The 72089-nt window shown below is 41.5% G+C and overlaps 2 protein-coding genes across 3 annotated transcripts; both read left to right on the forward strand.

The window, feature by feature from the left end:
* The first annotated feature begins 499 nt into the window (after positions 1–499).
* tfpia (tissue factor pathway inhibitor a) lies at positions 500–23103 on the forward strand. 2 transcript variants are annotated; one of them, XM_028990910.1, is made up of 8 exons: positions 500–699; positions 13614–13814; positions 16271–16441; positions 17434–17493; positions 18087–18158; positions 18529–18579; positions 20353–20532; positions 22157–23103. In XM_028990910.1, exons 1-8 carry the CDS (start codon positions 627–629, stop codon positions 22225–22227), a joined length of 879 nt encoding a protein of 292 aa, XP_028846743.1. In that variant the 5' UTR covers positions 500–626; the 3' UTR covers positions 22228–23103. The 2 variants fall into 2 exon arrangements, with proteins under 2 accessions (XP_028846743.1, XP_028846742.1); XM_028990909.1 differs by having other exon boundaries at positions 507–699; positions 17431–17493; positions 22157–22482.
* Positions 23104–23306: 203 nt separating this feature from the next.
* On the forward strand, positions 23307–40811 carry calcrla (calcitonin receptor-like a). The gene is made up of 13 exons (XM_028990888.1): positions 23307–23487; positions 33479–33543; positions 33813–33963; positions 34353–34466; positions 34562–34674; positions 34754–34845; positions 34945–35071; positions 35163–35316; positions 35411–35471; positions 36157–36223; positions 36447–36665; positions 37096–37137; positions 37885–40811. Exons 2-13 carry the CDS (start codon positions 33493–33495, stop codon positions 38101–38103), a joined length of 1410 nt encoding a protein of 469 aa, XP_028846721.1. The 5' UTR covers positions 23307–23487; positions 33479–33492; the 3' UTR covers positions 38104–40811.
* Positions 40812–72089: the final 31278 nt, after the last annotated feature.

A 72089-nucleotide genomic window follows, 5' to 3' on the forward strand; every position in this document is an offset into this window, starting at 1 on the left:
CCTGTACTGTTTATCTGTGTAAGTCATGTTCTGACTTGCTTAGCATGCCTGTAGTTTGCCGAGCAGTCGATTGATTGAATTTTAAGGATATTAACCAACTCTTGGTGAAGTTTGAACAAAATCACCATGCACAGGAGGTAAATGATTCTTTCAGTATTCGCGTACATCTCCAAAAATATCATTATTCCTTTAGCGTAATTTGCCGCAGGTACAGAGTGGCTCAAATTCTTATCAATTCATTAACAAGGATCAACAACAACAAAAAAAATTAGATACTTTATTAACTTTTTTTTCCTTTTTTTTGCCAAAACATATGGCCTTTTTCACAGACATTCTACTTTTAATGCAAAACTGAATGTGGACGAACATGCTCCCAAGCGTATAATAAACGCATCACACGGGCAATAAAGTGTAATTACGCCGTGACGGACGTCATTAAATCAACACGGTTCCGGCGAAAGTGAGCCGGAAACGCGTGGGGCCGGGCCGCGCATGAATTATTAAAGCCACCCTGAACACACACAAAAAGTTCATAAGCAGCCCACCTCGGTCGGGCGGCGGCGTCTCAACTCGGCTCACTTTAAAAAAAAAAAATACTAATAAAAAAAAAAAGAACAGTAATAATAATGGCTTCTTTCTACCACGGCTTTTCACTGCTTGCACTTTTTCTCGGACATTGCAACTCCCACTTCATCCGAGGTGAGTTTTTCTTCTCTTCGTCTTTGTCGGTGTGTTGAGTAATGGAGCCGCGGTGGCCGCGTCGCTCCTCTCCCCGGGAACCGGGGAGGTTTTTGCGGCGGGGCTCGAACGCGTCGCGTCGCGGCGCCTTTTGTTTTTTTTGGGGTTTTTTTTTTGTTGCTCGGGGCTGCAGCCGCCGCGTGGTCCCCACGAATTTCGGGGCTCCGCGTCGTGGTTACGTCTCCTGAACTAATCAATAACACACATTATGCTAATTAGTAGTTATATATCTATTTTTTTTTTTTTTGGAGATCTCGGGCCTGGAAGATCTTTTCCCCATCGGGAAGGTGTGATGGATTGAAAAAGTTCATATGCAACCACTGACCAAGTCCCCAGGACCAGAAGTTTTTGTTTAATACCCATTAATAAATGAAGCTGTTGCAGCTCTCCTTCTAGGGACTTTTCCACTGTTAGTGGGGATAAAGAGTGGAAAGTTCATGGAAGTTTCAGGAAGTTCATGTCCTTGAGAAACACACCAGAAGAGCGCAACAGTGTCTGTAAACATTAAGTGACTATAACATTTACGGCATTTATCAGACGCCCTTATCCAGAGCGACTTACAATCAGTAGTTACAGGGACAGTCCCCCCCTGGAGACACTCAGGGTTAAGTGTCTTGCTCAGGGACACAATGGTAGTAAGTGGGGTTTGAACCTGTGGTAAGTGTGTTACCCACTAGGCTACTACCACCCCGTTATAACATTGTCTCCTTCTCTCTCTCTCTCTCTCTCTCTCTCTCTCTCTCTCTATCTCAGCTGCCATGTCTGAGATCAGGTGATCCGCACGCTTTCACGGCATTCCTCGCTTTTCCTTTTGTGGGGTACAGGGGGCCGTGGTTTGGGCCAGTAGCCTCTGTGGACAGCTAATCTCCACGAAACACATGTTTACGTACATCCGGAAATGCACATTTTAATATATTGTTGCTATTGCGGGAAAGTTCGTTTTTGTGCTAGATTTTGCGTCAGGGCAGCGTTGGCCTAGGGCATAAGGAAGCGGAACGACATGCGCGAAGGGTTGCGGCTTCAAGTCCCAAACTGCCAATAATTATTTACTTTCTATTTCATATGATTCATTTTTTTGATGATTGTTAGTGTCTGTACCGCATCCGTGATTAGGCCCATCCCCGGAGACCTCCGTCCGGCTTTTGCTTGATTAGGGTCAGGCGATTGTTAACAACTCGTTTATTATTAACAGTATTAACAGTTATCGAAAGGATAGAAGGTTTGAATGTGAAGTGAAGAGGCGTTCTGCGTATTGTGTGTTTGCGTCTCTGCTAGTGTTGGTTAGTGGTCTCAAGGAGAGATTATTTATTTATTTTTTGCGCCAAAGTAGTTCTGCAGATATTCTGAACTTGGATCACCGAGTTCTGGATCTGGTGTAAAGTGCAAAATTAGCACAGGAGAGGTTGTGTCAGGTGAAGTCCAATGGTCTCAGACGTGGTGAGGCCGTGCGTTGTGTGTTAACCTTTCAGAGGAGCTTCACAGTGCAGCACGGTTACCATGACACTGTGAGACGGTGATGTCAGATGCGCCTGGAAAATATCTTCTTCACAGCGGAGGCATTGATCAGTAGCGAACGGGCCAGGCGGCTTTCGTTTTTCCTCCATCTACCTCTCAGTAACACATTTACCACAAGGGTGAAGAATGAATCATTTGAATAAGCATTTTTGATATTTTCTTTGATATACCAGCCTGACCAACTGACACCTGTTGGACATTAATATTGCTTTGTGCAGGTTCCTGCTGTCCAAAGACCGTATTTACAGACTAATGACTACAATGATTAATGGGTTAATGAACAAAATGAAGCAATACCGCTCATTTAAAATAAACATGCATTCAGAAGGAACGCATTGTGGGAAGAATTGCACGTACTTTGTGAGGAGCATGAAGCATGTAGCGTTCAGGTAACGGTATTGGATCAGGGGATTCTGGGGCGGAATGCATCTGCGGGAGGTCGGGGTAAGTAGGTCAGGTAAGGCAACATGACAAAGGACCATAAACCCGGATGGAGATCAAACGCAGTGGGGGGGGGGCTCACGCAGGAAGCATTGTGTATTTCCGAACAGCCGAACCAAAGTCATGACCTCATTCCCATTGAAGCGCCGAGATGCAATTTAGAGCCAGCCATTCAGACGTGATATGCCCAAAATACACACCGAAGACATCATAACCGTAGAACACACCCATCAGCAACTGAGTAAAGGGTTTTGCTCATGTTATTGTCAACAAAGGCGAGATTCCATGGGGTACTCCAGATATTGCGCTATAAAGTGTTGTTGTATTATATTTAATCCGTTCATACAGAAAATGTCAATGACTCGCAAACCTTTTTCCACTACTGTATAAGGGGAGAAATTGAGTCACCGCAACAGGAACCACGTATGAAAAGAATCAGTTCCTTCAAACAAGATAATCACAGAGGAGCTGTCTTAGTCATTAAAAAAAAAGGGGGGGGGTTAATTAGTCATTCATCTTCCATGTGGCCCCTTTACTCTAATGCCTGAGGTTGCATGAAAAAGTGATTACGTGGCATATGGCACATTTCAGAATTTGCCCTGACTGCCATCAGAACATGAGGTTAGGTAGGCCAAAGTGTGTTGGAGGGTGAGCTAGTAGATAATAGAGCTAGTGGCACAGAAACTAAGTTATTTCTTACTGTTTTCTCATCTTTGACCAGTGACTAGTTACATTTGTATATATACAGTACTGGCCAAAAGTTTGGACACACCTTCTCATTCAATGTGTTTTCTTTATTTTCATGACCATTTACATTGGTAGATTCTCACTGTGAAGTTATGTACTTAACAAAAAGTGGAGACCTGGCCTCCACAGTCACCGGACCTGAACCCAATCGAGATGCTTTGGGGTGAGCTGGACCAACAAGTGCTAAACACCTCTGGGAACTCATGTTGGAAAACTCATGACTGTTGGAAGCTCATCGAGAGAATGCCAAGTGTGTGCAAAGCAGTAATCAGAGCAAAGAAACTAGAATATAAAACATGTTTTCACTTATTTCACCTTTTTTTGTTAAGTACATAACTCCACATGTGTTCATTCATAGTTCTGATGCCTTCAGTGAGAATCTACCAACGTAAATGGTCATGAAAATAAAGAAAACACATTGAATGAGAAGGTGTGTCCAAACTTTTGGCCTGTACTGTATTTTTTTTTATATTGTGGCAGTGTGGAAGGTACCAGCTACCAAAACACACAATATTCAATTAGTTCTTATGCTAAATTTTGCATTTAGGGCAGTGGTGGCCTAGCGGTTAAGGAAGCGGAATTGTAGCCGAAGGGTTGCGGGTTCAAATCCCAAACAACCAAGGTGCCACTGACGTCCCCGCGAACAAGGTACCATCCCTTGCTCACTAAGTCTGATGAGTTAAGTGCAAAGTGTTGTGTATCACGATGACAAAAACAATGACAAAACAGATCTGTGAATAAATAGGGGAGTGCATAAAAGAGCACGAAATCGGTTAACTGAGTAATGTTGTAGAAAGACGGCGTGCCCAGGAATAGGCTGGTGGAACAATACATTGATTCAGTGGTGCCAGGTGCAGTATTGGTTCAATATCGCCTCACTGGATGAGTCATCCAAGGAGGGCATGCCTGGACCGCTAAAAGATATCAGAGCTATTGAAATAACACAAGTGGAGGAGCGCTTTCAGGTTTCATTCTGAGAACAGAAGTTCTTAGAATTTCCACTCAGTGGCATGTTGGTGGTTGTGAAGTGATGGTGGGTGTGACCAAAGGTGTATAAATATGAAGAATTCATTAAAGATAACAGCCATGTTGTTTAAAAATAGTTTTTTTTTTTTGTGTGTGTGTGTGTGTGTGTGTATATATATATATATAAAAGCCTTTAATAAAGCATGGCAAACTTGGCAGACGGGCCAAGAAAAGGTATAAAAACACACCCTTGGGTGTTACAATTTTTGTGTTACAGGTCACATGACTAACAGTACCAGTTCCACAAAGGTGCCAATCCACATAATACAATACAAGGGACTTGACCAACAGAAAGTGCTTCAAAACAAAGTATCATGTAGAATGAAAAAGTTATTTCTATAAATAGTAAGTAGTCACAACTTTGCACTTAATACTAAAGCTTGATATAATGTGCCATCGCTTCGCCTTGCTTGTAGTAAAAAAATCAGTTGAATTAATTCCGCATTTGACTGGCTCTGTTGTTACTGAGAAACAGTTGGTTTCTGAAGAGTGGTCTTGTGTGACGAAACACTCCAAAGCAACACTTCGTGACCCTCTGCAGACACTAGTGGCCTAGTGGGTAACACACTCGCCTCTGAACCAGGAGACCCAGGTTCAAATCCCACTTACTACCATTGTGTCCCTGAGCAAGACACTTAACCCTAAGTTGCTCCAGGGAGACTGTCCCTGTAACTACTGACTGTAAGTCGCTCTGGATAAGGGCGTCTGATAAATGCCATAAATGTAATGTAAATGTGAACTTTGACCTCACTATACTGTGGGCGGAGTTAGTCACCTGCCCCTAATCCTGATGCAGAGAGTGTGATGGAACCCCCCCCAGTGGGGTTCTTCCCAGAGTTTCCTCCACTACACACCAACCCAAACCCATTACAAAAATATGCATTGTTTGCCAAGCTCCCGTTAAGACAAAATGGTTGTGTTGTATATTCCTGGACACTCAGAGATTGTTAAGATCTGCTTTTCCTCCATTCCCGCTTCATGTGTGTGTTTTGAAGGGGCAGAAAGAACACTTGCCCGCTGTGATTCTATTGGTCTAGCGAAAATACGTCACTGCAATCTTACCGCAACACCATGAGGTGTTGTTTGTTGTTGGCAGTATAGAAATGGCATGTGATACGTATGGACCTATATTTCAGTTTGTTTACTGAAATATTGAGGTATATTATATTATAATATGTGGTGGGATCCTGAGTGGTGCTCAGTAATGGCATTTGACAGGGAGCATTTATTTAAAAAAATTCAATCAGATTTTTTGCTTTAATCTATGAGTAAACATGGTAGACGCATCCCAAACTAAAGCCAGAGTCAGTCAGTCAGTCCCTGCTGTAAGAAATGAAGACACACCCAAAGTGCAACACCTCCGAAGGATTACTCAGACATCAAGTGACCAAAGTCTACTAACATCACCAGGATGCTGAAGTACTTTGACAGCATGTGTTTTAGTAGCTCGAGCAGCTCTGGAAATTTACTCACTAACAGGAAGTGATGCTTTCTATTTTAGGACTGCACAGGTGCATTTCTAATCTTTCAGTCGCACTAAAATGAATTTCCTGACTTCCTGGGAAACTCCAACTCTATGTAGAAATGGACAAGCTGCGATATCTATGTCAAGTTAAAACATTCTAAAAAATTCTTAAGAAGAGGTGTGATCGTTATTAAATTAATTAAACATGAATTAAAGCTACTTGTACTACACATCCATATCATTATAGTTGGACCTAAACTATATAATGGCTTAGTCATTATTATTAGTATTAGTCATTAGAATGTGATGGTTACTTGATTTTGTACATTGAATAAAATCATTGATTTGATCTGATATATTTGTTCAGAAAATAGCTGAGATTGTGTGAGTGAGGTTTAACAGGTTAATAGAGTTTTACTTTCTAATCTTGGTATAAGCGCACAAAGGGTTAAGGTCATGCCACCGGTTCCGATTTGTAGCACACATGAATACATTCTACACCTAATGGCTGCCATATGTAAACTCGCAGTGTTTCATCACTGTAAAACGTGCACATGCATTACACAAATATGCACAGAATGGATACCGAACATAAAGGTTACAAATTCTTCTTAAGCTGCATACCGAGCTGCATACCAACAGGAAGTGCAGGCTGAAGACTGTGGCGATGACAGTGGACTTCAGGAGACGTCCCTCAACACTGCTCCCCCTCACCATACCAGACAGCCCAGTGTCACACATCTTCAGGTTCCTGGGCACCCAGAACATCTCCTTCATCCTCAAGAAGGCCCAACAGGGGATGTACGTCTTTAGGCAACTGAATAAGTACAGTCCTCCACAGGAGCTGCTGGTCCAGTTCTACGCTGCAGTCATTGAGTCTGTCCTGTGCTCCTCCATCACAGTCTGGTGTAGCCACCAAACAGGACAGGAGTGGACTGCAAAGGACTGTTTCCCTGCCCTCTATCCAGGACCTGTTCTTGTCAAGAAGCAGGAAAAGGGCAGTGAAGGTCATCACAGATCCCTCACACCCTGGACACAGAGTGCTCAATCTGCTTCCAACTGGCAGGCGATATAAAAGCTTGCAGACTAGGACCAGCCGACACAGGAACAGTTTTTTTCCCCTTGACATCACTCTCCTATACAACTGAGCTATTACCAGATCACAATTGCACTTTATGCATGATCTGTATGATCTCAGTAATCTGAAATTTTTGTGTATATAAGATTTGATTATATTGTATATTGTCATTGTTTTATACTGTTGTGCTTTAGAGACTTCATCGGATTCGTTGTATATAGGAATATACTTGGCCAATAAACACAATTCTGATTCTGATTAACGCAACTTGAAATAAGATCAATGTCCTGTTTTATGATTAAAAAAAATCTTTAGCCTTTAAAAGTGTAAAATAGAATTTACTCTAGATCCTTCAGATGATTGACTTGCCCTCAAGTTATGTCAAGTCTTGCACTATTGAGTGACTGAAGGGGCTTTTCTGAACACTCCTGCCTGGTCCCAGAGGAGCTCATCAGTAGACAGTCTGTTCAAGCAGGCTGCCTTCAACACACACACCCCACAGTTTCAGATGGACGTGCAAAATATTTCCAAACCCCTTGAGAATACCCCCTTGACAAGACGTTCATGCCCCAGTCTGCCTTGTCTCAGGGGGGCCAGACTAAATAATTAGACCCCTTTAGGTTTCCATGTCCACCTGTTAATAATGTTATATAATGAAGCTTTCTAATGAAAAACGCACAATAGCTTGAGAAGGCTGTTCTTTTAACAAAGGGCTTCTTAAATCACTTCTGGTCAGAGTCTGGTAACGGTAATTAAACTAGGAAGGAGCTTTTGATATTAATGAAGGAATGAGCGGCCCATTTAAAGGCTGTGGAGATTTCACTGCCATTATGGAAGGTAGATTAAGTTACAGACACGGTCATTAACTGGCTGAGTAAATGATCCCTTCACCAGTAAGGTAACTGTGACCTTTATTGCATTGATGTAAGCTGAAAGAGAGCAAAAAATAACCCCTGCATTGATTGTCCTGGCTATTGAAGGGCTGTTTGTTACGTGAACTTGTCAGAGAAACTCTCCTTCCGGCTGGGATGGCGTGACTTTACATTGATTCAGCAATCACATTGCCTCCATTGGTATTTCATACGGTGAACCAAGTGGCATTCAAGCATGAAAGTGCTTTGGAGGAGCCGAAGTAACACTGTGATAATGAAATGACTGTATCTGAAGCTGACGTTATGAGCATTTGAATGATAAAGTAAGTATTTGCAATCACCGCCTGTTCGAGACAGGTTTGCAGAGGAAACCTTTTAAAATCAGAATGCAAATGGGTTTTAAACACATTCCTGATGTATATGTATTGATGAGCATTTCTGTTTCATTGCCGTGTACCTTATATATTAGTGAAACAATATCTTATTGTTTTCTTTTATCTGGTGATATTAGCCTGTATTATAATCAATCATTTGAAGTTTGCCCTTCATGGGTATGAGGAAGGTTACTGAAGGACACAGTTCTAATGTCAAGTGTGTGTGGGGGGGATGATGATCTGGCACTATGGAGAAAACAAGAAAATAAAAATTAAGACAATGTTATGATTGAAGATATAAAAGAGAAGCTTTTTTCACTTTGAAAAGCAAACAGGTCCACACAGTAGTACAGAGATGTGAATACCAATGTTTTCTTAAGGCCTAATTATATGAATATAAATCAGTCACACATATAAGGCATTGTTTTACATTAAAATTGTGTTCATGTGTGATTGGAATATAGATGTTAATGTATGTCATGATAAAAATTATAAAAAATTATAAATAAAATTCTGAAAGTAAGAACTTCAGTATGAGTATGGACTATGAGCATAGTTTTTGTGCAACAAAATTTAGCTTTTTTCTCGTAGTTGTGCTGCTGGGCTCCGAGCCTGCACCAATCAGTCTGGCAAAAGGGCTCTAATCTTGGACAACTGCTGCTGATTAGGCGTCCATGATTAGGGCCCTGTTATAAAAAGGAGAATGCAGCAGGAATGGACGGTTTAAGTTTCTCTTATGTTTCCTTTCGGCCACCACACCTGGTTTTTGTTGTTGTCTTTAATAAATCCCTTTACCTAAGATGTCCCGATCATGCGCGTCATTCCCCTTTATGCCCTCAGTCGTGACTGTAGTAAAACATACTAAAATACTGTAGTAAAGGAAGTAATCTGCCATACCTAATATTTTAGACTTGAATAAACCAAACAAACCTGTAGCGTTATAGTTATACTAAGTAAAAAAAAAATTAAGCATAATTAAGCTTAAATTAGAGCAAACTAATATTTAACTACTGAAATGAGAAAAAAAATATTAAGCGAACAACAGCTATGGCTTACTTTTCTCGGTGTACATACAGTACAGCCAAAAGTTTGGACACAACTTCTCATTCAATGTGTTTTCTTTATTTTGATAACCATTTACATTGGTAGATTCTCACTGAATGCATCAAAACTATGAATGAACACATGTGGAGTTATGTTCTTAACAAAAAAAGGTGAAATAACTGAAAACATGTTTTATATTCTAGTTTCTTCAAAATAGCCACCCTTTGCAGTTGCACACTCTTGGCATTCTCTCGATGAGATTCAGGTGTTTAGCACTTGTTGGCCCCTTTGCCTTCACTCTGCGGTCCAGCTCACCCCAAACCATCTCGACTGGGTTCAGGTCCGGTGACTGTGGAGGCCAGGTCTTCACTTTTTGTTAAGTACATAACTCCACATGTGTTCATTCATAGTTTTGATGCCTTCAGTGAGAATCTACCAATGTAAATGGTCATGAAAATACAGAAAACACATTGAATGAGAAGGTGTGGCCTGTACTGTACATAAAAAGATTAGAAATGAAATCGCTCGTGGAGAACACCCGCAAGTGCTATGATTCAACGTTATTGGGAAAAGTGAACCCAGTTTATGCACGCTTGAAAGAGTGTGGTTTTATGACATATGCATACTTTTTTTCTCCACCACTGCTAGATTATATTTATGTTAATTTTATGTCCACTTAAGACTTAAGCCATGTTGTACAACCAAATGTTGACCATGCATTGAATCGAAGAGTAGCTTTCGACGCATTTGTGGAGGTGAATGTGAAAAATTTGGTGAACTGGATTATTTTGTTTGCTGAAGCCTGGACTGCAACATACAGATAATAGCGTGAGAAGGACTTTCCTGTTCGTGGGTTTGCAAGGGTTTTTGCACTAGAAGGATTTTCTTGTCTCTCCCTTGTTGCTATCATCGAAGACCGGCGGAGAACAAAGTTCAGACTCCTTGGAGACAGCAGATAATCAGACTGTGGGGAGACGGGGGATTTTGCAGGCGAAGTCAACGCGAAACTCTGAAGCAGCACTGATAAACACCCTCCTTTCAGCATCACATGAACCCAATAAACTGCAGGAGACAGAACAACAAACAGAGTAAATGGGAGTTCAGCGTTGTATATTTAGAGGGCTTCATAGAAAACGATGGGAGTCAAGAGCCATGGCCCTGTTTTAAGGGAAAACTGTGTATGTGTGTGTGTTTTATGGTTGGCCCAGTCGGAGCTCCAATAACAAGTTAACCCCTGCTGATCCACTTTCAACCCCCACAGCGTGTCTCAATGAAGATAAATCCAAACTCGCCTTACCCAGTAAACGTTACATTCAGTTAAGAAAGTCCTTTTATTTTTCTGCCCAACATTCTTTCATTCCATTGAATGGTAAAAAAACATGGATTTCACTTAGCCATGTGGTCAGCATTTGGCAGACACTCTTATCCAGAGTGTCTTACGTAAATGCTTTAAAATGACCATCATTTGGTTCACTAGGATCCAATCTATAAATACCATTATCTTTATAACTCAGAACCCAATCCTTTATTTCTTTTTTAAATACTAAAGAGAAGAATCCTCTTGGCCGAGTACACTGCATTTGATCTCTTTTCTTGTCTTTCCAATTCCATTTCCTTTCAACCATTTAAACTGTATATATGTGTGCCATTGTATCTCGCTACGGTATCGCAAGTGGGCATGATGATATGAAGCACCTTTATTTTAGGCCAGGGCTTCTAAACTGGGCAAAGACCCTTGATCCATCCATGCTAGAAATGTGAAAAAAAACCTGGGTTCCCAGTGTATGATGTAAACTGTTGTTCCAACATGCGTCATTTGTCAGAAGACTAATCGAGTTAAACATTGGCAGGTTTTGTCGTAAGGCTTCAGTTGATGTTTTACTATCAACAATCCTTTAAAAAGGTCACATTTAAGGTCACACTTGGTGTTTGTGACCTTATCTAGCTGTTCTCTGATCAAGGCACTGGGCTTACGTGACTCAAGTGGACAGGACCAGAGCTCTTGCCCACAGATCAGTCCTCTTTTTGTTCTTTTTTCACTCACCAAATGAATAAATGCCTGTTTGTTTTGTCAGACTGTAGATCTGCTTGTGCAATTAATAGTTTCATTGACATGTTGGTACTACATGGACATAACTCAAATGCGTTTATTACTTAATTAGTGTAATGTTTAATTATGGTTTTATGACTGTAGATGCGTTTGTTCACAGACTCTTTTTTTACATTTTTTTTATATGTGTAAAATGAGCTACGTGTAATGCTTAGACTGTCATCGTGTCTGGACGTGGGCTGTACCTGGGAGGACTTGCCCATGTTCTTCATCAACAATAACCTTGGCATTGAATCAGGGTTGGGTAATTCAGGACATTATCAAAAAAGAGAGAGAGAGAGAGAGAGAGAGAGAGAAAGCTGCCTGCAGAAATCCGTGCAGCACCCTGCCCATTCCTCTCTGATAGAATGAGGAGCTTTAACTAGGCTTGTTCTTGGGTATTGTACGGACATGCTTTTCTTGCATCCGTTGTTGGATAATAAATAGGCAAAAACAAGACAGCAGTTTGGAGTTTTATGCACAGCGCAGTGTATCTGCTACCTGAGTCAGTAAGACTTTTTAAATCACATTTTGTATTCTTATTAGATACAAAGTCAGGGAAGCATCCTGGGAAGACAAACGTCCAAAATATCTGCCTGATTTTGTAAACCATCTGAGTTTATACATCCAGAGCAACAAAATATAACCCTAGTACACATATACAGACAGTAAATATTCATGATATTATGTTATGGGGAACTATTTTTGAACTGGCAATAAGCGCAGTGCTAAATATGGGTCTTGTTCACTAGTGTAAGAATAAAAATTTGTTCTGGTGATTTAAATGGATAAAACCAGAAAGAAACGTGATATTTTTTATGATCTTTGTGCATGTGATGAATTGACAGTTGCGATTTAAATCATCCAGGTAAAAGCAGTTAAAATCAGGCTGCTCCCATTTTATAAAAGCCTCTTTAAAGCCTCTTTGGGTGACAAAGACAGAACAGAAAATGTCGATATTGTCTCTTCAAGATACAGATACCATTTACTAGTTGATGATTACGCTAGTGAACAAGCTCCATGCTTTGTGCATGGTGCTGCGCTTCGTGCCAGTTTGAAAATAGTGAAAAATAGTGAAAGTTTGCATTTCACTGGGAGCCAACGGACAAATGCAGCTTGTAAATTTTGTTCCCGCTGTGAAATTTCCGTCTGGATGACTGCTTATCTGCCTGGGCCGAGGAATGTCAATAAAAATATATCAGATGCTGTAGTCTGAAAAAAAAAAAAGCTCTAGGAGTAGTCAGTGTGCCGCTGGTATTGCGTTAAGGCTCACACCGCCTGCGTCCATGGAGGAGGCACCGGCCCAGAATTCCATGGCTCTGCTCTGTACTGCCCGGAAGGTGGAGAGATAGGGACGTGCCTGTGACTCATGACCTATCGCGCCTCACCACATGGTGGGCTGTGGGGCCGGTAGCAGATGCAGGAGGTGAATATCAGCGTGCTGAAGGCTAAGCGATCTACCATCTGGCTGGGGGCTGTCACTCAAGATCTTCTAGACCATGTACCAGGCTGCCCTGTCCCCCACTGACAAAGATCAGGCTCCTCGCAGTGTGTACAAAAGCTGCCCTACTGTTGCAGCAGGATGGTCCCAATTTGGCTTATGCTGTCATCTTTTTATACCTTACTTCCCCACATTATGCTTTTGCGGTCCTGTGAAGGGGGAGTTGATGTATTTAAGGAACATGTTTTCCTTATACTATGTTAGGCAAAGTGCATGGGGGATGGTCACTAGTGTCATCAGGGCATTAAAAAAGTATTGACATGCTATTCAGCGTGCTGTTTGCAAGTGATTAGTTCCAAACCCCAGAACATGTACCTTTTTTATGATATTGTGATATTTTATGATAAGGAGGAGTTCATAGAGATGATTGACCGGTTTCACCATGCATCCATGTTCTACTTTTTCCCTTTGTGTATGGCTATGTTGGGGTTTATATATAAATATAAATATAGACTTACGATCATAAAGAAGAATTTTGTTGATTGTGTGATATTTATGATAAAAATGTAGAATTTTGTTTTGCTGATTAGTTGCATGTCTGTGCATGTGATCATCTATAAGCTGGTGGAGGTCATTAATTTATTTGCTCTTCAATACCACAGACAATTATGACAAAATGCCCAGGATGAAGCCAGCAGGGAACCCAGATGAGCTTGGAATGTTTGTAGATATTCTCTGTGCGGCACAATAATGACTTTGACTCACCCCCACTCCCTCCCCCAGACGGAGGGCCGCCTCCACTCCGGCTTTTCCATCACTCATGCGCCCTGAAGAAGGACGAAGGGCCCTGCAAGGCAATAAAGGAGAGCTTCTACTTCAACATTGACACAGGCCACTGCGAGAGCTTTGAATACGGCGGTTGTCAAGGCAATGCAAACAATTTTGAGACCTTGGAGAAATGTGAAGAAATGTGTGTTGTTAAAGGTGAGTTAGTTTCATGCAAAATTTATGCAGTATTACTAGATGACAGATTTTAAAGCAAAAGAAAAATAACAACAACAAAGAATGCAGTCCATTTTACATTCTGACTGTGGGATCCTGTCAGAATAAAATTTCACAAGCCAACCTTTACACTGCGTGTTGTCAGAAGCTTCTCCACACCCTGCAATCAGATAGTAAATGTACCGTAAAAGCTGAACTTGAGCAAGTGCTGGACTGAATGCTATTTGCCGTTGATCTTGCCGCAATTACACACTGCCCATTCCAGAACACTTCTCGTGCTACCCTGTATACAAACACGCAAGCGTAGGTTATTTGTGCAAATGGAATAGATTGTACGTGGATGATGTCAACATTCCAGATTATTTGACCATTTTATTACGCTATTACAATTCACATAGCTGGAGGAAATGCCTTTAGACAGGAAAACCTGAATTATGTAAAGCAGTGAGGTGAGGTGACACATACCTCATTACCCCATCCGGTCAGTGAGTCACACAGGCCCCGCCTTTCCCGCCATCCCAAGCTCCTCCCACAGGTTCCCACAATAACTGAAAAAGATGTCCCGTAACTAGACTCCTAGACTCTCTTTTTTTTTTTCTTCAAACAAAACGTGTTGTCAGACTTTAATGAAGGAGGTCCAAGCACTTTGTTCAGCTTTGGAAAGTAAAGTGCTGCTCTGTAGGGTATCCGGCCCAAGTTGAATTCTTTGGAAAGGTCACTCAGGAGCCCCCATTGAAGGGTAGAAACCATGAGAGCAATGAAGTGAAGGAGAGAAAGCACCCAGTGCTTAATATTTTACCCTCTTTGCCTTTCAAATTTTGCAGTTAAATTTTCACATTCCTTATAATAAAAAATAAATCAATATATTAATCACATTAAATTAATCATGATCTGGACCCTTCTTCTTTAAAATGTACTGTTTTTTTTTTATGTCTGCTTTAATTTTTAGACATTTTCCCCAACTTGTGCAGCAGCATTTATTTATTTATATATGCTTTTTTTTTTTTACCTTGACCCTGTAATGAAAAAGGATATGCTTTTGGATCCAAAAGGCCATCCTAAGACAGAGAGTGCTTACTGCAGCCTTTTCACAAGCCAAATGATGCAAAACACATTACCTGGCGAGTCAGCAGCTCATCACCAGCCAATGTATCCGGAGAGCCATTTCTTCCCTTTAGCTGTTACTAATCAAAGTAGGTCGGAAAATTAAAAGCCGTAGACAAGGGCAGAGAGGTTTCGGCGGCCTGCAGTCTCGAAATGGCCCGAAAGGGAACGTTCATCTGATCTAAGGTGGGACGTCTCCCTCTAGTGTTTGAGTCTCAATACAGCAGGTGATTTTGGAACAATGTGTTTTGTCTGATGGCATGTGTGTGTCATGCACATACTTCCTCAAAGCACTCCTGGGAAAATTGCCTTCCATGTTTACGGACGTTTTTTGATGAAATCCTGAACATTGGGGGTTGGACAAGAAAACAGACATAACCTTGAGCAAGAAGTACGCCCCAAACCTAGACAGTGATTTATCGCAAAGAGGCGTGGATGGGAGGAAATGCACCATCAAAATTCAATTCTTCCTTTCATGTGACACTTGAAGGAGTTGCTCTGCCCGCAGCATTCATTTGGCCCAAGTAGCGCTGAAGAAGTGCAGTATTGACTGGTCTGACCTTCCACTTCAGAAGCATCTCCAGGTTTACCCATAAACCAGTAATCTTATCAGTAATAAGCCGATACTCTTCACCAACGCACAGAACATTTCAGGCTATATATATAGAATGACACACAAAGGGAAGAAATGCTGCCATTGCCTTTATTATTTCCTCTTTACCGATGGGATTAGACATGCCAGGGAAAATAATATATAGCCACTTAAGGAAATTTTAATTAACGTCTATAAATAAATTCAGTATCTCGGCGTATAAGTGGTGCTGGGATATTAACTGATTTTATCCTGGTCCCTGTCCAGTCGCTTATCAGCTATGTGCAGCCCATGTCTGGAGCTTCCTTTAAATAAAATTAACCACTGTTGTTGTGTGTGTAGCCCTCGGCCAAGGTGAGTATTCACAGGAACTCAGTATTGACTTTCCCAACCAGAACTCCAGAGGATTCATTCAATTTATATTGTACGTTGTCTGAGTAAAGCGAATGACGTGTGCTCTCTGTGCCCTGAAAGATTCAAGCCACGACCCTGTTCCAAAAAGCTATATTTCTGCTGCACATACATACCAGAACCTTACATTCACACTGAACTCAAGATCAGGTAAAGCATAAGTGAGGTTTATAGCATTATATCACTAATTTCACATAATTTTTTTACTGTTATTATCATAAATGTCTCAAAATTGCAAAAAGTGAAAAACTAATAATAATAGTGTGTGTCTTTGATAAATTGTTTTGGTGTGTGTCTCTCTCTTTCTCTCTTTCTTTTTGCCGTTGGGAAGAAAACAAGAGTCCATGCCATCTAGAAGATGAACCGGGGCCCTGCAGAGGGTTGGTTCCCCGCTATTACTTTGACAGTAAGAGCCAAGAGTGCAAGAAATTCTTCTATGGAGGCTGCTTCGGGAATGCCAACAACTTCAAGACGATAAAACAGTGCCAAGATAAATGCCAGCGTATGTACGTCACGGCTTTGTGCCTGCTCAGTCACTAGAAAATCGCCTCTGCACTCACACATTCCCGTCCTCGTACAGTCCCATATCTCACAACCAGCGCCTTTCCCAGCTCCCGGAGTCCCGGGATGTGAGTCCGATGTTTGACGTGCTGATTTATGTTAAGATGCGTTTGTACTAGCTTGGAATTTGCAGTCCGTTCCACTCAGTAACAAGGACGGGAAATAGAATCTTGTAAGGTAGAACTTTTTTTCTGCACTGTTGTCTACTTACTGTGAAGCCAAAAGGAAAGAAATGAGTTTGTCTTGAATGCAGACTGTCCCTAATTATCATACCAGAAATAATCATGTTAATTCCAATGAACAATATCAGTAATGCCTTGAGGGGCTTGGTGTAAGATACTTAATTACCTCCAGTCCAGAAATTTTTTATTCACTACTGACTTGTTTAAACATGCAAACATGCAAATGTACTGTTCCAAATTTCAATATGAAAATGTAATGCACTAAAGTTATCAAAAGCCAATTATCATGTGCATTTCATCCTAATTATAGTCATAATTATACTAAAGTACTTTTAGTCTTCTGGTACATGATTGCCTCTGGCAATAATGATGGTGAAAATACCCTGAACATAACCTTCCCAAATGCCTGTAGCTGTCACAGATGCTTACAATGTTGAAAGCATAAAGCCTGCTAGAGTTATCTCAAAAATAGACATCAAATTATTAAAAATATATAATAGGAAAATTTTAGTCACATTTGAAATTGAGATACAGATGGAGTGGCATACTTTTATTCTGCTGTTTAACTGGATGACAACAAGGCCTAGCTATTAAAGACAATAATAAACACACTGAATATGTAAAAAAAAATAACGACGGCAGCTATCATACATGCAATTCTGATGCAGTCTGGGGCAAAAGGCTTGATAATAGTTTAATAACAATAGGAAAATAACTTAAAAGCCATCTTTTCTCTCAATACTCTCAGCAGGAACAAATGGGCATATCGAGAAAGCAAGTCAACTGGATGAAGATGCGCATATTTTAACAGGTACATTGACATTTATTCACTTCTTCTAACACCTTACCACTACAGGAATAAATACTTAATATACCGCGTTTAATGTGTTTTTTTCTCATTGCAGTAGGTAAAACATATTATTTTGCTCATTTAAACTAAGCTCTCTCATTTATGCTTATGAGTAAAATGTTTTTTTACTATAAGGCTACCGAGAGCAGGTTTGTTTGCTTTAGTCACAATAAGGCAATGCTAAACTATTAGGTTTGATTAAATTATTCAATTTGAGCCAGTGTTTTACTTTTTCAGTGCAGGAACTAGATGGAATAAATATTTATACTAATATTAGAATATATTGATTAGTGTTTTTTTCTATTACATACATTTGTTTCAGTTGTAAGATGACGTTTTTTTGCGGGGACAGTAATAGTGGAGTGCAAGGTACTGACAAATATATTAAACATATACATATGTATTGATGTTGGCATCATGTTAATCGGCAGAAGCAGCGCAGGACTATAGATTTATTACTGGCCATGCTAATGAGTGTATCCAGTGTGCCGCTGTTGCGTAGGCCTCAGCAGAAGCACTGCTCATAGCTGACTCCTTTCTCCATACCTCACAAGCACACAGAGTCATGGTGGAGCCAAATGTGGAGAAACCCACGCAACCCAGTGAAGAAGCACACGTTCTACCAGGTACGGCCATTTGAAAAAGGGTTATTGTTTTTTATTTGAATGAAATGCCTTTTTATTTGATTTTAAATATATTGTGAAGATGCATCGGTCAGTCTGACCTTCATCAGAAATTCTGGTAGTTTTCCAGATTTCTTTAACATCTGTATTCCACCTGGATCAGTAGCTGGCACATCAGCGACATATGACAGAAAAAAAAAAAGAAAGGCCAGAATGATTGTTCACTTAACTTTAGATTTCAGTGTCCCCAGTTATATACTATATATCCTAGTGAGAACCTCCTGTTGGATTATAGACTGTTCATTTGTAAGAGTATTATAGTCAGAAAACATCTGTTACTGCAGTTAAAATGAACTAATATAATTATTTCCAGATGATTCTGCAAAAGGCTCCCATGCGGTGGCAGAGAGACAGGAGTCTTCAGGTAGGTTTTTTTTTTCTTTGGTTTTTACACCAGACCTCATTTGATTTATTTGAGTGCTTCTCCTAATTTAATGAGGTGAGGCATATTGCACGCTCAGCTTGCCTGTGGATTGGAGGTCGGGGGCCGCGCTGCAGCCATCATTCCTCCTTCCCTTCCCTCATTCATCTGACAGTGATGCACAGCATTCACTGAGTGTGACTGTCAGCCACGGGGAAACCAGGGAGAGTGTAGAGTGTAGAGGAGATGTAGAGATTGCCTCAGCACCAGGGGGGTGAAGAGGAGGAGTAAAGTGAGGGTTTTCTGCAAATACTTATGTGACTGTTTCTCAGTTTAGCATTATAAAATTAATCAAGTTAATTAAATTAATAATCAATTAATCATTAATCAAGAAAATATACAGTGCATTAACAGTGGAGCTGTTGTGTCATGTCACATTTATATGTAGAGCTGTCACACCTGCAAGTGCAAAGGGGAAGGTAGTACAGAAGTGGGACATGGAAACACAAAAGAACACGGCACGAGGGCCAAAAACAGGGGAAACGAGGGAAAACATAAACTTAAAGGCAGGAACTCAAAACAAACACAATAGATAAGTTAAGGGTGTCCACATCAATGTAGCTGCAATGTCTGGGTTTTATGGAGTCCTGATCCATTAAGCCAAATTGGTGTAGGCTGGGATGGATCAGGACTCCATGATCAGGTGTATGGGCCCGAAGTTCTTAATGACACTTGAAGTGCTTTCAAGTCAAATATATTAATTCCTTACATGAATAACATTATAAGAATGTGAACATATTAAAATCTACAGTCAATAGGAATAATGATCGGCTGTGTGGTGGCGCAGCGGTTAGCTGCTTAGCTGGTTGTGAGTTTGAATCCAGGCTCGGACCTTGTGTGGGTGGACCTTGCTTACTCTCCCCATGTTGGTGCAGGTTCCTACGGGTTCTCCGGTTTCCTCCAGCCATCCAAAGGTTGTTTTTTTTTTAACTAGATCAGGGGATGGCAACATTTAACACTTGGTCCTGGTTTCCACAAAAGAGAAAGCACCGGTAGCCGCAAATTCCGTTTGACATAAAATGAAGATCACACTGCATACATTCTTTTATGCTATGTATAAAAATAGGATAGTGTGTTGCTTGTGAAATTTAATTTATGCCAAAAATAGTTTTTCAACCCATCCAGACATGTTCGGGGAAAAGAGGCGGTCTGGTCACCGCTATGCTAACGCTAGCCAACTTATGAACTTAATGTCAACACATGAAAATCAATCACTGAAATATTGCAAACAACAGGTTTCAGATGTTGAAACGCTGCTCTTTTTGAACTAAGTGATGACCAGCTCTAGTGGGGGTGGACAATCAGATTTCAAGGCATCAACAAGCTTGATAAATGCACGGTGCTTTGGCAGGCATATGTGCATGTACGGCATTTGTGACGTAATTTGAGCGACAAAAATTGCCATTTAATGTTGAACTAAAAAAATAACTATTAATTAATAATTAAAAAAATATTAGTTATTTTCCAACACCACAGGGAACCGCGGTGTAAGGATGAAAGATGAATCCTGCACCCTGCAGAATGTGAACCGTTGACTCGAAATTGTTTGTTGGTACGAGTGAAGGGGGTGTGTGCCCTGCGGCGGGCTGCCGCCCTGCCCCGGGGGAGTCCCCATCCTGCACCCAGTGTCATGGGATTTCCTCTGGCAGCTGCCAACGTGAGTAGGACTTGATTGTTAAATGATTATTGCTAAATGGCCTACTTTTTCTTCTCCAGACACCTTCCTCCCGGAGATTTGCTTGCACCCGATTAACCGGGGCACCTGTGATGGTACGGAGAGGAGATACGTTTTCAATGCCAAGACAAAGAGATGCCAGTTGATCCGCTACACCGGCTGTGGAGGCAACAGCAACAACTTTGTCCTCAAACGACACTGCATGAAAATGTGCATGAAAGGTATGAAGCGGCAAAGCAAGAAAGGTCAGTTTTATAAGTGTTCCGTCAAAACAGCATGTAAGACAATAGTCAAGAAACAATACACAGGAAGCACGACTAGGTGTAGCTCTGATTCTGAAAGGTCAAAATAGTGAGCTGAGCAGGTTCTAGGCTAATGTATATTTATAATAACCTTCCTTGACGGCAAAAGCTGATATTACAGAGCACTTTCAATGGGAATCAAGCTTAATTTATAACAACATACATGTTTGAACACTGACAATTTATAACAATATAATATGAATATTCAAACCAAATCAAGGACCAACTTTTGGCTTGCTATGGGGTACCTATATCATGTAAATTGCTGAATTTTACTTGGAGGCTCTACAGCTTCATGTAGGGCCCTATGAAAGCTTTTATTTTTTCCTAAATTAATTTTTTTCTATTTTAATTGTTCTGAATTACACATTTTCTTATTTATTTTACATCTTAAAACTATGTAATGGGGGCGAAAAAAAGAGCAAATTCAATATGACAAATCACATTTAATCACTGTTTAACAACAGCTTTTGTAAACCATTTACATGTAAATAGTATGTGCAATATATGTAAATAATTTCATGCAAAGATTTTTTACACAATATTACACATAGGAAGAATGTTGTAAAATACAAGTTCTTCACATTTGAAATCAACAAAAATACGTAACAAATAAATAAACATCAGGGAGACCTGGAATACAAAAAAAGTTGTGCCCACTTGCATTATGAACTGGAACCATGATAATAAAACCAGCGTATTCATAATTTGAATCAGCTGATTTGTTTGCATGATGAAGAGTTTGCCTGTCCGCGTGTTTACATCGTGTTGGTGTGTGTGAAAGCCCCGCCTCAACCGGAAACACGTGTAGTTACAACCGATTCTGTCCTTGTTATGTTCTTGGTAGGCCACCAGCCCCCTAGAGTTGAGGCATAAAGAACAACCCTTGTATCAAATGACAACATTTATGGTTAAAAAGTTTGGTTGTTAAGTGTGTTGAGTTTGAGCTATTAAGATAAAAAGAACTGTTCTGTTTCAGACTGATAATAATACAGAATCTTGGTGCATGAGGGTCATTACATTTGCATCAGTCTAAACTGTATTCAGAAATGCAGCCAGTCGCCAGAAGTGCATGTTTCTGTATGCCGACATACACAGCGTTACACTGAGGATGGGGGTGTCAATGGGACAGGGTCAGTCATGTAATATGATGAATATGTTATCCCGCTGCTATCACTCTTCCCTCAACTGGCACAGTTTTTGTCTAGGTTTGGCAATTTATGGCTTCATGGTTCTTTAAATTGTTTTGTCGTGTTTGAGGCTGATCATTCTGGGTGCCGCTTGAAGTCCTACGTGCTTTCTAAATTGGATGTGAAACCCCCAAATAGCAAAGTGCTTCCAATGACAAATTCCTGATTTCGGCTCCTTTTTCATGATGGGTTTGCGTTATTTTACGTGTGCGTAATCAAGCAGTTTGGCTGACTAAAGCCTTTCAGTGCAGGTATTTCAGGTACAGACTTCAAAACAGCTCCATTGTAGCAGTGAAGATGGGGGTAACCACGAAATGCTATTTATCAGTCTTGGAAACCTTTTGTTTCCCCAGATCACCATGGAAAGAAGTACATGCGAATCAAGAAGAAGAACACTGGAAGCATCCTGTTCAGATCATTCTAAATCCCGATTTAACGCAGTATCAGCACTGAGCAAAGTGTATTTATATCATTCTACCTGTCTTCTGTAACCTTCTACAGTACATCATCATATTACTTTCTTGTACATGTTTGTATTCATGTTTGTATTTTTGGAACATGATGTATTTTTATGATATAGTTGGTGTTCGGGAAGGTTTTATAATCAGGTAAACCTATATGATTTGCACCTTTTTGTTATGTATTTTAAGAAGCTGCTTATAAAGTGCAGTGAAAGTTATCGACACTTTGAATAATTCTTACTTTTTGTAGACTGTACGTGACTCTTCTTCTTTTCTTTTTTTTTTAAAACCGGGGACCTGGTTTTCATCGTGTTCACTAATGTCACATCACTGTATTCCCTAAGGTCACATTACAGAAAATGTAGAAACCACTGATCGCTAGTGAATGGCACACCTAAAACACAAAATTCTATAAGAATTTTAAACAAAGTTTAAAGTGATCGACAGCTCTAACACACCCTTCTTCAGTCAGGACGATTTAATCCTGCTCACGTGTGCACACTGCTTCAGTTCTTCACGATGGATTTCCACTATTTTATAAAATGCAATGTAACGAATCTTAAGCTCCATTTCTTTCTTTCTTTCTTTCTTTCTTTCTTTCTTTCTTTCTTTCTTTCATTCATTCATTCATTCATTCATTCATTCATTCATTCTTTCTTTCTTTCTTTCTTTCTTTCTTTCTTTCTTTCTTTCTTTCTTTCTTTCTTTCTATCTTTCTATCTTTCTTTCTTTCACAGTGCATCTGCCGTGCTCTGTCCTGTTTGACCCAAATGCAAGTTATACTTGTGTATGTTTCTGAATATCTTGTACTTTGAAATAAACGTGTTTTTTCCACTTAATTAATAACATTTAGTATTTTTTGCGAAATACATGAAGGTCCGGGCGTGTACGGCAGGTGGCGGTGTTGCTCACCTTTTTTTTCACTTTCATTGGACCCGCACGATTTTAAATTTTCACAGCGTTTGATTGCCTGGCTTTTTTTTTTTAAATATCACAGTAGTCTCTCTTCGTAATTAAAAAGCATTCAGAATGCACCCCATTACACCGTGAACTGTTTGTGCGTGGAGGGGGCGAGGAGTCGCGTCGGTGCGGGGACCGAGGCGGGGACGGCGGCGTGATGTAACAGGAAGCCGGAGTTCATCTCTCGCCTCCCGGCGCCTCCTCTCCTCCGTCCGCCGCGCAGAGTAGACGGGAGTGCGGATTGTCCCCCCGGCCGAGAGCAGGTGAGAGGGAGAGAAACATTATTCTTCTTTCGTGTCTGTCTGTCTGTCTGTGTTTTATATGATCATGTCATCACGTCGGGGCTGGAAACATGTGGCGCCGTTTCGCGGCGAAATGATCGAAGACGATCCGATCGATCCAGAATGTTGGTATCGGAATCGGGAATGTTGAGGATGAATTGGTGGCTTCTGTAATCGATCAGGATGGTGAGAGTGTGGAACGGCAGGGAACGGAGAAGTCCGCCGGAGATTCGAGGGGAGATGGTGAGACCCCCAGAAGTCCTCTTTAAAAAAAAAAAAAAAAAGTAAAAACGTGGACCCTTCTGTGACTCGTGTTGCTCGAACCTCTGGATGGAGGTGCGTGTGAAGGCGGGACAGCTCCAGTTTTTGTGATGAACATGCATGTACCTGCATACAAGTGCAGGTGTGGTTTAAAACACGTAGACCAGAGCCAGCAGAGTTCCTGCACTTGGCTGGAATCGGGAAAGAATTATATTGTGGAAGGTGAACATGTTTGTGCCCCACGTTCCGGTAACATAGCTGAAGATTCTCCTCTAGATTAAAAAGGAGCGATGCATGCCAGCAGGAGAGAGCGGACATCACCATGGCGCACGGCTCCTTCCCAACTCGCCGCAGGGCGCAGGCTGGGCCGAGAGCCATCGCCCTGCTGGACCCGTGGGAGCGTGGACGAACCCGAGGCAGGAATAAACCACGGGAAGCGCAACAAGGCCCTTTCCACTGTGATGGAGGTGGGGGGGGGGGGGGGGGGGGTTCTAACCCCTTGACACCCCTCCACGTTTCGGCCACCGGTGCGGACCCCGATTGACGTCTCTTTTCCCTCCGGCGATTATTCCGGGGCATTGTGCCGTTATTTGTGCTCGGGCTGGATCCGTTTCACCAGCCGGCAGCGCAGCTATCAGGTTACATAAAGTAGAAAAGCCCAGATGCTGCGCCGATGACTGCAGGCTGCGTATCTGCTGGCCTGTGGACGAAAGGAGAATCTCGCTCGGGCTGTGATGTAAGACAGGGGACGTGTTGTTAAAACGGGACTTTCAGTATTCGTAATTATTTCGTTGGGCAGCTGTGTTCTTGGCTGTTGTCTGATACGGTCCGGAAATTCGGAGGATTGCTCCTGGACGCTCTCACTCACTCACTGTCCACCGGCCGTCTCGGGACACTGGGACGCACACGCATCCTTTACTCAGTCCTGCAGACAGTCCCTCCAATCCAGTGCCTTCGGTTGGTGGGAAGAAATCTGAGAACCTGGAGGAAACCCGCACAGGGAGAGCATGCAAACGCCACCCACACAATGGCCAAGCCGGGATTGGCCCGTTTACGGCCTTGGTGTACATACTACATAGTTATTGCACGCGTCCCTCCCTCTAACTCTTCAGCGCTATAGAACCCGGTTTGGACATTTTGCAAGTTTCACGTCCTCCCTGGCCTCCGTCCTTCCTTCCCGCCAGCGGCACCGCTGATCACAAGCGGGTGCCGCTAGTCAGACAATGCTGTGCATGATTCGAGAAGGCTGCTAGACCTAGACGATGAGTGAGAAAGGGGCGTGGTTTCGGCACCTTCAGTGGACACGCCCCCAGCATGTTTTCATGATTTTTAAATACTTAGCGAAGTCTAACAGGATGAATGGTTAGTAACATTGATTTTTTATGATTGAGAAAACTGTCACAGCCGGTTGTGTCATGACAATATCTAGAATACACACACACACACACACACACACTAGTCCATGCACATCTGGAACATAGTACACAGAAGCAATCATCATAAATCAGCAGCCCCAGTGATAAAACGCAGACGGATTTACTGTGATGGCTCGTGCTTATTAATTTCATGCCTGACAAAGGCGTCACATCGCGGTTACGTCGCTTCCGCCCGGCTATCACCCTGTACATGTGTGTACAGATTCAGGATGAAAAAGATCGCTGTAGATGAGGCTGGTTAGGCCGGAGATAATCCATCCTCGCTTTGTTGAAATAAAGAGTCTCGTAAACGTCACGTAACGCCAGAGCAGCCGTCACCGTGGCTTTCTGTGTTATGACGTGCGTTAGTTTAAATCAGCCATTTTTGGGAAGGCGGGGGGCCTAACGGCACACTTGTTGTTTCAGTTCTTACATGAATATTAGAACGCATGAAAAAAAAAAATGATGCATTATGGGTGATGAAGCAGTACTTTGGTTGGCTTCTCTATGGCAACGCGGCATGAACAGAAGCGAGGTGAGACAGAGGGCAGGGACACAGACGGGGGAGTGTAGGATGGGAGGACGAGGAAATTGCGTGCACGCATTACTTTATCATTATTTTAAACTCTAACCAGATTACACGCGGCTCCTTTAATGGCTCTAGCGTGGAAATTTCGAAGCCGGCCTCATCCCAAACAAGCTGTCACGGGCCAATGCGACCTCGCTGATTTATTAGACGGGGATGTGACTTCGGCCGGGAACGAACTGCCGATGTGCCAGTGCTGCGTTTTTAAGCCCTCCTCACATACGGGCGGGGCGCAGGCCCGGCTGAACGGAAAGACCGGCAGTTCAAGTTCAGGGCTCTCCGCCCGCCTCGGCGCGGTTTCTTGTCTGTCTAAAAACGGGCGCGAATTTGATCCCGCGCCCCCCCCCCCGAGCTATTTCCGTGGCCGCATGGGGTTGCCGAGAGGCCTCCCGAGCGGCATGCACACGCAGCGTGGCATGTCCCGTAGGCCTGCTGCGACTTTCAGGCAGGGTCGGAGCGCCGATTTTCCCATCTGGGTGTTTTGAATGTCTCGTCCCTTTATTGAGGCTGGAAACGGTTGTCATTTGGCCTCCCGCTCTCCATGGGACCCCCTTTCCCCAGAGTTAATTTTAGCTTTACATGCTGAACTTTCGCATGCGCTGCTTATCTAGGCTCTGCGGGGGCCATGAGAAAGCAGCAGAGAGCTCACATTCATTTGGAATTGTCTCCCTCTGCTCGGGCACTAATGCACGACCTTGGTGACAGTAAACCGCTCTCAGCCGAACAGGATGTTTGTCTTTGGCCCGGAAGACGTAAAAACACGGACCACTGGAAGGCAGTTCAGTAAGTTATTGTCCATTGTGCAGCAATAATGATAACGAAAAAAAAAAAAAAAAAAAAAACACTTCAATGGCATGTTCATTGAAGAAAAGTAATCTGTTGAGGAAAAACGAAACTGCTTGTACAGATTTGCATATTTTATGGTGTATTTACTCTGTGCAGAGTAATTTTTTAGAAAGTGCATAAGCCCTTCACAACGAATTGACACCCCGGAAATATACAATTACATAATTACTCTTTATTGTAGGCACCTCTGAAAATAGCACTTTAGGTGATATCATATTTGGTATGCATGCTGTCAGTAGACCTTAAGACCCACACACATATATTCAACAAAACAATTTTGAGAGAAGGAATGAAACAGATCAAATCAACTATCACAAACTGTAAAAAGCCTCACTGACCAGGCCAGGTGTTGACCAGGACTGGACAGCCCGCACCACAGACAAGCTCTTTATTTTTAGATAAATCCTACTGTTAGAACCATTTGGGCTTCTTTGAAATAAAACACACACACACACACACACACACACGGCTCTGAGAAAAAAGCAACATAAAAAATATTAGACACTGAACACAGTTACCCCCTTTTTAACCTCTTAACATACAAAACACCACCTACTGGTAGCACCTTTTTTTTGTTAGACATTTTGTCAGATGTTTTTTCAGGAAAAATAACATCTTATATTTTACACTATATTAAAAATATTGTTATTTATCCATTGTTTCTCTTGTCCAGAAACTCCTCTATTCCTCTCTGTGTTTAAGGACACAGAGGCCATTTTTTTAATCATCAAAATCTATTCAAGAAGCCTGATAGGAGCAAAGTAAGCGCCATTGTGTTTGTTTTGTTCTCGGAACAATGAGAGGTGCTCCTTCATTTGCGAGCTATGCTTTCGGCGTGGGTGGCCATGAGACAAAGTTTTCAGAGACAAAGGCCTGGGATATTACTTTGGTGCCCGTAAAGTGCGCTTATCTTCTCTAATGCAGTGGTTCCCAACCCTGGGGTGGGGAATTGTATGTGCGCTGAGGTTACCAAAATGATATTTAAATATATAAAGCATATAAAATCTCTCTGTAGTCATGTATTCTATATAGGTTAGAGCTGTTAATGTTGGCCTGGGTCGGGTCTGGTTTGTACTCAATGTCTAGAATCTAATCGGGTCTGGTCGGCTCAGCTCGGTCAGCAAGCATGAACTTCCGGGTCTATAGTACCTATCCTTCCTGTATGATTCGCTACTCCTAAATTTGTTTGGTGACTGTTAAAAGTGTTTCACATTTTCACATTTAATAATGTGAATGAAATGTTAATTTGATTCGCAGTTCTCGGCCACCGTCATGACGTGATGCGTTTTAATTCTCACAAGAGAGATGCTGAAGAGGTGAATCAGAGGCAAGCAGCTGGTGATCATATTTTAAACACGACACGGCGAAGCAGTCGGCTTGGGTCGGGTCGGGCTGAATTCTGTCGGGCTCCAGCCGGGTCGGGTCTTTTTAGGGACTAATATACAGTTCTAATGTAGACTCTATACAATGTAAAACAGGGAGAATAGGAACAGCCGCCAAGCGTCCACTTGTGTGCACTGGCCTACTGAGAGTAAGACGGGGACGGCGAACATCTGCAGCCACATCTGGTAACGCCCGAGGCAGGGTGTGAGCTGGCATGTGCCTGCTTCTAATGTCCGGCTAATGCAGAAATCTGCCGGGGCTAAAACGGGCCGGAAGACGTAAAAAGGCTTCGCCACGGCGGAGGCTTTAATGCTGTGTACACAGTGATAATGAAAGATAACATTCCCGTCTTTTTTTTTCCCCTCGTGGAAAGTGCTGTTTTTTTGCCGGTGCATTAATGCGTCTTCCACAGAATACTGCAGTTGGACAAATATTTGCACTTTGCAGCCCCGATCTGATTTGATGTGGGTGGCATGTGACACGCTGCAGGCTGCGCAGTGCGCAGAAATACGAGCGCGGATATTTTGTGAATGGGCAGGACGGGGACTGTTCAATGCTCAGGTGACAGCAGCTTGCTGTTTTAGTGTACAACAGATATCGTTCGCATGGCTTATGTGACCTTAACAAATGAGAGCACAGCTCCGGTCTCCTCGAGGATTGTCTCTCATTAAGAGTCGCAGAGCCACGCGCAGCTCACAAAGCCTTTGGTAATGAAAGTTAGAGTTCAGATCAAAAAAAAAGCTTAAAGGTCCCCTGACGTGATTTTTTTTTTTTTTTTGCTTTTATATCAGTCTTATTGGTCCCCTAATACTTTATCTGAAGTCTCTTTTCAGAAATTCAACCATGGTGCAGAATTACAGCCACTTTGATCCAGTCCCACAATGAGATTTCCCCAGGACGGTTTCAGTGTCTATATCTTTAAATGCTAATGAGGAGGGGAGAGGCGGGACTAGGAAGAGAATGGCCCATTCACCAACCACAATTTTGTTGTGTCACCGTAAATAATAAAATGAAACCACTGGTTCTTCAGAGTCTCGTGTGACGGAAGTGATATATTTGTGCTCATTTTTACATTCAATCACCGAGCAACTGCAATGCCTCGCACATGTGGAAGACATGACGGTCGGTGGATATGATGTTTTAGGGGAGGGGCGGGAAAAAGCATGAGAAAGGGGAGGTAACCTTTCCCTTCATGACGACATAAGGGGACAAATTCCGGAATGGATTTTCTATATCTTTATATATATCGTCATTTCTAGCCGCTGCAGGACCATAGACAGGCTACGGGAACTCGTATTAATGTCAAATAATCCCACAATCCCACAGTGAGATTTTCATGACCTTTAAACGTCACCATAACCGGTATTCTGCTCTTATCTTGTCTGTACAGTAGCTGCGTCTTAATTAGATTCTGTTAAAGTCGCGCTTGTTGCGTAAACATTACGCGCAGAGCATGTTTGCATGTGTCAGTGCCGCCAGACTGTGTGCATTTAACTGATAAGCGTAATTACAGGATGCGGGGAGAAAGCCCTCTCAAAACAGACAAGTACATTTCCAAAAATGGGGCAAAGGACGGGTGCGCAAACATCCTGTGGCCGCCATGGGATGTTTACCGTGCACAACTTCACGTCGGGACAATGGATCTGCGGAGCCCAGATGTAAGGGTGCCCAGCACTCCTTTCTGTCTGTAGACGGCAGCAGCAGATGTCGCTGACTGGGATGTAGATGTGGCTTATGGCCTGTCAGAATGAGCCAATATGGGTTCTGAAATGACCACTGTTGAGCACAAATGTTTGCCTGAGTGTTATTTGTTTTTGAGCAGTTGCCATTGCGTTCCGGTTGTTATCCCTGCCATCTCTATAATCATTATCTTTATAATTCCCATTTGGTATTTTTCTTTTGAATGTCTCTTGGAATACAATTAGTCAGAAATTTTTTATGATCATTAATGCTGTTTAGGCAGATTAACGCTCTTTTATGTACGAAATTAAGTACACATACTTCTGTACGTTAAATACATTGGTATGAATGTGGAACAAACTTGGCAAACTTGAGGTCGGCTCAAGTGATGCCTGTAGTCTGTTGAGGCCATTAATCTTATTTCAACATGTAAGTGTTTTAGAACTTTTAACCATCTTGCATAACCTCTCTTTGTTGAGAATCTCTTGAACTATTGGCTACACTACCCACGCAATTTACTGCTCTGTTCTGTCCCCACACGCAAGCTTTCCAGAAACATGGACAAACGTGGACAAAATAACCCCGGAGTACAATTTATCCCCTTATCCAGAGCGACTTACAGCCAGTAGTTACATGGACAGTCCCTCTGGAGACTTTCAAGTGTCCTGAAGAAACACAATGGTAGTAGGTGGGGTTTGAATCCGTGACTCTGGGGTCTCTGGTCCTTAGGCAAGTGTCTAAAATCCCATATCGGCTACTATCCCATATCCGTAGCTATCTTTAACACTAAATGTGCTTTTAGACCTGTATAGGCCTGTTAAAAGCCATTCAACAGAAGAGCATCGTTGCATATATAGAAATGTGACATGAGCATTCATACAGTTAGCATATTAGATATTCTTAGCTTTCGTGTGGGTATTAATGAGTCATGCAGGACATATGCAGCATGAATTTCACTTTGGGGACCATTATTGCTAGCAATGAAGGGTTTGCATAATCACAGTGGACTGCAGCCAGAGCAACAAATTATAAATAGGTGCTCTCTGGCTTGAGTTGGTTTTCCAGAGCAGATTCACGTTATGATGCTAAAAGCAGGAGAGAGCCAGAGAGAAGCGAGAGAAGTCAATTTCCCCTCCCTGGTGGACTGAGGGCTGGGGACTGTGCAGGTCATTGGAGTGTGCTGTCATGTTCAGGGAATCATCGTGAGTTGATGCTTTGTGACGTGGTGCGTCATCCTGTTAGAAGTGGCCTTCTGCAAAACAGGTAAAATGTGGCATCCTGTTGGAACGGCCGTGGTGTCAAACAAATTCCGAGCCCAGTATCGTCATGTCATAAAAACAGATGTATGTGGCCTTCATACAAGCAATATATACATTTTAGATTTAAACTCTGTATTTCAACCCAGTTTCCCATCCTTATTCAGTTATTTTTCAACCTCCAGCCCAAATGGCTCAGACAGCATTTCAAAGCTGTTAGATCATCAGTTATGATGTCAAGGAATCTTCAAATCCTTTCATTCAGGGAGAATGACCCTTGCTACAGATGCCACGTTTGGTGACAAACAACTGTCTGCTTTTTTTTCTGCTTACAAATATTTATATTTATTAATTATTGAGGAAATATGTTCTGATTTAGGTAAGGTACAATAACTACTCAAGTGTATTCTGTATGATAGAATTCCAGAATACAGATTAGAATCACCATTGTTTTTCTTGTGAAATTACCAATAAATTTGATGTGTCACATGACCCTCTTCCTATTGAAAAAACAAAAGTTGGATCCAAGATGGCCACTTCAAAATGACCACTATGGTCACCACCCATCTTGAAAAGTCACATATACTAATGTGCCACAAACAGGACGTTAATATCACCAACCATTCCCATTTTTTTAAGGTGTATCCATTATATGGCCCACCCTGTGTGTGTGTGTGTGTGTGTGTGTGTGTGTGTGTGTGTGTGTGTGTGTGTGTGTGTGTGTGTGTGTATATATATATATATATATATATATATATATATATAAATAAGATAAAAAGTCATACAGTTGTAGAGGTGGACAGTTGTAGAGTCCAACGTGTAATATATAGCATCTGTCCATGTTTGGAGGTACTGGACAGGGCAGAGTAGGTTTTAGTCCAACAGAGTAGGTTTTAGTCCAGTGTCATGGTGTACATTTTATGTCCATTATGATGTTACTGGTCCATTTGAAGATCCCTGAAGCTTTAGTTGTTACGGTGGTGGTGGCTGTGATGACCCTCTGGTCATCGTTTAGCAGTTGCCAGGAACCAGGATTTATCTGCTGGTCTCTTCACTGGGGTCGGCCGGTGATCTGGGCGCTTGATTCCGTGTCTTGGAGAGAACAAACAGAAGCAGCGGCAGACGGTGGCATTGCACGACTGATACTGAAATATGTGGTTATAGTGGTGTGTGTGTGTGTGTGTGTGTGTGTGTGTGTATATATATATATATATATATATATATATGTATGTATACATATATATATATATATAGAGAGAGAGAGAGAGAGAGAGAGAGTGATATCCTTTGTGGACTCGTATGAAGTCCTTACTGTTTGTCTTTGAAGGATGGAAACTCTCAAATTGCCAGATGCTGAACTCTATCTGCTTCCTTTCAAATCCTAAATTGAATTTAGCATTTTAATTGACAGGGACAACATTCAGATGTCAGACAGCTAGTTCAAATTTCTTTACATCCTTCACCTTTTAATGTAAATGAAGTGCTAGGTCTCCCATGAATCCATGCTTCCATGTTTAGTAGATTGAACCTCTGTCAGGGTTGAACTTCTCTACTCCCCCGGGGATCGGGACGGCCCACAGTTGGCATCATTGTCATGCGCATCAGCCTCTCCAGCGGCCACTCTTCGGCGGCCTATGAGTCATGGTCGTCCTTGAAATCTCCACATCGGTATGGAGAGAAACGGTTCACCGGCAGTACGTCCGGATGACCAGCAGATCCTGGGTCACTATTGCATCTAGCACACATCGTCCGCTTTCCCGTGCACAAATGATTCCGTTCTTCGCTACTCCTCTCAACAAGTTTGACAAGCTCTGTGTCCCTGGAAGCTGTATCAAGATATAACAGATATCACTGTGGTGTCTTATTCTGGCCGTCACAGGGAAAAAAAGTCCGATGCATGTATTACACGTGGCTCTGAGCACGATTTAGACAAGCACAGGCAGTGCAGAGTCATTCGTATGCATAATCACTCTGTTTGACTTCAAATGAGCTCATTAAAATGGCACGATGAAAACGACTGATTGAATCCACAGTTTTCTCTTTTCAGCTTTCAGTATCAGTGTAAATGTCTTTGAATATAATGCATTTAATGGTCGTACATTGTGGAGACATGCTGATTGTGTTACAACTTAAACATTTGAAACGCTTTTATTGACTGCTGCTGTACATGTTCTGTACAGGTAGTCAATGCCTTGCATTATTAACAATGTGTCCTCCACCTACACAGTACATATAACCAAACACACACACACACTTTTTAAAATGTTCTTTTTGTGTTTTTTTTTTTTTATTTTATTTTTATTCTGCTTTTTATTAAGTTGATATTTATAATCTGAGATCATGACATTGCCTCTCAGTACTAGTTGCCAATACAACAGCATACTTTGCACATGCATTGAGCAGCTGAAGGTATATGAATGACATGTGAAATTGGAATGGAATGTGTTTCTGTTGTGAAGGATAGAATACATTCTTGTTGCATAATAACCAGCTCAACCAACATACCTCACTGAGTACTGAAACCAAATGGTTTTCTGCCTTTTCAGATAACTGCTAGAAGATGAATTGGCCTTGGCTGCTTCCTGTTCTCCTTTTGAGCTCGGTGTTAAAGGTAAAACATCCTCTGTTATCGTAGAACTACAGAGAAAAATGCCTTTATCTTACATAAGGAACAGTAGATTACAGTACACTGTGGAGTTGTCTCTATTAGGAATGAATAATGTGTTCATTCATAGTTTTGATGCCTTCGGTGAGAATCTACCAATGTAAATGGTCATGTAAATAAAGAAAACACATTGAATGAGAAGGTGTGTCCAAACTTTTGGAATACTGTATACATATTTTGTAATATTCTGTGAATGCGTGTACTGTGTTTTGCAGGTCCACGTGCTGGCTAGTCCAGAGGTAAACGAAAGCCAGCATCAGCAGCCTCAGAATGTCTATCACGACATCACCATCACCAGGAACAAAATCCTGACAGCTCAGTTTGAGTGCTACCAAAAAATCATGAAGGACACTGGCCACAGAAAATGTACGGGAACTTCATCCATGAAATCTCTTTAAAGTTTTTCTGTTAGAATTTCAAATTCATACATTTCCATTGATGGCATTTAGCAGACACCCTTGTCCAGAGTGACATCCTGGGACACTCAGGGTTTTAACCTTTTTTTGGGTCGGTTGTCTGGTTACCCACTAGGCTACCACCACCCAATTTCATCATCATTGTGGTGATGGTGTTTAATGCACCATGACTGGAAATGAGCTTTCAGAATAAATAAACGTTTAGATGCCCGAATCTCCTTTTTTCCCCACATGGTTGCTTAAGTTCTCACTGGACGTGAACACATGTTTTTATATTTAAAATGCTTGAATTGTGAAGGTGCCTTGAGCATTAACAGAGACATGCTCCTCGCTCTGCAGTCGGGCCTGTATGTAACAGGACGTGGGACGGCTGGCTGTGTTGGGAGGACACAGATGCAGGGATTACATCAGAGCAGCACTGTCCAGACTACTTTGAGGACTTTGACCCGTCGGGTGAGCCAGAAAAATTGGTACATTTTTCCATGTTTTTTTTTTTTTTGGTGCCATTTAGTGACATCACTCCTCTGGTGTCTTTGATCTATGAGCAGAAATCGTGACCAAGATTTGCACTGAGAATGGACACTGGTTTCTGCACCCTGTTAGTAACCGCACATGGTCCAACTTCACCAGATGTAACGAGCACACCAACGAGCGCCGAATGGTGGGTCTTATTGATGATATGATATTATATGAAGTGATCTGATATGATATGGTGATGTTTGTCTTTTTTTGTGTTACAGACGGCCATGAACTTATTCTACTTAACATTAATTGGCCATGGGTTGTCTTTAACTTCCCTGTTTATCTCATTAGGAATATTTTTCCACTTCAAGTAAGATAAACTTACATTTTGTACAAAAATATTTTATTACAATTTTATTTTTAATACAATTCCTGTGTTGTACAGAAATATATATTTTTTATCTTTTAGAAGTTTAAGTTGCCAGAGGATAACCCTGCACAAGAACCTGTTCTTCTCGTTTGTCCTAAACTCCATCATCACTATTATTTGGTTGACTGCTGTGGCCAACAACCAGGAATTAGTCCAGCGAAATCCTGTAGGTAGATTCAGCCACGAAGAGAAAAAAGTGTTTCTTAATACTCAGATGCCTGTGAAATGTGTAAAATGGTTCATATGTTATCTTCTAGACTGGATGTAAAGTTTCTCAGTTCATCCATCTTTACTTGTTTGGGTGCAACTACTTCTGGATGCTGTGTGAGGGAATCTACTTGCACACACTTATCGTCGTGGCCGTGTTTGCGGAAAAGCAGCACTTGATGTGGTACTATCTTCTTGGATGGGGTACGTTACAGTCACTTACGTCACTAACGGCACTCCAAAACCACTCACGAGACTTAAGTTACCTTATTCTGCTTTTTTCAATCTTTCCATTAAGGCTTTCCATTGATACCAGCTGCCATACACGCCATCGCTCGCAGTCACTACTACAACGACAAGTGAGTGGCTGCATACTCTGTATTGCACAGTTTGCAATTTAGCTTTATTATCTCTGGTGGGATTATTTCAAACTATTGGCACTATTTTCAAACTGGCACTACGAGCTAAGCGTGGGGCTTGTTCACTAGTGTAAGGTCAATGGCATCCGAAGGATACATAAAACAGGAAAGAAACATGATTGTCTATGATTTCTGCACACGTGATATATGGCTTTAAATCAGCCAGTATGATGAAGCAATAATTACTAGTCAACAAGCCTCAGGTTTAGTGCATAATGCTGATTCAACAAGAGAGTGGCCTTATTTGGTAATCAAGTCAGTTCTGTTTCTTTATGCACTTCTGTCCATTTCTAAGACATTGCTGTCAAAATTGAATATGAAAATTTATGTATTATTTGTATATAATTTTTTTCAGTTTCTCAATAAAAATAGTGAACAATTCAATAGAATTAAAAATATCAATTTTACATAATGTACGTTGATAGTGCAGACTCATTTTGCTTAAGACTACAGCTAAAACCCTCACACATTATTTCAACACTTGAACCAGACTCGGCATTCCGAAAATAATGTTTAAAGCTCTAAAACCTTTAGGAAAGTTTCATTGTTTCCTTATACATGTTCACATTATTCATCTAAAGCCCTGGGTGCAAAAGTAATCAATTCTTCCCCCCCATGTTCGCAGTTGCTGGATCAGCTCTAATACATCACTGCTCTACATTATCCATGGTCCCATTTGTGCGGCCCTATTGGTAAGCCAGCATCTTTCTCAACCTGCCACACCCAAAACATAAATCATGTCATTGTGCACTTATTTTATTATCGAGTGTTGTGTAGGCTGCATTGTGCCAACTTTTTAATCGTCTGTTATGTTCATTATTATTAATAATAATATAGGATATAACAGTGCTGCTTTCGCTGAATCTGTCTAGCTGTGTTTATGGTGCACATTTATTTTAATTTGTCTTGCCGTAGGTGAACCTGTTTTTCCTGCTGAACATTGTGCGCGTCCTCATTACCAAGCTGAAGGTGACGCATCAGGCTGAGTCCAGCCTGTACATGAAGGCGGTGCGGGCGACACTGATCCTCGTCCCGCTGCTTGGGATTCAGTTCGTCTTGCTGCCCTACAAGCCGGAGGGACGAGTGTCTTCGGAAATTTACGACTACATCATGCACATCTTGATGCATTATCAGGTAAAGCCATGTGTCGCATGGCCAGTACAGCCCACACCAGGATCTTTCAGGCAGCGCGCTAGTTATCACTTCAGGCTTCAAGGCACTGAGCGGACTGGGAAATCCTGCTTTCTGGAACGTCCCCCATGTTGCATAATGTGGTGCAGTCTGCATGTAATGCGTGTCACTCAGGCCGCTGCCCCCTTAAAATCAGCCTGGGATCTTTCCCGAGTGTCAGATGTGCAAGAAGAAAAAAAAAAAAAAAAAACAGGCCGCAGCAAAATGTAATGCTGAGCGGTGTACGTGAATACAGAAAAGCCGCAGGTTTTTTAATGCAAACATGTAACATCATTTGGTTAAAGGACTGATCTTGAAATGGAAATGATAAAAAATTAATGGCCTGTGAAGCAAAATTTCAAACGATGCCTCATAAGACATTTCTCCTTTTTAGGGGCTTCTGGTGGCTACCATTTTCTGCTTCTTCAATGGAGAGGTACTTCTTTCTTTCTTTCGCCATGAGGGTTGTACGGGTTCATATTTTAAAATTGTGCAACAGACCATGTGAGTTTTGACCTGAATGTGACCTACATTTTAAGAAGGCATGTCTGAGGCTTGAGGCAAAATCTGACACACACTTAATATAAAAAACTAAGAACAGAGAACATTAAACTGGATGTTCAAAATGTACATCAGACCCATCTAATTGTTTTATTGAAAATCAAAATAAAAAAGGACAATTTACTTTTGTTCCAGATTATTGACAACCTCCATGCTTGAAATCGAAAGTTTTGGGTCATGAGAGTCATGGGGATTAATGCAGAATAAAAATATATTTTTACATATATTATTGTGAAGCATGTTACTGCATATATTGCGGGACATTATATTCCTGTACAATTGGCCAAATTCTAATTTATTTAGTTTGTTTAATGTGATCAGAAATAATAGTTTTCTGAGACCACAAGAGGGTTGTTATAAAGTCTTTGCATCCATGAGTTCTCTTAATCATCTGATATTAAATTGAATACTTTGCAGGTGAGAGTATTTATGTACCACATTTGCTCTTGTTTTAGCAGTAATCAGAATTTCTTTATTAGACTTAATAGATTAATATGCATTAATCGCAAGTTTACTTAATAAAATATTGGCTGATAAGGGTTACTGATGAGTTTCTTTAAAAAAAAGATGTTTATTGTGTTTAGTTTTTTTTTTGTTATGTTGACTGATCTGTGCATTTCAGGTCCAGGGAGTTCTGAGGAGACACTGGAACCAGTATCGCATTCAGTTCGGGAGCACCGTTGCACAGACCGACGCGCTAAGGTCCGCGTCCTACACGGCGTCCTCCATCACAGAGGTCCAGGGCTGCTACAGCATCGACAACAACACAGAACTTTTGAACGGAAAGGGCTGCCATGACACCGAAACAGCCACTTTAAAACTGGAAAATCCATTCGCCTGATTCTCAGACATTTGGGGTTCACTGCGTTCTAAGCTTGCTCCGCGGAAAAGAACGGACCTTCGTGGTGCACAAGTTCCTTCAGATACGTACACTGAATGGCTTCTCTCTGCTAATTGGGCTTTTGCTGTCATTGTGAAATATTTAATTGAAGTATATAGCTGTTTGGGCTAAAAAGTCTGGTGCTTTTGTTGAAATTACTATTAATCCGGACAAAATTTGCATCGTAAATGCAAAAAAGAAAACAAATTACTGTTCTCTCCCCCAGACACAACGTCATCTTGTGTGTCAAGGTAGGAACATTTGATGGATGTAGTCAATCAGCTGATAACATTTCATTACGCTGTGCTCTCCGGCGGCTTTTTGGTGCAATTTTGGAACTCAGTGGTATTGTTGCACAGTGTAATAATGGTGTTGCATAGCAACAAGGCTCATTATTGATTGGCTGGTGATTTCCTTTTAGCTCCGCTTGTATGAAATTGATCACTTGTATTGTATGTACAGGTTGTATTTAGTTTGCTGTTTGCCACAGAAATTTTCTGTGTGTCCTTGTCCATCTGCAGTGTATTTCTTTGGAGCAGGCCATCATCCGTCCATTCATCCATCATCACTCTTATTCAGTAAGGTTTTCAAAGGGTTTACTTGCACTGCCAAAGATCTTCTATGTTCTTCAACCATTCTTCTTTCTACAAGATGTCTTTTTAAATGTGAAATATGTAAATGTATGAAATCAGACCCCAGTCTGTGATGTTGCTATAACTATTGACTGATGGCATGACCAGCTGAATATTTATATTCATATATAAATGACTATGAAAATACCAGCATATTGGAACAAGTATGAGCTCGTATGGAGAACTATGTTCACGTCTCCAGTGTCTAAAAGGAACTTGCCGTGGGAAGGGTGGAAGTGTAAATAATTTATCATTCAGCTGCATTTTGACTTTATGTGACACAATATTATAATTTTTTTATAGTCAGTGTTAGTGTCACGTTCCAAAGTCTAGTGGTTTAAGAACCTGACAAGGGTGTGGAGAGGAAGAGGTCCGCTGTTACATACACAACCAATCTAAATACAAAAAGCTGCCCACAGCTCACTCAGGGTGATGGGTTAAATGCAGAGGACACATTTCGTGGTGTTCACGAATGCACACAACATGTGACAATTCCTTGTCATTTCACAATGACAATCACTTCACTTTCACTTCGCACAAAGAAACAACAACACACAAAGGAGATCCCCACCAGGTCCCCAAAACAGGGTTCTTGCAGAACACTGTCTGAAGTCCCTTTATATAGGTAGTGGTGACCAATAGTCAGCTGGTAGGTGGATGCTTCAACTCCTAAAACAGACAGGAACACAAAAAACACATCCAGCCACACAGAACATGTGGTGGGAGTCACACTTAAATCAGCACATATTTTATCCTGCACTGTACCTTATATAATCCTAATTCCTGTATATTCCTATAGATAATTTTTTTGTTTTGATTCAGACTAAGATAAATAGTTTATAAAACAAATTGAGCAACATTTGTATTTTAATGGTTTCCGTTATGGGGTCATTTTTCTAATGGGGTTTTGGAGGCTTAGTAGATTCCCAGGATTCCCTCAAAGAACCACATTCATTTATGAATCAAGTATTTTGATGCTATTTGTATTTTTTTGTATGCAACTTTCCTACTTTCTTCTATTCGTATTAGACCACAGCTTGAGCTGAATGGAGAGACAGGTCTCCAGTGTGGCTTTACCTTGTACAGCATTTGTAGAAAGATAAAGCATGTCGCAAATTTGCCGTATTTGAAAAGCAGCTCTAATCAAGTTCATTTCCATTTTGAAGTGATGAGGTAAACCAGTTGAATGTTATTGGATCTGGGAAAACAATTATTAAATGAAATGAACAAATCTGTTTTTGACTGAATTTGGTGAAAACCTTGGCAAATTGGCACTAGTTCCATAAAAATTCAGAAATCCCGATTTTTTTCATCTTTAACCCCCTTTAATCATATGGCAATTGGTAGAAAAGTTCGAGTTTGTATACACCTATTCATGTCATGTTATTGTATGCTTTTTTTTTTAATGCATCTCACAATCTGGTAATAATATGGGACTATGATTTGTGGTCTGATAATCTGTACTAAAGATGTAAATATTTCTAATGTCTCAGTTCATTCAGAAAACGATCTTGATGGCCCTTCTTTTGCGAGTAATCAACATTTTGTAATGTTTGCGTGTTTAAAACACATTGTGCATGTTATGGTCATATGGAACATGGGTTGTGGGCACCATGTGATGCCTGTTCTATACCGTCGATATATTTAAAAATCGTATCGCAGACATTTGGTTTAGATTTTTAATAACATTTTTTTTAACGTTTTTCAAAGACCACTAATATATTATATAAGCACTAATAGATCTCTCTTTCGCTCTCATTCTCTCTCTCACACACACACACACACAGACACACAGATCACAGCCACAGATATTTTGTAATCATATTAATTGTGTAACTACACAGCCCAGACCGACATGGTGTGTGACTCAACCACTTCAGATTCTCTGTTTGACTGTACAGATGCCTCTCACTCCTCCTGCTGTCTTTTATTTCACAATGAGCTGTTTTTTTTTTATCATGTAATTACAAATGAAGCACATCGCTTTGGAATTGTTTTTTGTATAATTTATTGAAAATATAGACATTCTACTGAAAACAAAGTGCTCTCGTCAGTTCCTTGCACTTAACACCGTTCAGTGATCTGGTATCTGCCGCTAAATCAGTAATGTACAGGACATTATACATTACTGCTCCAAAGTTTAGGGTAATTTAGAAATGTATAATATTATAAAATTAATAGAAATTGTGATTGTTAATGATGTAGTCAAACCTACGTTAATTAATGGAACAGATACTGAACTAGTACGACATTGGCCAGGTTATTGCTTCTTTAATCAATGCAACTGTTTTCAGCTTTACATGACAGTTCCATTGGAGTTCAAGACTAAATGATGTTGATGAGGGGCTTTTATACAATTTTTTCTTTGCTTTTGTACAAATATTAAATTTATTAACAGCTATTTCTAGCTACCATAGTTAACATATGTTATTTCTTTTTTTTTTCCCCACAAAAAGAGATAACATTGGGGTAAAGCCGCAGAACAAATATATCAAAAAATCCAGATTTGGAGTAAAATTATGAAAACCATATAAGAGATGCAGATGAGGGCCATAAGCATATGAGGCCACACATCACTCTCAATTAAAAATGAGGCAATATACGATGTACGATGGACCCTCAAATAGTGAAATGTACCATATTAGTGTACATACAGGCAGCCAACTTGGTTCTGTGTGCCATGGTTTGCAATGGCCTGTGATCAGAGTCTAGACAGGCAGACCTTCCCTATTGCAGCGATTTATGAGGATGCTGTCAGCGCCTGGTACACAAAACCATTGCATAGCACTGCATAGAAAGTGGCACGGCACGTGCACCGCATTCTCAGATGTGCTACAGTCTGATGACGCTGCAGTTCCACTGCAGCCCAGGCGATGACAGCAGTATGGAAGCATGCACTGTCCCTGCTACACTCCCAGGTACTCACATGCTCACCACCCCTATATAACTGTATTCTTTTGAAATGAATGTGTGTTTTTGCATGCTCCAAGGCTTTGAAGATGCTGTGTAGACATGGACTATCATGTGTCAGTGGACGGAGGCCAGGGTCGCGAGTGGGAATGCCAATTCAGCGAACTTTACTACAGTAAATTGAGCTGATGCAAAGAATTTTGCATTTAGCTGGCAAACAGTCCAGGCCATGTCAGTATGTCAGCATAATACTTTTATTTCACAGGACTGTATTTTACAAAAATATCCTCAGATAAGAATCAAAGTATTAGCAAAATCCATTTTTATCAGGTTAATTATGTATAATTTACACAATGGAAATATTTCCAATTAATCTACGCATCTGATCATCATAAGCATATACACCAATTAATTCAGCAGAAAACAAAAATCTGAAATCTGATTGTTCATAAATGGATGGAATGATGGAATACAAAGGTGACCCTGAATTATTTATGAAACACAAGACGTTTCATGCTGGGACAGAAAAAAACAAAACCAAGGAAACTTTAGCTTCCAGATGTTTCCTCTGACGTGGCCCAGCACTACATGAAGGGCCATAGCACATGCTAGACAACTGCTGCTGTCCCAAAATATGCAACAATGCAGGTTATTCTAAGCATGAGTGAGAACATAAATCAAATACCATTGACGTGTTGTAGGCCAAGATCACAACTTTATTATGATGAAGTTCTGGTGCTGTATCATCATCAATAAATAAAATTTATATTGTTCCACCCAAGACAAAAAAAAGTAGGCTTATTAGAGAATGTAATGCAGTACCTTACATCAGACAGAATAGACAAATAGTCCTGGATAAATCTCAATGAACACCCCAGGGTAATCCAGTGCTGACCAGAGGTGGATGGGTTCACCTTGCTGAGTCTTGGTTCCTCTCAAGGTTTCTTCCTTTTCATGGAGTTTTGCTTGCCACCGTTGCCTTTGGCTTGTTCACTTTGGGCCTTGAGCAATGTTCCATTGTTAGGCGCATTATAAAAAGCACAGTATAAATAAATTTTAATTGATTGTTTAAAGTTGTCCAAATAATGTACTCACACAAACCTGTTTTTCCTAGACCTCATAGGTTTTTATGTAATTATTTTGTAATTATGTAATTATCAGTTGATGTGTTCACACCATCAAAATGACATAACAATTACGTAACAAAAAAGAACATTGGTCTAAACATGTGAAATTCAAATGTCAGTCTTTTCCCAGTGATTTAGTAACAATAGTTAAATAACAGGTTTCTCCCACATCTACTACCTTGAGTAATACTTGCATCCAATATTACTGTTCAGGCAGGCCTATTATGCCTAAAAGAGAACCACGGCACAATGATGATTTGACACATGGTCCACTATTCTTTAACAAAATGTCATATGTTGTACTATTTTTATACATTTATAATCACTACCAGTTAAACGTTTGGACACCTAATAATTTATGAATTTTGCTTTTTTTAGGACAAAAGACATTTGGAACATATAAAAACACATGTTTTGCATAAGCTCCAAAGCAGGGAGCTTTTGCTGTGATGGCAGCATTTCACACTCTTGGCATCTCTCCACCAGTCAGACAACGGGGATGGTTTCCAACAGTCTCGAACCATTATGCTGAACACTTTCTTATCATCCAGTCATGTTAATGAGCATCTCATGATGCGGCTTTGAATGATGATAATAATGAACAAAGCAGTCGTGAAAGTAAAAAGAGGTGCCTCTGAAAAAAACATATTTATGAAACATACTTCACTTTCAAAATATATTTGAATTGAATTGAATTCTTCAAAATGGCTCCAGCTTAGTCTCCATAACCACCAAAAGTGTGGCATAGGTGTGTCCAAAATTTTGATGGGTTGTATAAAGGCGTGAATATTTAACGTTAGTTCAACAATTATCCCTAGTACTTGACTCAAAGAGTACTTCAGTGAATTTCTCCATTAAAACTTTCTCTTGTACTCGGTTTAATCCATGAAGGGGAAATGTCACTTAAATTGTTATGAGAAACAATATTTTTTCAGGTCTTGCTCTTGAATGAATTTGACTAAACTGGCTAGGTGACCCTTCACTGTCATTACAGGAGGACTTCTGAAATTTCCAGAGAGCTCTGTGTGCTCCATCAGCAATTTGTTAATGCATTTTCACAAAACTGGAGATGTCCTGGGTGTTCTGCAGCACTTGTGGTTTGGCTTGTAGACAACAACACTTGACAGCTAACAGCTAATAGTACTCTGCCCACAGCCCACCATATGTCTCACCATATCTAAGACCTCCGTGGGTGGCTTTTAAAGGCCCAAAGCTGTACAACATTCTGGTTTAACTTGTGCAATGTGGAATTCGCAAAATGGCTCTTGGGAAAGAAATTGAGCTAAAATGTCTCTGCTGAATCTCTGTTGCAATCAAGATAGAAATCAGGATGTCTGAGCTTTTGTTTAATTCCGCAAATGCCCTACAGATGCTGGCTGGCAAGTAAGCCCTGATCGGTGAAGACATGTACTCCATGGCACTTCTAAAAGGTTTCCTGTGGTGTCCGTCTGCAGAGTTTCTTCTTTATTTCAACACGTTCCGTATATGCTTGATTGTAATTTGAAGGCCATGAGAAGGAATTGGAGATGATGTTTGACCAGGGTGCAGAGTGTTACGCCCTACCTGGTCGGGCCGATGGAACAAGCGAGCAGCGTTCCTGGCTTATGATCCACCTTGACCTGCCGGAGCTGTCACAGCATGACTACACCAGCCTGCTCAATGCATTGGAGCTGCATTTTTTTGGACAGCGGGGGGAACAAATCAGCTATGAGGGAGAACCTGGCCCAGCAAGAGGGTAGGGGCACTCGCCAGCAACCCCCTCCACTATGGCTGGGGCACCGCAGACTGACAGTGGATGCGCAGGAGGAGTTGCTCTACAGTCATTCCTGTGGTCCCTCTCCCGTCTCACGTACAGTTGCACGCACAACAGACACTTAACATGACCATTGGTGAGGCAGAACACGTGGAGGTGATTCTCACTTCCACCCCAAGGACTGCTGGTCAACCCGGTCGGCCCAGCCGAGCTTGCCGGGAGGACAGCGATGTTGAGGCTCATGACGAAATACTGGTGTTGCACCAGCAGCTGGACTTGCGAAGGGACATACCGCACATTACTCGCACAGGAAACACGGATCAGCCATTGACAAGCAGCGTGTCATGTCCACGGGCTGACGGGGGACGGAAGTGCAGAGATGGGACATCTGGGCAAATGGGATTTACTGAAAACCAAAAAAGGAAAAAACGTCACAAGGGCCGAAACAGAGGGAACAAACAAAAAACAAACCTGCATGTTTGTGCCGATTGTCAGGAACTGAGAACATGCATAAAGAACATGCATGTCACAGAGTCCACTTTAATGTCGCAGCATTGGACTGCCTGCTGCAATACGGTTTTAAGAGAGTCCTAATCCATCAAGCCCAAGTGGTGCCAGGTGAAATGGCACTGGGGCATCACACAGTGATCCAGCCATCTCACAGCCCATGGGCCACGCCCATGATCTTTGTTAAAAAGAAGGACAGGACAGTTCCTGCTTTTTTTGCGTGGACTACTGGCACCTAAATGCAGACTCATACCCACACCTGTTTATTGATGACACCCTGGATCTATGAGTCTGGGTCACAGTGGTTCTGCTCCCACGACCTGCGGAACGGATACTGGCAGGTAGATGTGGCCCCAGAGGCTCGATGCAAAACAGCCCCGTGGTAAGTGGGGAAGGGGTGGCTATGGACCCAGCCAAAATGGCCACTGGATAGAGGATCTCCAGGAGTATGATTTTGAAATACAGCAAGTTGGACTGCAATGCAGATGCGTCCCTGTGAATATGTACAGTGTTGCTTCTGTGCATGTGCTGAGGAGCAAGAGGCGGGAGAGGCTGTTGTCACCTCAGGGAGTGCAGTGGACAATGGCGACACGCTCGAGATGCTGGATCACACTCAGCTGGAGCAGAGCCAGGACATTTACATTTATGGCATTTACCAGACGCCCTTATCCAGAGCGACTTACAATCAGTAGTTACAGAGACAGTCCCCCCCCAGGAGACACTTAGGGTTAAGTGTCTTGCTCAAGGAAACAATGGTAGTAAGCGGGATTTGAAACTGGGTCTTCTGGTTCATAGGCGAGGCCCTCCCAGGGGGGGACTGTCCCTGTAACTACTGATTGTAAGTTGCTCTGGATAAGGGCGTCTGATAAAAGCTGTAAATGTAAATGAAATGTAAATCTAAATTGATTTTGAATTCTCATCATTCTTATATTGGTTTAGATGTTATGTTGCCTGGATGTTCTTATCTGCTAAGGCGCTTTGTTTTCATTGCTGTCCAGTTCTGGTGTTAACAGTTCCAAACTCTTGCCCCCTTCCGTAATCCTTCCCGATAGAGGAATGTAAGAATAAATTCATGTTAGGGGGCGAGAGGGAGCACAATTTTTGGAAACTTTCCTTTTTAAAGAAAAAGGCAACAAGGATAAATTCTTAAGACAATGTACGGAACTCACAGGACACAAGCTGTCAATCTGCATTTGTCTCTGCCCTCTTTTATGTGTCTCGCCCTCCCAACACAGGATCCGCAGAGCTGTACGATTTAAAACTTTTAAAAACCCCAGAGCAGAAAGGAGTTAAAATTCATGATGGCAGACTGCGTGCGCCATCAAAAATTCAGGTACCTTGGAGAATAAGGCCCAAGCAAGATCCTTAACTTCAGTGTCTATGAGTTGAATTATTGCTACATAAAGTGGTAAATTGCCCAATGTAGACAACAATCTTTTAAAATAAATGCTAAAATGTTCTGTTGTTAAGGTTCTTTCAGGACATATTGCAGCTCTGTTAACATGCATTTTCATTTACTGGCAATCAAATATTTTCTGTAGCCCAGAGCCGAATATTCCTCGGCCTGGTACTGGCCGATGACAGAGCGTGTTCATGATGAAGTTGGACTGTGAACTTTAGAAATGTCTTGTTTTTGTATGTTGCATAGTCTGTAAGGTCTGAGCAGAAATAATTCATATTAAAGGCCTTTTGCTGAAAGACATGAGGAACACAGGCTAAAGAGGCCATGCACGATATGACTGTTTTCTCTGGAGCAAGAGGACCCTAATATTTTCCTATTAGCATTTATTTCCTATTTGAACTGATCCTTCCAATGTCTTATGTGAAAGGAAACAGGGACTCCAACAGGGACACCAATAAAACATGTATCTGCTTGTATCTGTCGGAGACTGATGGTTTTTCTTCTAGATGCTGTTTACTGCTATGACCGTCCGCCTTATCTGCAAAGCAAACAAGAACATTTTTCAGAAAGACTAACAAAAATCCCACTGCAGATAGTTGTCCCCAAGGCATCCGCACAGGGCCGGAGCTATCCTTGCATAAACAAACATCTATTTAGCATGGATAATCCACAGATTATGGAGACATAAGGCACTTATGTGCAAACTAAATATATGAAATATAACTAAACATAAAAATTAACTTTATTAGTAGGGCTGCCAATTGACTGAAAGCCCTAATACATTTATATTTACATGCACTTTTTGCTACTGTGTCTGTATATTAACCCATAGACCAGGGTGTGATATTGTTAACGCTGTAAAATACATGCATTGCAAGGTGCTAATGGTTTCATCTACATTGGTGTCTTAAAACTGGAAAAAAATAACACTTTTGATGGAACCTACATGCTGGTAAATCGGCTACCCTGCCCACATCTGTTAAACAAAGGCCAGTAGACCTGATTAAAGGTTAATGCTATTTTAGTGGGGTCCAGCACAGCCACCCAGGGCTTTGTTCTACTTCTCTTCCATTTTTTGTTAACTGCGTGCGTCATCCCCCTCTGACAAGAATATTGGTCCTTTTTTAGCAGCTTTTCACACTGCAGAACAATGTGACTTTCATTATATGGTGTTCATTTAAGAATTTGTAATCTGGAAATGTAAATTACTGTGATAAAGAACAATGTATTAAATATATCTAAATCACAGTGTAATATGGTATGTTCATATAATATAACATGTACTGCAAACCTAACATGGAGTACACACATACCATGGACATATAGCTCAAACAAGCCCAAGCTCATTCATCTCTTGACATCCCTGCTAAGTGTCTTGCTCAAAAGCCCAGCAGAGGTCCAGTGGCTGAAGAAATCAAACTCACAACCCAGAATTCCAGTTATATTCTCTAATAAGATATTGTTATTTTTCAATCGTACCAGTCTTATCGACATTGCTTGTTTGTTCTTTTTGATTAACTTGCTCTGTTGTGTTTTGAATCAATTTAAAAAGTTGTTGATGACAGAAAAGACAATGATGGATATTATTGGTGCTTTTATGTAATGCTGCCATGAAAGCAGGAGGCGCAGGTTGCACAACATGGTGCAAAAGTGAATTTTTAAAGATTGGACACCCCATTATGATTTTTTTTGCTTTTATATAGGTCTTATATATTCCTACATTGCGAAAATCCTCGTTTCTCACCATTATTATTCCGTGTTGGCTCCGCCGTGCGTCCCTGACATATTAGTCCAACCTCCAACCTGACCTATAACAACAATGGTGCATAACACATGCTGCGGAACCTGATAAAGCAACTACTTGAAATCCTTTCTACGGCGCACATTTCTAATGAAAAGACAATGCTGGCGAACAACCATGGAGGAGAACTACATGCAAAACAAGACATGAGACCAGGGAGTTACAGCGCCACTTACAGGTGTGGTGGGTGGTTAAAAGAGTGTTTGGGCTCTTTTCTGTGTGCATGACAACATTTCAGACAAATAATTTTGTCCAGGAATTAAATGCATGACATTGCCCTCCATGACTGTCCTACCCTAAAGTAGGCAACACATGTAGAACTTATTTTGTGGTCAACATTTTTCAGACAGTGTGTGTTGTCCAGTGTCATTTTACTCCCCCTGACAAGTTTGCCCATGTTAGCCTAGTGTTTAACAGCAAAGTGCTTTGGCTGGATTGATGTTTATGCTTCTGACAGGCGTTATCTGAAGCAAAGGAATCTAAGGAAATGAGAGTTGGATAATGTAGTACAGATGCAAAATTGCGGCATTCACTCACCAATGTGAACAGATCCAGCCGAGAAAGCAAAATGAACTTACTACAAGCTTCTGACGCTTTTAGTGCAACCAAATTTCGAGTAGGAGATGCTCCCGTTATAGATGATGATTCTCCAAGTGATTCTTGGAAATAACCACTCTGATAACACATACAGTTATCTGACATTTTTTACAGATCATTAAAATAACACAGCTAGCATGAATATTGTAACTTTTCTGTTTTAGTTTACTTGCACACATTGAAATGTTAATTTCACAGCTGCATGAACAGCTCAATAAATAAGGCACCACAAAATGTGTCACACATGTTGTCATTTTAGTTTACTGCGCCAGAAAAAAATGATTTAATGTAGTTGGCACCAAAATTAAGAGATAAAATCTTGAAGCACCGGAAAGCATTGATTAGAACATGATTTGCCTTCAAATAAGAATTCATCAACTCCATGACAATCGTAACAGGCCTTTAGGTAAAAACCAGAGCAAAACTTTATTTAACGTGGATAACGTCAGTCTCATATATGCTCTTGTGTTTCCCACCCAACACCTGCAAGTCAGTAACAAGGATACTCCCAGTAACGCCTCACACCGAGCACTTAAGACATGCTGGGAGTTTAAGGAGTTTAAGGGGAACCCTCAGAGGAAGTGCCACTTTCAGATGTTTGACCTCGACATTTTGAGGTGCTGTCTCCCTCCTGCCCCCCGTGGGCGGCGGCAGCGAAAACAACAGGGACAGGTGTTGATATTCGAGAACGCAGCCTGCATCCCCCTGCCTACCCCGGGCGCTGAGGGTCGCAGCTGGGAGGAGGGGCTTGCTGAGCCCGTGCCTTGTGGCTTCATGTGTCACAAAATGGATTGTCAGAGTAACAAGTATGGCTCTGCAAAGTTGGTGATCCAATCCATGCAGCAGATCTAGAAATGCAGCCTGAATGCACGCCCCGTTGCACAAATTTGCATAGTTTTTGCATTGTGCAGCACAGCGCCATGTTGTATTTTGAAGTGTTGTGAAGGCTCCCCGTGCCCTGTAAACTGTATGTAGTGCTGCCAACCACCTGTCAGAGTCTCGTAAAGAACCGCTCCGTTGCCGAGGCAAACTGCGTCAGTCAGGCAGGGCGGTGACGACTGTGAGCATTTGACCCTGCCGAGAGAGAGGTTCACAATATCTGACACCTTTAACAGGAAGCGGGAATCAAGGGATAAAAACAAGGCCACCATGTGGGCGTAAGCAATCAGGGCCCCTACTGAGCATGCTGGGGCTACAGCACAGTGCTCACTGTGTACTGGGTATTGTATATCAAAACCAGTACATCTGAAAACATTGATATGTCAGCAGATACCAAGAAAGAGCTTGAGCTTCTCAGAAAGTCGAGACCAAAACCATCATGATAAATGTGACATGAAACATGAAAAATGCATTGCTGTAGATTGTTCTGACTTCAGATTGGAGTAAATTCATACCTACTGGAAACTGGAACCTGAAACACGATGCATTTGGGAATCCTTGCATGACTGAAAAGTTTGGCGGCTTGTCAGGTTCATTCAGTAATCCTCCCTGCCCTCGCTCTCTCTCACTTCGCTCATCTCAGGCAGATCATCTTTCCAGGGGGGAAACAGGATACAGAATTAGAGTTCTATTATGAGACTGTAAAGACTAAAATGGTTGCTTCATTGTACCAATATTTAGTAACATTACAGAGTGCTTATGCCAGAGTAATAAATTATGCATTTTGGGGCACAAGTGAGTCTTTCTCAGTAGCTTCCCTGCATGCATGCCCATGTGGATTCGACCATTTTGTGTCCTAGTCTTAAATACATACCACTTAAAAGCTCATTTGGACTGACATTCTGTTTTTTAACCCTTTCTAAAAAAAAAAAAAAAAATTTAATATATATATAATTAATTGTACAATTTACCTGGTTGTTTAGCATTATTGTAACAACCTAAATTATACTTTTATATCCAGATTAATAAAATAAGTATGACCAGTGCATTTTAAATAGAGCATATAGAACCTTTTTTTTTACAGAGCTACATTTTTCTAATTACCATGTTACTCACTATTCCTGATGTTCTCAAACCCATCCATCAATTTATCCTCACAAACATACACAGATGCATCATCTAAAGCTGCTTTAGAGAGTTGCTAGGAAGCTGGAGCATATCCCAGCAATCTGGAACACAAGGCTGGAACAAGCCCTTGACAGGGTTCCAGTACATCACTGGGTAAATAGACTCAGACATACCCACCAAAGGACAATTCTGCTGCTCCAGCTCAATTAACCTGCACATCCTTTGACAGTAGGAAGAAAACAGAAGCACAGAAACAAAGGTCCACTGTAAAGTGTCTGGAACCATTGCAATGCAGTGCCTTGAAAATGTATATTGAAATGTGTAGAAAATCTATTCCTGAACATCTAATTCTGAAAAAGCAGGCCCAATAAACCAGGATGTGATTAATGTTCTATTTTAAACATTATGAGTTGGTACTTCTTACAAAAGCTATTTGTCGTGCTGTTTTACAGCCATACTGTCACGTCTACGGACTTACGGGGGAAGGAAGCGCAGAGGTGTGACATGCTGGGAACGGGGTTTTATTATTAAACAAACAATAAACACAAATAAAGAATGGCGCGGTGGCCGAAAACAATTTAACTACAATAAAGAACACAAACAAACCGTGTGGTGATTGCCAGAACTCAAAAATACACCTTTAACATAAACAGGTCAAGTTCGTACACAGAGTTCACCCAAAATTCCATCCCTCCCGAAGGGGCGGACATCTGCGGTTTTTAGGGATTGTCAGGATTGGGTACAGGTGATAAGCACAGCTGCAGTCAATCCTGACACATACAATAAGCGCCTGCAATTAAAAAGTTCAGCAAGACAGTTGCTGAACTGTCAATATGGCAACATTATGGAGCAGAGAGCTCTAAATATTTGTTGCACCTCTATGAACCTCCAACCACATTAAAGTTAGTGCAGTTGTGGCCTAGCAGTTTAGGACATGGCCCTGTAATCAGAAGGTTGCCAGGTGCGATCTGCCAAGGTGCCACTGAGTAAAGCACCATCCCCACACACTGCTCCCTGGGTGTCTGTCATGGCTGGCCCACTGCTCATTAAGGGTGATGGTTAAAAGTAGAGGACTCATTTTGTTGTGCCACTGTGTGCTATGCTGAAGTGTTTCACATTGACTTCAATTTCACTTCACTTTGAAAGCCTATCTAACACACAAAACCAAGTTGAAACCAAACAGCATTTGAGCTAAAAAAAACAGTGCCAATAACTGTACCGAAACATCTTCCATATACATACATAAATACCCAATGCTTACAAAAGGTCTATCAGCAAGAGACAGACAAAATATGAGCTTTTTTAAAGCATGTTGAAAAGGTCACTGCTTGCCTGTTATAAAAATAATATAAAAGCAACACAGTGTCTTGAACACGACTATATCTTGGTCTTATTTCCTCGTCATGGTCCTGCTGCTTTAATCAGAAGAAGTATGTGCTGCATTGTGATGAGGCTGAATCACAACAATGACTAATCTGGTGGCTGAACCCACTCAAAGCCATCGTCTGCAGAGAGAAGCACTGAGTGTCCCTCGGAGAGGCCAAAACACAGCAGTCACACTGCCCACGTACGATAAGCACACTTAACGTATTTTTCATTCATTTCCGGGTCCGTTCTTCCTCTATTCTTGTCATGCCAAGGACGCTAGATTGTCCAGGAGTACTCGCTGTCGTTCACTGAAATATCGTCACTCGTCCTGTTTCAGTACTCAATGAGGACCAGATTCTCAGAGGTCACATTGTTCTTCCCGGCTGGTCTGCTTGAAATAATTATGTTGCAGAGAGTCTGGGTATCCTATTACTCAAAGCGATGTCTTCCATTACGAAACACTTAAACAACTTTTGTGCATATAAAAACAGTATGATGTGGCAGCAGTATTCTGTACGCTTTCTGTATGCTTTCAGGATGTTCACCAAGAACAAGAAGGAGTCCGTTGCAGTCAACAGGAGAGAAATCCTGGTCAGCTGCATCACTGTCTGCTGTGGAAATGTGGTTGGACCCTGCAGGGTTCCAGAATGAGATCTCTAATGAGCACAGGGATCTCCTTTCCATCCACCCAGAGCATTTTCCACTAGCATTCCCACCCATACACTCTTTACAACCCCCACCCCACTTCCAGTCCCAAAAGATCTAGGCCAGTGGTTCCCAAACTATTTCCTTGAAACTATTTTCCTCTGCCTGTATCCAAGGCAAGCCAGGACCCCCCCAATCCCAATTCATTCCCACATACACAAATAAAAAAAAAAATTATGATACACTTTTATTGGCAAAATAATAAACAGCAGTTGTAAGTTTTTGTTCTTATTCTCTTTGTTTTACACTTCAGGCTATATAGAGTCTATATTAGGGCTATAATTGTCAATAAAAAGTTAGACCTGCATCCGACAGAATTCAGCCTGACCCGACCCGAGACAACTGTTATACTGCATTTAAATGAATTACAGTAACACAGTCAGTGTTTTTACTGCACCATTTCCACAGAGCCATGACCCTGTGAGCTCTTGCAATATTCAGGTTTTTAAAAAGCTGACTTTCTGTGTATGCGCTACGAGAGGAAATGAGGGGAAATAATCGCCAGCTGCTTGTCTCCGTTTCACCTCCTCAGCATCTCTCCTGCAGGAATTAAAATGCATCACCTGATGACGGTGGCCAAGAATTGCAAAAACAAATTCATAAACAAACAAAAAAAGAAAGGTTTAACAAATGTGAAACACTTTTACCAATCATGAAACAAATTTACAAGCACTGAATCATACTGAAAGGAGATGTACAGAAGCGACCCCTCATGAAAATTCTTACATCACCTCGATTGATGCACTTTAGTCCCTGTTTAAATTATTAAGAGAGAGAAAAGTTTAAAAATGTATATAATTTAAGAGATACAAGCTTGAGTGTTCCAAGCTGAGACAAAAGATCTAAGGCCCAAGCAGCAGGGCAGACACATTTGACATCTGGTTGTGGACTTAATCAAGGGGTCCAACTCATTCCATCATTGTCACAAAGAAAATGGTGGTCCTTCTGAACCATTTGGCCACACTCTGTTGGACCTGCCCTCCTGCTCCATGAACACTTGAACACCTGTGATAACCTGTTCCTTGTCTTGTCACAACAAACACAAGTCCGTGTTTGTTTGTTTGTTCATGCTATTTTTGTTTTATTGCACAATTTTGGGATATCACATTTGATTTAAAATGGGAATATTGTGCACTTGGGTGTCCTACCTCTCTTGCACACCACGACCACAACAAAAGCATTCCTGGCCATGATTCATCTGCATGTTACTGGGGTCAGAGCAAGAGTGAAGCGCAGAGGAGGGACATCAGCCCATATTTGAAGTGCAGTATCACGGTTCCAGCACGGGTCCAGAACATGAGCGCATGTTGGAACAAACGAGAAACCCCGGTGCGATTGGACACAAGGAGGCAGGTAAGTTTCCTCCAGTTTAATATGCGAACGAGAGCCCCCGTAAGCTGCAACACCACACGGATGTCAATGTTCGCATTTTAGGTTGAATTAGGGAAGGGACAGGATGAGAGGGAAGAGTTGAGAGGTGAGGAACACAATCATTCTTACGAGATGGAGCCGAGTCGATTTGACGAATGCCAATCAATGACTGAGCAGCAGGCAGTGGCCATTTTGGCAATTTATGGGAGTCACGTTACCTCATCTCCGTGTTGCTCCTGGTCACATGGATGGCCCCAGAGTGGAGTCAGTATGCTGCCGATACCAGATACTGGACCCCCCTTTCCCTGTGACAATAGTCGGTGATTCAACTGTATTGGCGGGACCCCCGTTGATGATCCGTGGCAAGGGGACAGTTTGTGTGACTCGGTCCAGAGACGAAGATCTTGAGTGAACAGTCACCCTCTCTGTTCCACTCGGAAGCGCAGTCTGCATGGGTATTGGGCTGATGTCTGTCGGGTGGATGCAACGAGGGCCAACAGTATTGATCTCCAGGCATTTCTGACAGGACCCCACCTGCGGGCACCTGGTGGGTGAAGATGGCCGGTTGGAATCCGTAGCAGACCTCAAAAGGGCTGTGTCCTGTGGCAGAGGAAACCTGCAGGTTATGAGCCAACTCCATCCAAAGGAGGTAACCTGGCCGGGTGCGCTGATGGTCTGAAGCGAAACACCGCAGGTATCGTCCCAGCTGTTGGTTGGTTCTCTCCACCTGGCCGTTAGTCTGAGGATGGAAGCCAGAGGAGAGACTGCAGGTGGAACCGATGAGGCAGCAGAACGCCTTCCACACAGCTGAGACAAATTGGGGTCCCTGATTGGAGACAATGTCCTGGGGGAACCAGTGAAGGTGGACGACATGCTGAAGCACGAAGTCAGCAGTTGTGGCAGAGGAAGGCAGGCCTGGCAGAACAACCAAGTGGGCTGCCTTGGAGAAGCGATCCACTATGGTCAGGATGGTGGTCCAAGACCGGTGATGAAGTCCAAGGCAAGGTGGGTCCAGGGACAACAAGGAATTGGAAGAGGGTGCAGGGGATCAACAGTAGGAGTGTTGAGAGTCTTGGCCTGGGCACAGACGTCACAGGTGTCCACATAGACCTGTACATCCCTTCGTAACGACAGCCACCAGAATGCTGGGCGAATAAACAAGATGGTCCGTTGGCGTCCTGGATGGCCAACGAGGACAGAAGAGTGACCCCAGTGAAGGACCGGCACTTATATACAAGGAGCGTCAGCTTTCTGATTCCGGTAACCAGGATGATAGGACAGGTGGAAATTGAACTGTGCCCCACCTCTCCTGACGGGGATTGTGTTGTTTAGTTGACTTGATGGTGATGACATTTTGATGGTCGGTCCAGACCATAAAGAGAGTGTCACAGCTTTGCAGCCAGTGTCGAGGACCCACGTTGGAGTGAACTTCCGTCGGAAGAAGCAACGTGGGTGCTGTTTCTGGTCTAGGCCCATGGTCAATGGACGCAAAAGGGGCTGAGCCGAGGGGGGTCACAGGGGACATGCGGTATTAGGGGCTGTACATGCCCAGATGGCCAGAGCCACTGTGCCAGAGGCAAGAAGGGAAGCAGCCAGAGGAGCCGGGTCCTCCAGAGCCAGGGAGGACAAGCAGAGCCTGCAGAGCCGAAGCCCTGTGGATGCCACGACCATGCTTTCTCCACTAAAGATTCTGCCTGGGCCCTGCGGACTGAGCCCTTGGAGAGGGGGCTCTGCACCAATCAGCCTGACAGCAGGGCTCTAATCATGGACAACTGCCACTGATTCGCCGTCCATGATTAGAGCCCTGTTAAAAGGAAGGAAATGGTAGCAGAACAATGGTGCTGCATTAATGTGGACACTGATGCTTACCTTGTGTTGGTTTTGTTTTCTTGAGTTCCTGCAATTGCCACACACATTCGGGCTGTTTTCAGTTATTCCATTTCTGTCCTGTTTGTCCCTCGTGCCAGTTTTGTGTTCAATAAATCCCTTTTTGTTCCTTACCAATGTCTCGTTTCTGCGCCTCATTCCCGCTCCAGTCTGTCATGGCACATAGACATTTCATATAGCATTAATCAAATATTTAGCATTAATATGAAATGTGTTCATACTAATAAGTAATAATAAAGACATTACAGCAGTTCTGATAAATGCTCTACTGCCCCATACCATAGGCTGCTCACTAAATGGTTTCCTTCCATTCCACTAACACCCATATGCACATGGAGGTGTATCTCCACAGCAACACATCTCCATGAGCAGAACCTCTTTCCTCATTTCCTGCCATTGTTGTCACCATCTTAAAAAAGCAGGGATTTGAAAAGAAGGTGGATTGTTTCAGCTTCCTGTCCATCAGCACAGTAAGTGTGGAGAATGTGGCACAGGAAGGCATTTAACCCGGCCATTTAAGGAACTCGTCAAATATACAACATTCTTAGTTATTCTCTCTTGTCAAATTGCAGTTCAATTCAGTGCAGTTCATTAATGATCAATCATGCAATGTAGGCATTACAATAATGTTTTATGTTCTCAAAATAACATTTTATTCCTTATTAATAACCGGAAAAACAGGACTTGATAGGACTTGTATGAAGGAACCCACAGAATTTCAAATAAGCTTCCAATGCATGAAAAAGGACTTACTCCATTCCAGCTCCATTACTGAAATAATTCCCTGTTTGTTAAGCACAGTTGGATGCTCGTTATGTAAATTTAGCTAAGTGTGGCTAAGTGTGGCCTCATCTGCTTACATTGTGTACTGAGCAGCATGTTGCGATCTTGTAAAGCACAGCGGCAGATAGAGATCGTAAGGCCAGCCTGGCACGGAAGCGGTGAGTGGAAGTAGCAGTTCCTGTGGAGCTCAGGGGAAGGCCGTGTGCATGTGATCTGCATGTGTCTGTCTGGATCAGCGCCCTGCTCGCCGCTTCCAGACCTACATCAGAGAAAACCTTGGACTCTGTGCGGCGCTTAGTGCTGTTAACCCCACCACTGACCTCTGGAGGGTGATACGGCACGGGTCAGGGGAGAAGTCAGATTAGTGTAAAACATTATCTTGCCCAAAGGCGGGTCTGTGATAGGAAATAAAACTGACTTGCCCTGTTAAAGGCATGCCTGATTCATTTTGTTAGTTTGTCTAAAATATTGAGAGAAAACAACAGCACAGTGGGCAGAGAAATGAATTTCCTGATTTAATGAATGTGACCTATGTCTAATCAGACATTAAGCACCATTTTAACCCTTTTAACATACAGGGACTACAATCAAGGACAACTCAGTTTTTCCATATGAGAGAATATATAGAGTATACGTAAACAGTATGCTAAAGTATTACTTTGTAACAAGAGTGAAAGTGAGTTGTTTTTGTCATTGTGATACATGCAGCAATGAAATATGCTCTGTATTTTGCAAGCATTGGACAGTCACGAAAGGTGCCTGGGGAGCAGTGTGTCTGGATGGTACCTTGATCAAGGTGACTTCAGTGGAGATTTGAACCCACAACTACACCTCCATCTAAATGTCAGTAACCGTAATAAACAGCATTGTTATTTGAATATTATTTTTTGTAGGTTTGTCTCTTTTAGAGAAGAAATAGGAAAAAGTGACTCGGCAATACACATTATTATAAATGTGAATGATATGTAGGCTATTAAGTAAATACGGTTATATGGTTTATGGTTTATTATTTTAAGTATGGTTATTACTTCATTGTGTCATTATATGCAAGCTTCAATTGCTTTCATTTCTTCTCATAGTTTTAATGTGTTCTTATTTTTGATACTCTATGACCATTTAATTCACTGGTGACCTTGTGGGTAAGCAAACAAACTCGTAATCGGACGGTTTTGGGTTTGACTCCTGAACCACCAAGGTGCTACAGAGGTGCCACTGAGCAAAGCACCGTCCCCACACACTGCTCCCCGGGTGCCTGTCATTGCTGCCCACTGCTCACCAAGGGTGATGGTTAAAAGCAGAGGACACATTTCGTTGTGTTGCTGTGTGCTGTGCTGCAGTGTCAAAATGACAATCAGGTCCTTTTAGCACATTTATTTAAATAGAACCACAGTGTTGTCTCAGTCTTCAGGTAAAGTGTCTTTGCAATAAAAAAAAAAACACAGCGTTATTTATTCAAGATTATTGAGACTATTAATTCCCTACCTGCCCCGAGCGCCACATGGCTCACAAATCACAAATTAACTTGGTTGCACATATCTCTGGCCATGTTGCGCTGCAGCAGCCCAAGCTAAAATTACCTCCTACACTTCAGGCAATAATTACCACAGCGGAGCTGACTAAATGGGTGATGCTTTTCAGAGCTTGAAAGGCCCGGTGGAGGAGATTGAAAGACACCGTTTTTCATTTGAAATGAACCTTCATCATATTCCTCATCCGTGACTTCATATGCATCCCTTGAGAAAAAATAATAGTCAATTTAAGTTTTTTTTTTTTACCTAGCACTCAGTATGATTAATATACTAAAGTAGTGACAACGATGTTAATTGAATACATTAAGAATATATTCAGTGTATAAACTCCATATTCTTATTCAACAAATATTCTAGTGTTAAATTAACACTGATAGTTATATGCTTAAAGCTGTGTCTAAAGTGGGGCAGTGGTGGCCTAGCGATTAAGGAAGTGGCCCCGTAATCCGTCAAGGTGCCACTGAGGTGCCACTGAGCAAAGCACCATCCCCACACACTGCTCCCCGGTTGTCTGTCATGGCTGTCCATTGCTCACTAAGGATGATGGGTTAAATGCCGAAGACACATTGTATCACAGTGACAATTACTTCCCTTTTTTTTTTTAAATAGGGCCTCTCTGTATCAATACCATTTTTTACAATGGTAAGCACAACTAACCATTGTTAGTTATATGGTTGAAAATTTCAGTATGAAATGTGTAGAACTGTTCCAAAGAACAAACAACAGGGTACACACTCATATCTGGTTCAGAACAAAAGATGCTCATGAACTCCGTGAGCCCCATGCGTGTGGATCAAAAGGCTCAAAGGACATCATCTGAGTTCTTAGTTCTTTCTGATCTTCTCCAAACCTTAGACTTAAGGGACAAAAATGTGAAAATTTGCTCCAACTACAAAACACTATAAAACTGAGAATGAGACGTTGCCAGGGCTACTTTTGGCAGCTCATACCAAATGTGGAGTTCAAAGGTATAAAAGGAAAATGGCAAAATTAATTACCCAGATCGTAAAAGATAACATGTCTTGGCCTCTAAATTCTTCTGCTGGGAAGTCATCCAAAAATGGTTACTGCATAATCTGATTTAGCTTGAAGTTGCTTTACTGTTGTTTATTTAAAAAGGCAAATAAAAATGCCAAAGGCACTTTTCAGAAATTCTCTGGGAAGCTCAAGTGCTTCACACAGAACATACTGTAAATGACCTTAAGGCTAAAAAACCCAGCTCTAAATCTGGAATTGTATTGCAAGAACTAAGGATTACCATAATGCAGTTTCTCCCATAATTCATTAAATGGTGCTTACAGAAAGCATATTTTCTGTACTCGGCAACCTATGGATTTATATTCCATATGACCCACTGAAATCCGAGCAGCCAGGAAGTCCTCTGTGATATTGGTTATATAATTCTTTGCCCCAGACAAGTTCATTTCCATCAGCAGGCAGCCGGTCAACAGAGATCCCTGAAACTGTCCCCATTGACATCGAAGCAAAGAAATCCCAGTCCTGCAGAACTGCTTAGCTCAACATTAGTGTCATTTTCGGGAGGTACACTGGACAAACCACAGCACTCTGATGATGTACAGTTCTTGGAAATGAGACGAGTAATTAGATGTTACCCAACAGATGAATCTTTCATTTTAAGTATAATTTAAAATCCAAAATTTTGTTCTTCCTGCCAAATAAGTCCAATCATAGAAGGTTTGATTATTTTCTCAGAAAATACACACTGCTCCATTTTATAACAAGAGGCCAAAATCCACAGGATGTTTAGAGAAGTTCAAACAGTTTAGACAGATAATTGTCATGAATAATCAGTGTTGCCAGATCCGAAATGTTGAAGTAGTGTACTAGCATCATGCACTATCATGCTTTGATAAAAAATATTGTACACATGCAATTTCCATTCTGATGATGCTCAAGATGCTCAATCTGCTTCATTTCACATTTACATTTACAGCATTTATCTGTATCAGCATTTATCTTCCCTTAACCAGGGCGACTTACAATCTGTAGTTACAGGGACAGTCCCCCCTGGAGCAACTCAGGGTTAAGTGTCTTGCTCAGGGACTTTTTCAACTTTAAGTGATTCCACACAAATCCTCTGTATCAAAGAAGAGTTGGAACCTGCTTTGTTTCTAGACCAACTGATCCTTTATTTGGGCAAAACTGCCCTGTGTGATGCTGGTAGGAAATGATAGGACCCACATGCAAAATCTAATCCAACAAAAGAATCCAGGATGAGGCCTGTATAAACTCAAACCCTTCTAATGAGTTATCGACAAAGTTGCAACATGCGAAACACTTTTACCATTCACTGAAACAAATTTACAAAAATAACTGAAGGTGGTCTGAAAACTGCACATGGTGTTTCGTCGGAATCTAAGGCACGTCCACACAAGAACTCTTGCGAGACTCTGAGGAACCAGTTAGTAAATTAATTTTTTTTTCTGGAAAAACGGCAACACGACTTCCAAACATTGTGGTTGGTGAATGTGCTAATGATGATATTTCCGGGAATGTCACTTCTTCTATAGGCCGCTCTCCTCCTTGTCCCGCCTCTCTCCTCCTTATTACCATTTACAGCTACAGACAACGAAATGGCGCGTCCTGGGGAAATCTCATTCTGAAATCTCATCTGTATTTCATAAAGAAACTTTTAGTATAGATATAGTATTAGGCTGCCACTAAAAAAGCCAATTTTTTTTTTTTTCATAATGGGGACCTTTAATGTGGGTGGTAGTAGCCTAGTGGGTAACACACTCGCCTATGAACCAGAAGACCCAGGTTCAAACCCCACTTACTACCATTGTGTGCCTGAGCAAGACACTTAACCCTAAGTTGCTCCAGGGGGGGACTGTCCCTTTAACTACTGATTGTAAGTCGTTCTGGATAAGGGAGTCTGATAAATGCTGTAAATGTAATGTGATTTTTATCTAAAAGCTTACACAATTTAACTGTACATTTTTACACCCCTCAATATGTTTCTGCAGGTTGAAGGGCAAGTTTTTGTAGGCTGTCATATAGTTGGTTTTAGGCAGACACAGTATGCATTTAAAACTAAATAAATCTTTAATCCTTTTGGATAATTTAAACATTTGATCAAGATATGGCCAAGGGTGAGAAAATGGCACCGACAAATCAACATCATTTCAGAAATGCACTATCGGTGTTGGACTTAAGTATATGGTTACATATTATGTCAGATGTGACGCGACCCTACTGATTACTGATCAATTACCCAGAGGTGGTTTATTCCTGGGTTTCAGCCTATCACAAAAAACAAAGTAATGGTAGACATATAGTGGAGTAAAAAGTACAAAATTTGTCTTTCAAATGTAGTAAGGAGAAAGTCGTAAGTACCACCCAAAAATTCTACGTAAGTAGAATTAGAAGAAAAATTAGTCAACACAGAAATTTAGTATTAATTGGTACTGATTGGAACTGGTACTGATACTCCAAATTCCACTTTTGCATTTGCTCATTCACGGAAATCGTCGGCAGACTACAACAATTTGCAACAGGCACTGGAGAGGGCAGCTCTCACCTGTTCCCTGGAGGACCCTATGTTTACACGAGAGACACTTTAAACATAGTTCTGCAGCTCCAAGCTTGCCACAGTCTGGGAGTCGAGTACAGGCTCAAGTAGAGCTTGTGCGCTAAATGATCAGTCAGCAAACACAAACTTCTGGTCTAGCCAAGAATTGCAAATCAAATTTACATTTTATTGAAAAAAATTGCATTTACGAAAGGCCACCGATGAATTTTTAAGATGCTGAGAAGGTGAAACAGAGTGTAGTGTTCACATCATGCGCAACTTTTCTTCACGCCCACATACAGTTCTAATTGGTCAATGCACATATATTTTTCACATTTTTCAGCGAGGACTGCTTTGGCTCAAATAGTTACTTTTCAAATAACTTCTTTTTCGCAGAAGCAATTTTTTCAGTGCCTTATTCTTGCTTAATGTCGAAGAAGTTTGTTCAAAACTTTTGCCACAAATAGGATTCCATACACATCACTCAACATAATGGATCAGAGAACTTGCAGCATTGTGCTTGAACTAGATTTGATCAAACAAAATGCTAATATGCAAACAAGAGATTCTGCTTCCAATTGAAGCCACAAAAATCCGATAGATTTTTACATTTTGCGTTCGTTGTGTTTCGTGATAGCAAGTATGTCCACAGCATGAAATTGGCTGTGTAGATGGTGGTTGGAAGGGATGTAGCAAGAGGGAGATCAAGAACTGAAGCCAGCACAGGACTAGTGCCAGAACTGTGCTGAACGTGTTGCTCGAACACAGGCTGATCTGGCTCGATCCACAGCATGATTAGAAGATCATACTTAGCATGTGTTGCTAAGTATGCATCCTACATTATAACAGAGCAATTTTTTTTTTTCATATATGTTTTGCATCCCCCAACCCACCTGGAGTTGTTGGTCTGTAAGAATTAGGTTTATGGTTTGGCATAGTTTCATAAATTCTGTAGAAACTGTAGTGGTTTTAGTTTAAAGACAAAACAGATATCTACTTCAAAATGTAAACATATATTTTTGTCCCCGAGTGCATTAATGTCCACTGAATTTCAGTGTAACAGCAGTTGCTCTGGACCATATCCCCCTTTACATTCCAGTGGAGGAAACACACGGGGATCCTGCTGGTCCCTTCACGCACGTGTTTGCTGGTCAAGTGATGTTGTCAGGAGGTTAGGAGGTCGCTTAAGTACGTGCTATAATGCATCTTCAGATGCCATTGTGCAGAGATGTCCAGAGTTACTCAAGGACACAAATGTCCAAATGGCTTGAGAGGAGCATCCACGGCAACGGTGACCTTTGGCTCCTGCAGTGTCGACCTCACATGACATCATGTGGCCACAGATGTTTGTGAAACACTTGGGCATGGCCAATGCACAATGCAATGCAAAAAAGACACCAAAGAGACATTAAATACATACAATATTATGAATGGTTACTAAATGAAAAAAGTGGGATGGTATTAACTGCAGGACTGGACATGTAACTTATACACCTAGAAATAGAGTAATCTGTAATCAAAGAGTGGGATAACAAATCTTGTTGTTTAATGCAATCAAAAAATTTTAAAGATTTCTTACTATAAAGCAATATTTCTATAATATTTATATTTATGTTGGTTTCTACCTAAAGTCAGTGTTAAACCTCATGATCAGTCATTGTGCATTTTAGAGTTTCATTCGTTGACTGCCTATTGCCTTTTACCCCCATTTTATGCAATATAAATTCCCTTCATTTCTTCAGCAGCACATCATGAGGCAATACATATGGGATTTGTTTTGAACCAGCATGCCAAGTCCATGCCATCTGAATCCAATGAACAACTCCATGGTGCTCAGTTAAAATGGTGCCACGGATTTTTAAATATGATAAAGGGAAAGATGCCACAACGTTTAACAAATGCAAAAGAAAATAGTTTAACAGTATTGTAAAGTGTTTTTTTTTCTAGTACTTGGGATAGAGCAGTGCTTAAATATTTGTGTCATCATTCTCTGCATGATAATGTGGGAATCCTAGTGGGAGACAGTGGAGGGTACGGTCACTGCCAGTGCATAAAAAAAATCAGTTTCCCCCGATCAGTATCTGAGGTCACAGGATGATAAATGAAACGCTTTACCTTTCACACTGAGCTGAGATAGGAAAGAGGGGAGGAGCAACGAAATGGATCAACTGGTCACTCACCAGTAAGATCAGGTTACAGGGACACCAATTCTTATTCTGCCTTCTGGCTTTACTTAGGATTTACAGTGACTGCTTTTAATTTCACTGTAATCGTTCCGAAGGCCTGCGCACCACATACGCACACATATACAAACATCTGTGGGGTATTATGTACATATGACCAAAATGTGAATATATAAAAGTATGGTTGGTGTGTAATAAATGACCATATTCCCTTTTAACTCACCCGATGCCTCATATACAAGAGCTAAATAGTCACAAAACAAGATAACCAGGTAAACAAACTTAAAAAAAATAAAACAACACAACACTACCACCCTCTGGTGACTAATAGATAGTGCTGCTGTTCACTTTCAACTGCACCACTCATTTTTTTACCATCAGTGAATAAAACAGTAGTGGTGCATCTCAAAAAATAAGAATATCCATAATATAATTAATAAAGATCAGACAAGACCAAGCACAGACTGTATAGTGTTGATTCATTATCAGAACTCAAGTGTGTGTGTGTACTACTGCATTATTCTCATATGAGATAGTGGAAACATTTCCATGGACAAAGAAGCAGCTGTAGACTTTAAATCTAATGACTCTGGTTCATGGGTACACAAAGGCTGGAAAATCAGCTGTATCCAGACCCTGAAGGCCATGAGATGAAGAATCCTGATCAAAAAGATCTAGTTCCAGAATATTTGAGTACTTCTCCTTTTGAGCCATTAAGTGTGCATGTAGAATGAAGTCCTCAATTTTGCCTGATCCTGCTTTTGAGGGAAGTTCTCTTTTTTGGAGACTACAGATAGATATAGGCTCCATCAGGCCATTGCCATGGCTCCAGGCACTGTGCTGGGGGACAGATTTTCGGGATCAAAGCAGAGCTTTAAAAAAAAAAAGTGAATTAATCTAGACTGTCTTTGTTCGGTATGACGGTCAATGTTCTGGTTATTTTCTAGTCCCTGAAGAACCACCATAGGCTTGTTGTGAGACAGGAGAGACATTATTTTGATTATTTTTGGCTGATGACACCATCCTAAAGTGATAAAGTGAAGTGATATACAGCAGCACAGCACACGATGCACACAGTGAAATTTGTCCTCTGCATTTAACCCATCACCCTGAGTGAGCAGTGGGCAGCCATGACAGGCGGACATGGGGACAGCACCTTGGCGGATCAGGATTCAAACCAGCAACCCTCTTGTCTGAAATGTCTTTAGCCCTAGAGTCTTTGTGATGCCAAGCAAGTTGCACTCCATTTAGTTTAATTTACTTCTTCTATTTCAAGCTTAGGGGGTTTTCCATCAGAGCTGGAAGGCTTCTGCGTCTTTCTCTCCCCCTCTTTTTCTCTTCTCCCTCCCACCCAGGTTCAAATCCCACCATTGTGTCCCTGAGCAAGACACTTAACCCTACATTGCTCTGTAGCTACTGATTGTAAGTCACTCTGGATAAGGTGATAAATGCTGCAAATGTAAGTGAAACACTGCAGCTGCAGTTACACACCCACGCAGCTAGATGGAGATCTTGTATTAAATTGGTCATATTGGTCATAAACAGTTATGGTCCTTGATATTGAAACTAGTTCATCTAGTTCACTCTGACTAGTCCTTCTCAGGCTCACAGCTGCCAGAGCCCATGCAATCAGTAGTTACAGGGACAGTCCCCCTGGAGACACTCAGGGTTAAGTGTCAGGGACACAACGGTAGTAAGTGGGGTTTGAACCTGTGACTTTGTGGACCATTGTGGTATCCATTTGACTTGCCACTATTGATTTTTGTAGAGCTCAAAAGAAAGGCTACATTTTACACCTCTATTTTGGCTCTGTGTGCACATGTGAGGTTAGCCAGACCTGAGGGCCTTCTGATTGGCCATAGCAAACGCTGTGTTTACACGAACACGGTGGAAAATGCAGCAAATCTAAAGAGTTTGTTACACGTCCTGTTTGGAACCCTGCCACATTTTTCCTCAGTCATGCCAGCCCGGGGTCCATGCTGACCTGGGAATAATGCATTATTCATGTTGTTCAACTTCTACTGAGCTGCACAGCTCCAAAGCAGAACCATAATGAAATGCTCATTTTTACCGACCACCCACCACCGATTCCCCCGCCTCAAAGGAGTAAATGGAGTAAATCATTTTCTGAGAGTTGTGAAGGGAAGATAATCAAATCACCCCTGTTCACTCCTCTTCCTTCTGGCACTTTGATCAACACAATAATTGAATTAATCACATGAGGTAAAAAGGATTTTGTAATGGGCAAAAACAAAATCCATCAATATAAAATGGTTGTGCAGAAGACCAAAAATTTTAGGCCAAGTCCAATTAAAATCTTTGTATATGTCAGAATAATTGGCAGTGGTGGCCTAGCGGTTTAGGAAGCGGTCCCGTAATCAGAAGGTTGCTGCTTCAAATCCGGAAGCACCGAGGAGCCAATGAGGTGCCACTCAGCAAAGCACCGTTCCCACACACTGCTCCCCAGTCATAGCTGCCCACTCAGGGATGGGTTAAATGCAGACGACACATTTCGTTGTGTGAACCTTGTGCTGTATCACAATCACTTCACTGTTTATTTATTGTGATCAGTTTTAAATCTGGACATAATTGTTTTTGTGAAATTGGACTTCCTATATCTAAAAACGAAATAAAGCTGAATTTAGAAAAAAAAGATGTAAAAGTGTGTATTGTAGCAAGTACACCCATTCAGCATCGAACAAAGAGAAAGTATTGCTCAGTACACCTTTATCCTTTTAGTGGCCTGTGCTGAATGTACATGCAATGAATAATGGATGAGGCTATTTATCATCTTGCAAGTCTATTAATTATGCAAATGCACAGGCTATCCAATGTTCCTTCATCAACTGTGTCCATACGCACAATCTGTAAATGTTGTGTGAATGTCACAAAAGTTATTATAGTTTGTCATACAGACAGCCTCAGTCATTTTTGCTGTGCAGTCCTGTCCGCATGTTCATGCACTTCCCTGGATGATCATGTGACAGCGCGCAGACTGTGGTACCAGGAGACTGACATGGTTTATCTTCCTTCCATTTTTTCAGACCAACGAACATGTCATATGGTGATGTATTCACCACCGAGAATGATCAGTTGTTTAATGTGCTTGCTTTCCACGCCAATACATTTCATTAATTAATTTTCAAGGGCGCCGTGTCCTGCTCATGCCGGGTGTAATGTACAAATCGGTAATTCTCCGCATCAGTCCAGTGCCTAAAGGTACCAGACCCACATTTGCTCAATTACCGCCGGAGAATTATTGACCTCTGAGTGTTGTAGCTGTGCTTGGTTTTAGCCCATGACCCCGACCGGGATACATGCTTAACTAACCTGCTGCAATGTTCAGGAACAGCCTCTAGATGGAAGCATCTCAACACCAAAGTGCTGTGTGGTGTTTAGCAATGTGCCTTCAAAAAGTCAATTTGGCACTTGATGCTGATGTGGTTTATAGGAAAAAAAAGGTTTATGGCACTGACCCTGTCAGCATCCTCGTACTATATTTCACACTTACATGTGCATTGCAATTTCATTATAAACAGCTGAAGCAGCATAATGGCGTCGAAAAGCCTTGAAACAGCATATAGTGGCCCGCAGGGCTGCTGGCCACTGACACAACTGAAATATTTCCTATGTTTGCAATATCTGCAAAAATTTACCTGGAAGCAATCTGTCTTCTCTTCTCAGTTAAAGAATTTGTAACCAAAGGCCCGCCTAATAGGCATGGGCTATTTTTTTATGTGTAGCTATGAATACCAACAAGTGTACATTTCAGATATTATTAAATATATTCACTTCCATGGCTGTCCTTTTTAAAATGTTAAAACAATCCAAGAACAATCCCCCCAATCCATTTATTTGAAGCCATGAAGTTCCCCCTGCACACAGTCCTGGGTTTCAGCGTTCGCCTACTCACTTGTTATTACCTGTTGTATCCCAGGAGAGAGTCCTGATAGGATGTCAAGTGTGGGGAGTCATTATTCACTCCCAGAGTTCTGTTGGGTCAGCTTGGGGACCAGCAAAATCCCTTTACGTGGCACAACCCTACAAATATATGCCCACTCTCTCAGTTCACATCCACCCCGGCTATCGCACAGCACATGGGCCCGTAAAGCCAGTCTCTCTTGAAAATGTCTTCATATACATTACTCACAATAACTTAGAGATATTGTTTGAGTGCTTTTACTATTTGCTCTGAATTTTAATGAAATAAGTAAAAGTTCCCTTTGATATTACTAATAATGTATGAGAAGAAACCTCATTTTCATTAGTTTAATATTTATTCCCCCCCAAAATTTAGACAATAGCAGGGATAGCCCCAAATAACAAAAATTGTGTGTGAGTATGAATTTATAGTGTTTGTGTGCATGTGTGTGTGTGTGTGTCCTTCAGCCGCGACCCTGAGTAGGACTGAGCGGTTATGGAAAGTAAGTGAGCTTTTTACACATTTGAATTCTTGCTCACAGTGGCACAGGAAGCCATTTCTTTGTTCCTCCACCCACCTGTCTCACTCCGCAGAGTTGACATTGACAGCATGGCCATTTTAATTCAGACATAAATATAATCAAACGTTCAAAGGAATGGTTTTAATTTGATGTTGACTGTATGCTGTATATGAAAAGAAGGGGGCATAACGTTCCTTATTCGGCACATGCCTCACTCTCTGTAGCACGTTAATGGCTGGTACACCCTTACACTATGACAACGCCACAACGAGATACTAAAACGTGTATCACTATCTGTACATTTCCACTCACATACATTTTCCCATAACACAAAACAGGCATACTGGTACTTTACTGTGCTTTACTTTTACTTTACGCTTTTTTACTGTGATACAGTACAGTATTATTTTATTTTGTAGATTGCATTGCACCTCTCTCTCTTTGTCTCTCTCTCTCTCTCTCTCTCTCTCTCTCACTCACTGTCCATAAATGAAAGAAAATGTTGAATGTTGAATGCAACACAAGTGCCATCTAAACGTCTTTGCTAAAAAACAGTGTGTACCAGAGCGAAGAATGATTATTGGAAATATAGAATGAAATTGAAAGAAAAGAAAAGAAACAGAAGCAAAGTTGGTTACCTTGGCCCCAACATCTGACCCGACATTACAGCTTCTGTTCTCTGGTCTCCTCTTCTGAAAATGGCAGGCAATAATAGGAGCTCATTTATGCTCATTTTATTTCAAGATTTATAAAAATTGTGATGTGGTTGTGCAACTGTCTGTGATATACTTTTATTTGCAGAAAAATAAAATAATGACAGAATAATAAATGCAAAAGTATAAAATGTAAGAATAATATTGAGGTAAAAAGCTTGTGGAAGAAGGATATGTTACAGCATTCATCCTTTACTCCACATCTGCCTCTGTCCGGGCGGATGGGTGCAGGGTCCCTTCTCAAGCTAAATGAAAATGCCAAGCCAGCGTATTTTACACATGACAAACGTGGATCTGCCGTGGCATGTCCCATTATGGCCTCTTACTCATGGCCAACCTGGAGACGTGACGTGACTTCGTTATAAACTTGTGGAACTGTCCAAGACCTTCAGAGAGGCTCATTTCTGCCAATCTGTCTTTCCAGCTCCCACCAGTAACTGGTATCTCCTGCTACAGAGGTGCAGGGGTATTTGAAGCTCAGTATCGCTTTAGCACTAATTCTGTAAAATAGGACCCCACCCAACAGGGAGTCTTTAAAGTAGACCGCCTGTGTGACCAGCCAACAATCCCGTGTTTCATTCTGGTCAGGCTATTATGCTGGATTATAAGGCTATGTGGTAAGAATATAATTTTTTGGCTGATAAGCAGGCCACTGCATCCACATGATGCCTTAAATCCATAAACCCAGTTTTGCTCCATCCAAATCAACAACACAATTATTAACTTTGAGGTAAATCTCCCAAGGTGTACTATTTATGACTCTTGCTCTTTTGTTGCTTTTCGTTCATAGTCCATGGTTGAGCTGTTTGTTTGAGGGAACTCTGGTGAGGATTTTTACATTCTGACTTTGAAATGTGCAATTCTGACTCTGCATCTGCAAGATGCTACCTGCTGATGTTAAATGTATTAATTCAATACAAAGAATATGCAACATAGGAACATTGCAGTGTGGGGGGTTATAGAAGCCTAGTGGGTAAGACACTCCCCTCTGAAACAGAAGTCCACAAAGTCACAGGTTCAAACCCCACTTACTACCATTGTGTCTCCTGGGGGACTGTCCCTATAACTCCTGATTACAATCCAAATTAATAATGATAAAAATACAATATCTAGTGTACACAGATCAGCAATTAGGACCCAGGATGCATTAGTGCTAATGACGGGTGAAGTGAAGGTGGTGGGATATATTAGGCAGCCTGGGAACATTTTGTCCTTGAAGTTGATTCCAGCATAAGGATTTGACCTGGAATGAAAAGGGTCAAATGCTGATGACTAGATATCTTTGAATCCAAGGCATTGTTACTTATGGGATGTTCCCACCAAAAGTGGTCCAAAATCAGAGCAAGAGTCATGAGCAGCCAAAACTGCATGTGAGGAGCTGGCATGTGTTGTCCAGTCCAGTCGAAGAGTTCTGATGGAATGGTGTCAGAACACACAGTGCTATGCAGCTTATTATGAATGGGGCTGAGTCAGGGTGCCTATGTCTCCATTACCAAAGGTTCCTATGATGGGCACATGAGCATAAGAATTGGACCACAGGGGAATGTTTGAAGGTGTCCTGGCTTCATGGTCCCAACTCCTTCCATTCATGTGGTTGATTACCTGGGAAAGATTGGGTTGGCATCCAAATTCTCCAGATCTAAATCCAGTCAAACATCTGCTGAAAAAACAGTCTGATCCACGGAGGCACCAACTCACAACTTATAGGTTTTAAAGGATCTGCTTCCGACAGAGATGCCACAGCATACATTCCGAGGTCTAGTGGAGCCCATGCCTCAATGGTTGCAAAATGGGGACCTCTGCAACAACAGGCTGGTGGCCTTAATATTATGGCTGAGAGTTGTATAGGTACAACAAACCGTAACAAGTTGTAACAAGTCGTAATATATGGATTATAAATACGTTGCTCCATACTGAGAACTACACGATTATTGCATGACCAGGAACCACATTTGCATTTGAACTTAAAGAACTGTGTACTTGGCTCCGCCCGGAACCTTTTCCCCTTCCTTTCCACGGAAGTCACAGAGAAAGGTCATCTAAAAATAGATTCTCCTGCTTTCACTGCTGGCTGAATGCACTTGACCAGTCTAGTGCACAGGGGTGATCAGATGATCAAATGAATATTGGGTCAATCAATAGCAATGTCAAAGCAACACTTAAGAGTAATCACCAAATCTAGAAAGAGCAGAGTACAGAGACGACCCGGAATTACTATTGACCCGGAATTTTCTCCTCGCTTCCTTTGGAATCCTTTATGTCAAAGCTGTGTCCTGTGTGACTTTGCTCCAAAAGACAGCCTGCCTTGTTTCAAGCTATATTTAAATGTTTTAAATAAAACCTGACTTAGATTCTCACTCAGTTGCAGAGTGAATTGAAACTCCATTCAGCCACCAACATGAACCAGCAGACTACTTGCCAGGAGATTTATGGTGACACAGAAGGGTGTTTTAAACGGTTTAATGGTCAGTCCTGCCGTGCAAGGTCAAGACTTGCGTCAGAGTTGAACGCTGCAAAGTCCAATGCATGACGTTCAAATTTAAAGAAAAACCGATTTTAAATGCCTGAATTTGTCACATAAGCAAACCTAAGCATTTGACTAATCTAAAATGCTTTGGGGAGATAAACAGTGGGTCGAGTTGCATCTGTAATATGCAATCTATTGTAACTGCTTATTCTCTAAAATAATAAATAAATT

Source organism: Denticeps clupeoides, chromosome 9, assembly GCF_900700375.1.
Source record: "Denticeps clupeoides chromosome 9, fDenClu1.1, whole genome shotgun sequence".
NCBI lineage: Eukaryota > Metazoa > Chordata > Actinopteri > Clupeiformes > Denticipitidae > Denticeps > Denticeps clupeoides.

Coding starts and splice junctions, on each gene's coding strand:
- calcrla (XM_028990888.1), top strand. CDS start 33,493: ATGAATTGGCCTTGGCTGCTTCCTGTTCTCCTTTTGAGCTCGGTGTTA. Junction 35,072..35,162: donor AATTAGTCCAGCGAAATCCT/GTAGGTAGATTC, acceptor GTTATCTTCTAG/ACTGGATGTAAAGTTTCTCA. Junction 35,472..36,156: donor AGTCACTACTACAACGACAA/GTGAGTGGCTGC, acceptor CCATGTTCGCAG/TTGCTGGATCAGCTCTAATA.
- tfpia (XM_028990909.1), top strand. CDS start 627: ATGGCTTCTTTCTACCACGGCTTTTCACTGCTTGCACTTTTTCTCGGA. Junction 700..13,613: donor CAACTCCCACTTCATCCGAG/GTGAGTTTTTCT, acceptor TCCCTCCCCCAG/ACGGAGGGCCGCCTCCACTC. Junction 17,494..18,086: donor AGATGCGCATATTTTAACAG/GTACATTGACAT, acceptor ATACCTCACAAG/CACACAGAGTCATGGTGGAG.